Consider the following 72089-nt stretch of genomic DNA (forward strand, 5'->3'; position numbering starts at 1 on the left):
AGGTTCTTTAATGTACTTAACTGCATCTCGTCCTGATACCATGTTTGTTGTTTGTCTTTGTGCCAGGTATCAGTCGAGTCCCTAAGTGACTTATCTGGCGACGGTTAAGCGAATCATGCACTATCTAAGGGGTAATCCTGACATCGGGTTATGGTATCCCAAGGATGATAGTTTCAATTTGACGGCTTCTACCAATTCGGATTACGGAGGGTACAAGATCAATTTCAAACCAACGGCGGCAGAATGTCAATTCTTAGGAAACTGGCCTCTTTCCTGGCAATGTAAGAAGTAGACAACGGTCTTAACTTCAACAGCCGAAGCGGAGTGTTTGAAGGCCTTGAGTTGCTGTTCACAAGTTCTCTGATCCAGCAGCATATGCGGGATTACGGTTTGAATTTTCTTACGACGCCCATTTTTATTGATAATTCTGCTGCCATTAGTATCACCAAAAACCCCGTTCAACACTCAAAAACTAAACACATCGAATCAGATATCATTTTATCCGTGATCGTTACGGAAAGAAATTAATCAGTATTGATAAAATTCACACGGATTTACAAAAAGCTGACCTTTATACCAAGGCGTTCGATAAAACTCGATTTAAATACTTTCTTGGTATAAACGGATTAAAAACTTTAACTGAAGTTCAATCGCTTGGTTACATCATTTAATTTATACAGTTTTCGTTTTTTTAATTTTTCTTTTATTTTGTATGTTTTTAGGGAGGAGAAATTATAAAAACACAAAAATATTGTGATTTCTGTTTGTATATATAAAATTCAAAATCTAAAAACATTGAAAATTGCTCATCAAAATGAATTTTTGAAGCATAAAGGGAAAATGATAGTACATTGACCTGACGGATCTAGCACATGAATAAATTAGATTGAAAAATTGTAGTAAGATCGGCAATATGCTATGCAAAGATAGGCTTGATAGACTATATAAGAACTGATAAGATATAAACATAACGATCGCTGAATCTAGTGTATAACATCTTGACGCGTGATTCTATATCTAATTTGAAAAATCAAAAGTTTAAAATGATTATTGTGTGTGCATGCGTAGATTTTGCAAAGAAATTCAGCTTATTTTTCTTTTTATTTTGCACAGAAATTCAACTTTATTTTTACTTTATTTTTGTTCAAATCTTGGATCCTCTGCAGCGCGATGAGACTATCCGACCTGAGGTTAAGATTTGAATATTCTGCTTTGTTTTCTTGGTGTTTCGTATAAAGTCTTGGACTTTCTCCGCGCGATAATACGGGATTATCCAAATTGATTGTTAAGACTTTATACAACTTCAACTTATTTTTATTTTCGTATTTTGTTAAAATGGAACCTTATCTGCGTGTAGTAATACCGATCTTGTAACGCCCGTTAATTTCCGACAAAAGGTTTAATCTTGTAGTGTTATGTACACCTTTCGGGCTTGACCCGGCATTCTCCCTGGAGCTCCTTGCAAACCTCGTAAACGTTCTCACTTAACTTTCCACCCAAGTTGCTACATACTTCAATTTGGAGGGACTTGGATGTAACTATTTTATATTATAAAACAAAAGAAAACTCAAACCCTAAACCTATTTGCAGCCGTCGGACCTGGACCCCCCCTGCTCGTTTTTCTTCTGCCCAGCCAAGTTTCAGCCGTGAAAATTTCAATTCAAGGTCGGTTTTATGATTCCCCATGTCTTTTACACCTTAACTGATCATATTAACGCGTTTATTGGTCGTTAAGATTAAGTTTTGATAATAACAGCTTGTTGACAGATTCGTATACGTTTATTGTAGGATCTGTAACGCGATGTTAATCCACTGTTTTTGATCGATTCTTGATTCCATGATGTTCTACTTTGAGTCTAGTTTCCAGAAAGGTATAATACGTAATTTTTGAACGAGATTTGAATACTTTTTATGATTTTATAAAATCGAGTGTCAAACCTGATGCGGGACGACGGATTCTGGTCCGTCTTCCCGACATCATAACCTTTTTTTGACAAGTATAAATTGGTTGGCTCTACTTCTGGAAGTTAATATTTTGAGTTAGGAACCAAACCCAATTGGAATCGTTTAATTTGGCTGGGTAATGAATTTTATAAAAATAAAACCATTTTGTTGCGCAGCTGAAATAGCTGCACATACCTTTCTGTGTTGGAAGAATTTTTATGATTTTTGTGTCCACTAGAAAAATATAATAAAAATATTTTTATAAACTTAAGATATTTATGAAACACTGGTAAAAAATTAATAATTTAATTCCATGGTTTTCCTATGTAATAAAATACATCTTTGCATGCTTAAATCTGCATGTTATATTCGTATTGATCGATAAGTTCGTTTTAGGCTTAACCGGTGGCTACCCTTTCTCGCATCTTTCGGGGCTGTTATAATTGAAGTTCGTACTCCGTCATATTCTTAGGTATGTCACTTACAGTATACAAAAATTTCATGGCCAATGGAGGTGTTTAGGTCGGTCAATCGATTTTAGTTCGAAAACTAGGGTTTATCGGGTGTAGGATTGGCAATTGTTGAGTTTGATGCATTAAACGATCGAATGACCGACCGAATCCGTTTGTACAGACCTAGGGGGGTTTAAGGGCTGTGGGAAAATTATATTTTTGATGCACGGGGCTGTTGGGGTTAGTGCTTCGTCAATCGAGTCAGCGGTGCGTGAATTTTCGTTTAAACGTTAAAGTAAGAGTTGTAAAAAGGAACCGTCAACCCTATCAACTCGGGTGACATAATCTTGATGAATGAAAAGATTTAAAATGGAATTTGGTCCATTCGGGGCTGATTCGTTTAACAAATGATTTTAAGGTTTATTTCGCGCGCATTCGACCCGATTTGATTATCGTTGGGCCTTGGGCCAAGTTGTTGGGCCTTGGCCAAAGTGTTGGGCCTTGTGCCAAAGTGTTGGGCCTTGGGCCAAAGTGTTGGGCCTTGGGCCAAAGTGTTGGGCCTTGGGCCAAGTTTTTGGGCTTGAACGACCCATTAGGCTAGAGTGTTCTTACAGTCTAGTTTTGTAAAGCGTTGTATATAATTTACAGGCCCTTGCTTGTGATTGTGCACTTAGGGATTTCCTAGCTCATTGCAGGTGTTCGGTTGATTCAGGTGAGTTCATGATGCCCTTTTTACTCTTTTACGTTTTGGGCTAGCATACACACCGAAATACAATTTTAAACGATTTTACTCGTTACAGGGAATTGAATAGTTTTACATGGTCTCACTCGTGATGGTGCATTTTGAAAGCTATATTTGAATTATTTTATATACCTTAGGATATTTTAGACTCGTTCATGGTCTTGTGTCCTTAAGGTTACATACATTATTGATGGTCTAGACTCGAGGATGTTAGTGGACTTGGCAGTAATTGAATATGAGTAGACCTATTTATGTTTGCATGCACTGATGTTACGTGTTGGGTTGTACGTGTGCTCGACCCTGATGTTATTACTTGGATGAGATGTTACGTGTTGGGTTGTACGTGTGCTCGACCCTGATGTTATTACTTGGATGAGATGTTACGTGTTTGGGTTGTACGTATGCTCGACCCTGATGTTATTATTGGGATGGTATTTATAGGGATATAAACATATGGATGTATATAGATGTCTAAGTACGAATACTTAGTGTTGATGATGGCCTAACTGTTCGTGTCCCGTATTATATTTTAAACTCTTGGAATATTTTATAATCCCGTTTTGATATTTAAACTCTTGAAATGTTTTTAAACGAATTTATATAGGCTTGCTAGCAATGGTAGGCCTTGGGATGTTAAATATATATATATGTATATACATTATTGCTTGGCCTATATTTGGCGATGTTGTAGTCGTTTCGACTACTGAATGTTGCGTATGCCTACCTTGTGTTGCATGCGCCGAATGTTACGTGTTTGGGTTGTACGTTTGCTCGACCCTGAATGTTTGTAGTCGTCTCAACTACTGAATGTTGCGTATGCCTACCTTGTGTTGCATGCGCCGAATGTTACGTGTTTGGGTTGTACGTTTGCTCGACCCTGAATGTTTGTAGTCGTCTCGACTACTGAATGTTACGTATGCCTACCTTGTGTTGCATGCGCCGAATGTTACGTGTTTGGGTTGTACGTTTGCTCGACCCTGAATGTTTGTAGTCGTCTCGACTACTGAATGTTGCGTATGCCTACCTTGTGTTGCATGCGCCGAATGCTACGTGTTTGGGTTGTACATTTGCTCGACCCTGAATGTTTGTAGTCTTCTCGACTACTGAATGTTGCGTATGCCTACCTTGTGTTGCATGCGCCGAATGTTACGTGTTTGGGTTGTACGTTTGCTCGACCCTAATGTTGAGCCGTGATAGGGTCAAATGTATTACTTGGGGAAGACCCGGGGTGAGGAGGCCCGTATCACGTGCTTAGATGTATGAACCGTGGTCGGGTCAAATATATTACTTGAGGAAGACCTGGGGTGAGGAGGCCCGTATCACGTGTTTGGATGTTAAACCGCGACCGAGTCAAATATATTACTTCGGGATGACCCGGGGTGAGGAGGCTCGTGTTGCGTGATTTTGTTTTATTAAACTGTGACCGAGTCAAATATATTACCTGGGGATGACCCGGGGTGAGGAGGCTCGTGTTGCATGATTTTAACGGTTTTGTTAAACCGTGGCCGGGTCAAATATATTACTCGGGGAAGACCCGGGATGAGGAGGCCCGTGCTGTGTGAAAAGATGTTTAATGTTTTATTCACTTATGATTTGGTTGAGAAAGGCTATTTATGATTTTATGGTCTCATGATTTTCCACTACATTTCATACTTATGGAATTTAAATTTTTAATGAATGTCGTTTATGAAAACTTGAACTCACTCAGCTCAAGCTGACTTTGTGTGTATGTTAGATTGACTTTCAGGTTAAGAAGTGGATGCTACCGCTTGGACGTGCTGGATGCTACTCGGGAGGTTGAAGGCATTTCTGGTCGAGGAATTCAAATAAAACAAATATTTTATTTACATTTGATTTTGGACACCAGTACCCGTGTTTGGGATATTTAAATACTTACACTTTTTCCGCTGTTATTTATTCTGAACTTGTTTTAAATACAAAGAATCGTTTGGTTTTAAATTTTTGAGAATTTTTTTAAGATGATTACCAACTGTAGGATTCCCAGGATTCGGGGTCTTACAGATCTTAAGGGAAAATTTTAACATTATGCGTTATTTTTACTTTCTTATTTTTACATGAGTCAAGTTAATCAAATCTGATAATCAAAAGAAAACCGTACATGTGAAACTTCACTGTATAAGAGATAGAAAATTTATGTCTGATAGGTGCGGTCCACATATGATTCGTGCTTAATTAAACCTTAAACCTATCGTAAAGTTTTCGACAAGTCTTTGTAAAGTTTAAAAGGACAATTATATCTGCAATCATCGTTGGATTATGTGGATAATAAGATCGAAATTGAAGTGTTACTTAAAAACGTCATAAGTCAATATGATTCTCTGCTCGAACTCATAAAAATATGTACTGCTTTAATTGTCTTTACATTCATTGCATTTACATTTTCATATTTCATTTTCGTTATTTTTGTTTGAAAAATGAAAAATACAAAAAGATTTTAGGAGTGTTTTAATATAAATTTCGAAAAATTAAAAAGATTTTATTTTTTTGTTATTTTCGATTTACCGAGCGAGCGAACTATTAAAGATAAAATGAAAAAGATTTTCTATATTTTAAGTTAGTTCGTGCTTAATGTATTGATTTTAAAGTATATCCGCTTAATTTAATGATTTCTGATCAAATTTTGGTCGGTTAACGTAAATTATATTAAATTAATCTCATATGAAACCCTAATTGGATTAAAAATGATTATTTAATTCATTAATGAATGAAATTGGTTTCATTCATTAAGAAGTATTGGCTATTCCTTATAAAAGTATAACTAATGACTAGGCATTCGTTAAGGATTCATAACGTATGACTCATTTGTTATGAATGCACATTCGCTTCTGTTACCTGATAGCAAATGTGTTCGTGTACTGTATTAACGAATGACCAGCTTATTCGTTGAAAAGGTTAACGAATGAAGGGTTACTCGTGGTTTTTAACGAATAACTGATTTAAATTGACGAATGAACTTCTCATTCGTTAGTTTAAATTGATGAATAGCATTGGAATGTGCGCAATTATTGCTGGGGTTTATAATCCCCAGAAGACGAATGAAGAACCCATTCGTCTTCACTATTCTATTGCTGTTCTAAAGGAAACTCTTGCAAAATTTTTCCAGATTCCTAAACCTTTATGATACTCGTTCTAATTGATTGATTATTCTTCTACAAGTATTGGCGAGTCTATACATTCAAATTTCAATTGATTTGGACCTGTAGTTCAGGTTTAATTGTTTGATTCATAAACTGTAACTATTCAAACTTGTAAATCCTAAAATCTGTTAGTATCATGATAATAGGCTGCTATATAAGACGATATGACTAATAACAATGCTAGTATGATATCTAATTGACAGATTTAAAGTGTTTGAGTTAGGGTTAAAATGCAGATTGAATCACTTTTAACTTTGACCCTATTAGTCATAATGAGATGTTAATGTATTATTCGTTAAAGATTAACGCATAACATTTGTTATCGTGATGAATAACTGGTTTATTCGTTAATATGACAAATAACACATCCATTCGTTAAAGTAACGAATGACTGGGTTTATTCGTTATTATAACGAATAACATGATTATTTGTTAAACTAATGAATAAGGAACTCATTCGTTAGTGTAACGAATGACTAGCTGATTCGTTAATATAACGAATAAGTTAGTGATTCGTTAAATAGACACGAATAAATGGCCTATTCGTTAAAGTAAAACTTAACGAATGTACTCCTTGGTTCATGATTTTAACAAATGAGATGTCATTCGTTAAACAGAAAGATATTTTTAAATACTAACGCGTTTGTTTTTAACAGTATGGCTGAAGAAAATGTTCCTGCTCCCGTACCCGAACAACAACCTGTCCAGAGGTTAATGTTGATGCTAAACCAGAACCTGTGCTATTGCCTTGGGACAAGAAGCACAATATTTATGCATTTTTACAGGATAACTTTTTCGGTTCTGATATGTTCGGAGATATTATCAATTTCCTGAAGAGAGCACGGATCTATCGAGCTATCTCTACTGACACAGTCGTTTACCAGATTATTATTCGTGCATTCTGTGATGCTGCTCGTTATGTTGAGGGGGAGAACCAAATTGAGGCGGTGATAAAGGATAAGCCAGTGGTAAGTGATGTATCGGTTATCATGGATGTGTTAGGTTTTGGGGATACTGTGGATAATCGGTGTGAGTTTGATCGGACTTTGATAAGGGGGTTGTTTGGTAGAGTGAAATACAAGGGGGACTTCGATAAGTCGATGTACAATAAGGCGTATCCGTGCTAAGAATATAAGTATTTATTACACGTACTTATTCATTGCTTAGGTGGACGTAAACGTGGTTATGACGAGTGTCGTATCATGTTTCAGTCAGGCTTCATTGCTTTGGTTCTCGATAAACCATTCAACTTTTCGAAGATGGTTTTCTATCACTTAAAGGAGAACTGCAAGACACGTCAACAAAGATTCTTAATGTATCCTCAATTTCTCCAGCTTATCATCAACGATCTGCAGCCCAACTTGATTAAATCCCGACGAATAGAGCCGACATTATGCTTCTCGAGCACATGAACCTGGGCACTATGAGGCGGACTCGTACATATCCTAGACAGAAGTTGCATGAACGACCACGTTATAAGTGTTTGATTGGCCATCTTGCCAATATTGATTATGTAGCCCCACCTAATGATCGTTGGGCTCATGACTCAGATTCAAAGCGTGAAGGTGGTGATGGTGGTGCGGGTGGTGGTAATGATGATGGTAATGATGGTGGTCAAGGTCCGAGTCAAGGTTTGTCTAGTGCTGAGATGAGGAAACATAAGGTGAAGAGCCTATGGTAGAGAAGGCAGATAAATCGAAGAAGCAGAGGGTTAGACATGGGACCGGTATCGAGATACCAAGTTAGCCAGGGATGCCTACGATTAGACCGTCTATACCTATTTCTGTTCCTGCTTCAGTGGCTCCTGTGATTCCTACATCTCCTACTCCTATTCCGGTGATGCCTACTTCTCCAGCTGTTTCTCCATCTATTACATTGATGACTACTACTGTTACTGATCCACGTTTTGTAGATATTCCACAGACTATCCCTTCTACAATTCATAGCCCGCAAGTTCATATGGCTCCGGCTAGTCCGTCTGTGATGGCACGGTCTGAGTATTCGTTCATGTCGTTTAATCGTCCTCAGGGTCCGATGCAGCCTGTTCATTCAAACTTTTATCAAATGTCGCCTCAAGCCCAAATGTTTCAGCTGTTAAACTTGATTCATTTGCAATAAACACATATGATAGCTGACAGAGTGTTCCAAGAGCATATACGAATCGAGCAGCGGAATATGAATCGCCATATTCAGTTCATACAGAAAGAGAACAAGGATTTAAAGGCCCTTGTTGCTACTCAGGGGGAGAGGCTAGACAAACAGGATGAGATCATCTTTCAGCTTACATGTAAAGAAGATAAGTTGAGAAAATTAAAAAGCGATGATCAAGATCCAGATGACAATATGGGTGGTAGCAGTGATCGGCAACCGGGCGGTGCTACATCGTCGGCAGGTAATCAGGCTGCTGAGAGTGGTGGTGGAGGAAACAACCTACAGATCATACCATATAAGGATTACACAAATGTTAAGCCGGTCAATATGATAGTGGCTAATATAACCTTGTTCACTGGAATGGATGGGATAGTGAGAAGTATGGTGAATGCGGATGAAATAGAAGAGGATGAGTTTTTTGATCACTCGTTAACAAAAGAACAAATCGCTCTGCTTCTAGGGTTGAACGAGGAAGAGGTGGAAGAATTGGGTAAAACTATGGATGTGGAAGTTGAGTTTGAGCCAAGTGCTAATATGGGTATTTCACGTGGGAATATGCCATCAGATTATGATAAGGTTGAGATTGAGGACGTGACTGCAGAGGAGTATCCAGACATGTACACCATGAACAATTCTGAGTATGGTATTCCGTTTTTCACTACAGAACATTTCGATGCTGCAGAAGAATGTCTGAGGCAAGAAAGAGAGAAATGGAATAAGGGTGCTAAAACTAGTGCTGAGACGGTGAAAGAGAAGAAGAGAAAATGTGCTTCGGATGGTATGTTCGGTCACAACGTAGAAAGAATGAACAAGATGATCGAGACTCTTCGTTACAATGAACGCGAAGAAATCAAGCAAGTGAAGATCTGAGCATCGGCATACCAAATGAAGAAGTACGTGAGCCCGAGATCGGTGAAAGGTAATCTTGTTTCTTGGCTATACGACTCGGAGCTTATGTGTGGTTAAATGGGAACATGATATTTATTATTTAAAACGTGTTATCGACGTGTTATCAATGCCACGATGGGATGTTAGAACCTTGGCCAACCGACCATTCATAAATTGGGGTAATAATCAATGGGCCAACTAATTTTATCAACATCTCCTACATGAAGCTCATTGTGGTTTCAAGTTCTTCAAGCCGCAGGTGCCTACTAATAAGTATATCGATGAGATTGATGCACGCATTGGCTGGAGAAAAGTGGTGTTGCATGTTAAACCACCAAAGACGATGAAGAGGGTTCCAGTTTAAACCTTCCCTCAAAGTCTAATTAATACGTTCAACCGGTGGTATTACGATAACCGAACCGGTGAAGCAGTAATCGTATTGGGATTGGGGATGAAGATGGAGTTTATACGCGTGATCGATCCTATGTGGTTGGTTAAGTTATCAGATCAGACAACGATTCTTTATATCATAACCAGATTCATTTTGCAGAAATCAAGGACTACGATCTTGCAATGCAGTTTCAGATAGTCGTTCGAGTCTATTACACTTTCAAGATTCATAGTTGCAACGATTGGAAGACGAAGATGTGCATAGCTTAAAGTATTTTGAAGATTATAAAGATCGCGAGGCGAGGGGGAGTTTGTTGATACATGGTTCGACGTCTCGGTCTTTATAATGTATTATTATATTAGTTTAATGTATTAGGGGCATTTTGGTCATTAATGTAAAAGCCCATTCGCCTAATGTAAGGCACATTCGTTAGTCTTAATGAATGTGTCCATTCGTATAATGTAAGTCACATTTGTTAGTTATTGAATGTGATAACGAATGAGGCGATTCGTTATCTAATGTAATTGTAACGAATGATAGCATGTCATTCGTTGTCATTTAATGTAATAGATAGCGAATGAATCCATTCGTTAATATTATGTTTAACGAATGGCTCATCTCTTATATAAGGATCTATACATTATTCTAAAGTAATGAGAATTCCTGTTTATTAATATTGCACTGTTACTCTGCCGAATTCTCTCCAGACACACACACACTCACACTTAATCGTATCATCGTTCATCCTACTCGTAATCACATAATCGTATTGACTCGAATCTACACATCGTCATCACATGAACTAGATCCTAAAGGCTCAATTGAATTCTTAGTCTATACATTTCTTTAAAAATAAATATATACATACTATACTGCTATAATTTGTTAGAATATATTACAAAACATACTTTATGAATTCAAAAATCAATAACAATCTGTGTTTGTTAGAGATTGAAAAGAATATAATTTCAATTGTTATCATTAACATATTATAGTATGTATATTGTTGAAAATTGTAATAAAAAATAACTCGAATATGCTTTCATTTTACGAAGTAACTTTTAATCATTAAATTATAAAAATATGTTTAATAGTTGATCCAATTTTTTAAAATCAATCCATTTATCTATTAATTTTTTTTCATATAAACCTATAAATATACGCTTTAAATCTATCCATTTATTTTTTTTAGTTAATTTAAATATATATATATATATATATATATATATATATATATATATAAGAGAGATTTCAAATGAGAACCCCTTTGAGTTTTAAGAACTCGAAAGAACTCAGTGTAACGATTTTTTTTTGAATTTTTTTTACACATGAGTAATATATGTAAGTTACATACATGTAAAAAAATTACAGAATTTTTTACGCACCAAGCTGACTTTTTACACATGTGTAACGGACGTAAAAGTTAGTGTAACCACTTACATCTTTATTCTCTCTCCTACTTTGACTTTTTTGCCAGATTTAATCTCAACCACATATTCCAATCCACCTAATTAAATGTGTGGCCTAGAATGGAGTTCTTAAGTTCTTACAACTCAACATGGTTCTCAAAAGATCCCTCCCATATATATATATAGGGTAAGGTTAAAATAAATACCCACTTGAGTTGTGAAAACTCTAGAAACTCATTCTAAACCACATATTTTTAATTAAAGTTTGAAACTTGTGGTACACAATTAAAGTTAATAAAAAATGTAAATATAAATATAATTTTTTCTCTCTCCTGAAAACATATATAAAAATTAGTAAAAAATGTTAAAAAATAGCAAAACATTTTTTTTTTTAGTTTTCAATGTTTTGTATTAAATGTTACAGCATATATTACATGTGTAGAAAAAATGTTACATAGGGTTTTCACAACTCAAGTGGGTTTTCATTCATGCATAACAAACGTTACCTAATTGTAGAAATTGAACCAATAACCTTTGTTTGCACAGTTTAGGATCCTTTCCATTCAACCAAAGGCTCATTTTGTAGGTTTTCGTGCTAAAACAACATTATATATAAAATATAAATTTTATTTTTTAATGATTATGAGTCTCTCTGAAAAATGGGCCTAAGTTCGTCGCCCTCCCTTGGACCAGGTCTGCTCACTGGTTGCTAGTTAAATGTGGACGGGTATGTTAGTCAAGTTGTTAGTCCGGATACGACGTCATTTGCATTAACATCAAGTAACAAACGACACGAGACCTTAATTAAACACACAGATCAAGAAACAAACAAGCACCATCGCTGAAAATGATAACACCACATGTAGTTAAGCATGCTAATTAAACCACAAGAAACCTAATCAAATAAATACTGGATTTAGCAACAAACAATACAACATGATCAAGTAAGTAACAAACCACACGAAACACATACATCCAGCAACAAATTACCAAACACCATCCATGAAAATGGTATCAATCCATTCTCATTAGATGCCTTATTCAAATCCACATACCTAAACAGCAAACCATATGCCACATTATTCATGAAACACACAACGCCTAGCTTCAAGCATCAACCAAGAAAGCTTGGAGGTTGATGGTGGATGATCCACCATTGCCGACAGCTTCACTCGCCAACTTCTTCCATTTTGATGCATTTCTACGTATCTCTTCATCTCCCATCACCATTGTTACGCACCTCATAATCTCCTTCCCTTCCACCACCCCATCACCCTCCCTCTTAGCCCTAACTCCTGTCTTCCACACACCTTCAATCATCTTTGCGTTCGTCGTCTGATCCGTCCACTGCGGATAAGCCACAATCGGAACACCAGCCGCCAACGCCTCCATAGTCGAGTTCCAACCACAATGCATCAAGAAACACCCAATTGCTTCGTGGCTCAATACCTCCACCTGAAACTCGATCGCCGTTTATTAATTTCTTATAAAGAAAATGATTTAATCCATGCAAAACTACAAGTTTTTACTAGCTAGCTAGTTCGGTTTGATTATGTTTTGTCAAGTTTGAAAATAGCATGCAAAACTAAGACTTCGTTTCGGTTTCACGCCCTATTAATTTTAGGGGTGCAAACGAGCTGAGCCGAGCTCAAGCTCGACCAAGCTTGAGCCCGGCTCATTTAACTTACACAGAGCTCGAGCTCGAGCTCGGCTCGTTTCGGGCTCTATTTTCAAAGCTCGAGCTCGGCTCGTGCGTGGATTTTGAAGCTTGAGCTTGACTCGGGCTCGGCTCATTTACTATTGATCATTTATTTTTTATATAATTATAATTAATTTTATATATTTTTTTTATTATAAATTTATGTATAAAATAATATATTATTTAGTCATTTTTATTTATTTTTTCATAACATTATATATATATTAATTAATAATTATTAAATATATATTTAAAAAAATTATATAAATGGCAGGCTCGCTTAGGCTTGCGAGCCGGCTCGAGCTCGATAAGTGAAGCTCAGCCTTGGGCCCGTTTATTAAACGAGCTTATTTTTAGGCTCGGGCTCGATTCAGCTCGGCTCAATCGAGTTTTTTAACGAGCCAATCTCGAGCAGCTCGGCTCATTTGCACCCCTATTATTTTTACCTGACAGCACCAAGTGACAATCAACCCTTGTTTCTTCAATTCACTAATCTTGCTCAGTTGTGCTGCTTCATCACCGTTCCTTATCACCCACAGAAACGGTCGACCGCTTTCCAGCAACCCAGCCACTATCGCCTCCGCTTGATCACTCGATAAACGAGACACACTTCCAAACGAAACATACACAACAGACCGTTTCGGCTGTGTGTTTAACCAATTGGCATAACCATTACCATTGTCTGGTTGAACGTACGAGTCTTTTTCGTTTAAGGGCCCAATAGGAAGGTACTTAAAGTTTTTGTTTGCTTTGATGCTCTCAGCTTCTAGTTCCTCAGTGGTGTTGACAAGAACTCTTGTGCCAGTTTTGAGTACGTCAGCATGCTCTTTATAAATTGGTACAAGAAACTCGTGTTCCTTGGGACTTGACTGCAACAGGGAAAATAATAAGCCAAAAGTGAGATGCTAAGAAAAATAAAATGTTTTTCACTTTTATTGTTCATTTCATTTTTGTCTTCTTTTTTAAGGTTTTTCACTTTTGGTGTTCCGGAGGGCCGGAGGGGTTCCGCCTGAACCTGGAAACACCAAAATGGAAAAATTTTAAATTAAACAACATAAAATCTGAAACGCGGTTTGTATTTAAACGCCAAATGGTGAATAAAAGTACTAAAAAATCCTTCCAAATTAACACATGCTTCTGAGCTAATTGAGATCCGCTCTTGAAAAAACCCGATCAAATCGAGCTTAAAGCCCGAGCCTGAGCCTAAAAATTAGCTTTTTAATAAACGAGCAAAGCTTCACTTATTGATTGAGCTCGAGCATCTGAAATGTGCATATCATTTATATAATTGTCATTACACACACACATATATATATACATAATAATAATAATAATAATAATAATAATAATAATAATTTTATTATTATTAACTAATATATATAATGTTATGAGAAAATAAATAAATAATATTATATGTATAATTATAATTGAAAAAATATATAAACAGATTATAAGTATCTAAAAGTTGATTAATAAATAGTAAACAAGTCGAGCTCGAGCCTGGATCTATGTAAGTTAAACGAGCTTGGCTCGGCTCGTTTGCATGCCTAAAAACAATTAAGAAAATCTTGCCGGGAAGAAAAACGAGGGCAGATCAGCCAGAGTTAGTGGTGGCAGCCCCGGCAAGTTGATCGGAAACAGTGGGTTGTGTTTGTTAGCAGATATCAACTCTTGAAACCCATTGAAATAGTGATAGTAAATATCCAACACAGCAGCCGGTTGGCACCACAAGAGAGTGGATTCAACATTATGAGCACTCGCCACACGTGCCACCCACGGTATGATCGTGGTGTAGACCACGTGATCAAACGGCTCGCCTTCTGCTGCCGCTGAGGTGATGATTTGAGCCACAGCAGGAGCCCCGCGTGTGGCAAAGTCTGAGATGTGTTGTTGTAGGGTGGTGGGTGGGGTTTTACCGATGGAGTGGTCATCAAGGCCGTCAGAGAATGGGGCGAAGGTTAGACCGTGTGGCACGGTGTGTTTGTCGATGCATTTTATGACGGAGAAGCTGGTGGAGAAGGTGACGGAGGTGACGCCTGCTTTGAGAAGGCGGCTTGCGAAGCGGAGGGATGGGCTGATGAGGCCTTGCCCGGCAAAGGTGACGATAAGGATTTTTTGATGACCGGTCATTTTTGCGACGGAGTGTAGTGGGTTTATGGTTGGTTTGTGACAAATGAAATGCGAGCATGCAAAACATTTATAGGCAAATAGGAAGCCTAGAGCATTCTCATGGTTCCTCAAAATTTTGTGAGGGGTAGTTTGTAAATTATAGGAGGGTTTTGAGTGATTGTGAGTGTAAATTATAGGATTGAGAGAGAAAATGTTGTGATTTTTTGTAAATTTAGGGAAAAATGGTGATTTTTTTGTAAATTATAGGGTGGAGAGAGAAAATTGTAATGATTAAAGTAAAAAATATATATTAATTAATTAAACAGAAGAAAAAATATAGTGTTTTATAGTGTAATTATAGAGATGAGGATAAGGGATCGGTTGAGAATACTCTTACATTTGGTTTTTATCTTAAAATGCAACCATGTATAAATGAATAAAGCGTGCTTGATTCGGGCTCATTTATGGAAACTAGTAGGGACCCGTGTGGTGGTGACAATTTTCAATGTGCTAATGCCGCAGCTTGGGCTTCATCATGGGGGTGACCGAAGTCACGAACCCAAAAATTTTCGGGTCAATGATTCGGTTCGGGTCGGATCAAACAATATGGCATCTATATATCTATTTTTTTTTTTGCATTCATTCAAATGATTGTTCTTACAATTATAAAAAAAGAAAAAAAACTAGATAATTTTTTAACCAACAAATATCTAAAATATTCATAATAATGCGAGGGGAAGGATGAGTGTGACACCCAGCTATAAATTAGCCTAATCCTGTGACTAATGTAATCTGTACTTACGTGAATAAAATAATATAATAAATAAAGTGATATTATTTTAGTCCAAAAACTCCAAAAATATATATAAGATTTATTTTATCAAGTACAAAAAGTTCAAATTGTCGAGTAGCAAACACTACGCGAAATAACCACTAGCGAAAACTTAAAACTGATAAGAGTCTAAACGTGGCAGAAGCAACTAGAAAAAAAATTATGATAATATTAGTAAATTTAACTTACAAATTTATAAGAATTTATAAATTTAAATAATAATAATTTATTGTTATAATAATAGCATTATGTTAGTTGTAACTTTATTACTTGTATACATGCATATATTGATACTAGTTATTATATATACATAAATATATGTAAGTTAGGATCTTGCGTGCTTGTGTGAAAGCATAACTTGGACTTAAACATATATAAATCGCCAACGGGTCGACCGAATTTTAACTAATAAAAAGATAAAAAGAAACGTTTTATGAAAACTAAAACATTTATGTGAAATATTTTAAGTTGAGTGAACAACTTAAAATGTATAGATTATTAAAAGCGTGTACTATATTAATAGGGCACAAGGTGTTTGGACATATTTGGCGTTGTACCTACCGAAGGTAAGTTTCTCACGAATCCCCTCGTTTCAATAATTAAATGTTTTTGGGGGAATGACACATTTCTTAAGCATTTTATTGCACAATTGTATTAAATGTAATGGGTTAAATCAGACCGGTACGAAATACTTAGGTAAGAAAACAACTGCTTAAATATAGTATGAACACGAAGGTAAGGAAACAACTACCCGGTCGTTATAACCGTTAACCTTGTATGGGGACGTAGAGATATTGATAGATCTATCAGGATGACGCCTTGCATGCCGACCAGTCGCTCTGGTTAAATGTTGGGGGCAAATATTTTGGGTTAGGTATGCATCGGGTTATTGGTTTAAATTCCTTGCATGTGTCATATTTCTTGCAAACTTATGACGAATACACTTGTTATAATAAAAAAAGTTGGATAAAGTTTGAATTATGGATTACCTTCATAAGCATTCGAAGAGGATTATATATATTGATACGATTGTAAGTCGTTAACACGATTTTCGCTATTTCAACGAAAGTTGATGTGACATTCGGGACAAAACCGGATACATCTCAGTATTTACAAACCGAATAAGCAATTAAACGCTTATTACGTAGCAAACGAACGATTAACCGAACGGGTCTGGTTATGACCCAGATATCCCGGGGGGTCATCTATAAGTGATATACGATTAATATAAGCTAATATATTAATATTATGACCTTAGTTCGATAGCAAACAAGTTAAACGAAAACATGCTCGTTTAACTACCCGCTATAGATTTAAACGCGAAAGATAGTTACAAACCAAGCATTGTATCATCCGTTAAGCCGAAAAAGATTTACAAAACACTTAGTGGGAATGTTTTAAGAGATCCGTGAAAATATTTTCTATTTTTACAAACGTATAGTATGCTTTTATAAATTTACACAAAAATGGCCGAAAAACGCTCGTTTTCGCACTGTTTGTCATACCCGATATATTTTTCTAGCTAAAAACCAAACCTGAAATAAATTTGGACTCAAGAATTCACATCTAGCACGTAAAACGAAGAAATTTACCAAGTACGGGCCCAAGGGGAACCCCTAAATGGGGCAACGCACCTTGGGGAAACACCCCCTTGGATATATATTATTTCAATAGGTTCTAAAATCTTCTAATTGACAAAAAAACAAATCATGTTCAGCTGCTTAGTTCGCTGTTCTTCAAATTCCAGCAAAAAGCAAGGTAACAAAAGCAATTTTTATCCATTTAAGCTTGGTTTAAACATGTTTAAACACATAGAATTATAGTTTGATTACCAAAAATCACTTCTAACCATGTAAAAACCCTTAAAATGAACCAAAAACATATTTTTGTCTTAAACATGGCTAGAAATCAGAATTATAATCTTTTTTTGCCATAAACACATATTAGAGGGTTTAAACGGCGTTTTTACGGTTCAATAGTTCGATTTTATACCCTAACCGAAACCCTAAGTTAAGGGGCTGTTTTGTTGATGAAACTTGCTTGGTTTGTGATATAGGACCTGTATCTATCTTGCATAAAAGCACAAGAACCCGAAAACTTGATTAGAAGGGCGAAAACGAACCAAAACCGCTAAGGTAATGCCGAATCACTCGATTACGGGCTGTTTAGGAATCGATTGTGATGTGATTGTTTTTAGGTTATAAAATTTTACAAGGATATCAGGGACAATATTATTGAGTCCCTGTTCAAATTTGGTAATTTTTCGACCATCCAAGAATATTTGGCGAATTTATTACCGAATTGGGGCGTTTATTTGGGAAAATAGTTAAAATGCTTGAAAAATTATTAAATTTTGTGGGGAACTCAGATTTATTATATTATGATCACATATGAAATTTGTGGTCATTTGAAAAATCCTAAGTATGTTTTGTGTATTTGCGTTTATTTGAATTTGCATAATTGTTTTTGGCTCGAAAATGATATTTGAAAAGATTGTTATAGTTTGTAATTTTTCCAAGTTGTTTTGGAATATATATTGGTCACTCAGAAATTTTTGTGGATTTTGAAATTTTTGTGGATTTTTCGGAAATCGTTTGGTATAAACGGATGATTTTCGGGCAAAATATAGCAGATAAAATGATTTTTAATAAATTAATAAATCAGTAAATAATTCCAGAAATATTTTTATAAAATTCTACATATTTTAATTGATAAGTGGATAAATTTTCATAATTTAATGATTAACAGATAATTAATTATGTTAAATTAAAGATTAATCAAATTTAATTCTGATAAAAACCGACGAGTTCATGATTAACGAACCTGTTGGAATATCAGAACATCAAGAGTGATCAGAAATCATATTTTTGGGTAAATTAAATAAAAACGAACTTTTTATGAGAAATCTGGACAATTTGGATAGATTGTGCGCATTTTTCTCTAAAATAAACTAAATAAACGGAAACGAGCCCCGTAGCGAATCCAGAACCCTAATGTGTGATCTTTCTTTATAACTTAATCATTTTATCGACCAACACATTTACCCAAGCTTACATTCCCATAACTGTTTTCTGAACACATAAACGAACCACTTGGCCCAGCTGGGAAAACGGGGAAACTGAACCAAGTTCGATTTTAAGTATAAGACATTGAACAACATCACAATCTAAGCCTATTGACACTTTCTGGGCGTAACAGCTATACCCAGATAGATATACAGCCCAATTTAGTATAATAATTATAATAATATTAAAATATTAATATTATTATACTATTCATTATAGGGACTAGCGATACGAATCAAACAAACTACGAGCTGATGCTGTACTGAATCCTGATTAAACCGTGAGTTTCATGACCCCACTTTTAAACTGTTTTTACGAACTTTTTGGGTAAAAAACATGTTGATATATATCTATATATACTCTGAACTGTTTGATGATGAGAATTATCTAAGTGCTAACACACCAAAGTCCCCACTAACACAGTGATTAACTTCGAGCCGGTGGCTTGTGAATAGTACTATTGGTTTGAAAAACCCAAACGGAGCCGGCATGGTTTTCCGAGACATAAAACCGTTTGCACATGACCATAATTATACAAATACGCTATGTAGTGTTAGACATAGCTACTCGGAGCATGTTGTGGGTGGAAAGGAGGCCACAGTGGTTGATTGACCATGGGAAATGGAGGCACGCAGCACGAACAGTCAATGCTTCACTGTATCTTAGCATAATTACATCATAAACATACAAACAAACGTACTTGTGAACGTACATACATACATATTTGCGTATTTACAAACTGTGATTGTTGTATGCACAACTGATTTCTTGAAACTTGTGAAACTCACCAACTACTTGTAGTTGATCCATTTTAACATGTTTTTCAGGTACTTGATTGGATTAGAAAGTTAATGTGCTATGTGTTTGACTTGCGATCAATGCTGGGTGAATTGATGCAAGTGTGCTAATAGGAAATAAAGTCGCTTAACGGGCTGGATTTAGTTTGTATCACCTAGTTGTAAACAAAGTTAGATCGATGTAAAATATGCTAAACTAGTTTGCATTGTTCTTTATAAACAATTTGGTTGATATCAGAGGTGTCTGTTACATTTCCATTTTACGCTTCCGCAATTCGCTTAACGGGGTGTGACAGTTGACTTCGGGCTGTATGAACGAAGTGATATTTATGGAAATAATTAAACAAAGAAAAGCTTGGTTTCAAAGTACATGGTTTTAGAAATTGAGAATTCATCAACCTTGCGTTGACAAAATATTTTAAATGTGCCTTTCAGGTAAATGAAAATGTGGAAGCTTCGTGGAAAGCGCGGGAAAAGATGACGTGTGTGTTTAAATGGAAACTGTTGACTTTTCAAAGTTTGGGCTTGTATTTGAATATAATCGTGTATCATGACACGTGTAAAATCTCTAATGGTTGAATAAAGTTTAACTTATGTATTATATGTAAATTTGATTGTGATTGGCTGAAATAGCGTCTATCATCACCCGAAACAACTTAGTTAAAGTCTTCCGCTGTTTAATTAAGATTTTTGGGGTGTGACAATGAGTACCTAGAAGAAGAATTACAAAGCAGCTCGACAACCTTTATGACCTTTGGATTCCTCAATTATGGATTCCAAATCAAATGTTTCAGCAATTTCTTTTTCTATGTAAACCACCAAGCTATTCGCGAGATACTCTTCTAACATCTTACATAATTAAGAAGATTCAATAGGGTGAGTTAAACTAAAATTTCACCATACAATACCAAATACAAGCTTAGTTGATCAATTTCCCTAAATCGCCAATTCCACAATTACAAACCCTAATTTTAACCTTGAACATTAATCAATATAAAATACAATACAATGTTTAACAACAACACAAAGATGAATTATTACCTTACTGACAGGGCTGAGCAGCGGGCGGTAGGTGATGGACAGCGGACGGCAATGTGTTGGGTCGGAAAATTGCTAAGGAAGATTGGAATCTTCTCAACCTCCTCAGAAAAGGGTTAAGTATGGAACTCGAGCAAGCTTGGACCTTCGAGCATGAAGTTTACTACCTCGAGCATGATATCTTACGCTTGTAAGATTATCTTCTGGAATTCTTCTAAGTGTTGAAAGCTTCGAGTAAGCTACACTTCATCGAGCAAGGATATTCTTCATCAAGCACAGTTTGCTATCCGAGCAAACACTTGATCTATCCAGGTTAAACCAATTTTGTATGAGCATTTTGATGGGTCGAGCATGGATACAATAAAGGATGATCTCAATATGTTCTAAGTAAAGCTTCGAGCATGGTTCAATCTCGGGCGAGTTTCAGTACCCGAGTATGCGGAGTTGTTCTCAATAAATCCTAAGCAAAGATTGAAGAGGTCAAGAAGAATGTGTTTGCCCGTGGGACTTATCCAAGCAAAGTTTGAATACATCATGAAGATTGAAGTCTGCTGGACTATAATACTTTCTAAGGAAAATATTCTAAGTAAAGTTTGCTCAAAGACATGTTTCAAGCATACTCTGTATTACAAGGTCTGCTCAACAAGGATATATCATACTCGAAGACCTGTTTACACTTGTATTTATTTTGAATCATTATGTAATCATTAGGGTTTCTAGAAGGAATGTCTATGGGCCTATAAATATAATACCATGTTTACCTAACGAGAATGGGTGCATAAACGATTAATGAGAAAATAATACCTCATTTATGTAACCTAGTACAACCGTCATTGAATATCAAAACCCTAGACATTCCATGCAAATCCTATAAACTTTTCCATTGTTCTTGATCGATTCATTATAATAGATTGGAATCTTTGAGTATTTTCTAAGTGTTTTTATTCAATCATATATTTAATCCAACATCCTGATTACACTGATTCTGCCGGTATAATCAGAGGGTCTTCAATATCTAGATCTTGTGTTTGTTGTTGTCATTTGTGTTACATGTGATGCGAGATCCCAGTCCTGACAAGTGGTATCAGAGCTTTGTACGCTCTTTGAAGACCACATGGTTGAAGTTTGATTGAAAAAGGTTCTTGCTTTAAGATCTAGGAAGGTTGAGGCTATGGATGATCAAGAGGTATCAACCAACAAGATTCCAAGACTGCTAAGGCAGGAAAACTATATAAAATAGAAAATGTTGTTTGAGACCGTTGTTAACTCTAATGACACGGATCTGTGGGCTTCGATCAAGAATGGTCCGTATGTTCCCACTGATACTGCAAATGCTAATCGGGTGCTAGAGAGACAAATGAAAAAGAGAGATGATAAGGCTCTCTCCATGCTAAAACTAGGCTTGTCATGGGAGATTTTAACAAGTGTGAATCATCATACTGATGCTAAAGCTATGTATGATGTTGTGGTTGAAATGTTTGAAGGCAATGTGGAACTCAGAGACATAAAGAAATATAGGCTTAAGCAGCAATTAGACAGGTTCATGTTCAAAGAAGGAGAAAGATTGAAGTCAGTGCTTCAAAGATTTGTTGCTATTGTGAATGAAATCAGGACTACAGACCTCCAAATCTCTGATTTTGAGTTGAACAACAAGCTACTTTCTTTATTGTCGGTGGAGTGGTACACTGGTAGCAAATTCATCAGAAAAAAAGTGAACTTTGCCAAATTTAAATTGGATTATGTCATTTCATTTCTACAGGCGGCTGAACATGAGATGATTGAAAACAACATGATTAAAGAAAAGAGACCAAATTTCCCAGTGACTAATGCTTTTGTGGCTCCCATGAGCAATCTCTCCACAAGGTCTCAACAGATGCATCCAATCATTGAAGAACCTTCAGAATTCAATTCAGTTGCTACAAAGACAATAGGGGTATATGGAAATTCTTCCGAAACCAGCCAACAGAGGTTGAATGTGCAGATGATTGAAGACAATGACAATGCATCAACTGCTAGTGGACATCCTCCTTATGTTCAAAACAACTCATGCCATGGAACTAATTATCAGGTCTTGTTTTCAATGTTCACTGAGTCATATAATGCCTTTGTGGCCAAGAATCTTATTCACACCAGTGTAGTTCAAGAAGATCTGGAACAAATAGATGCTGATGACCTTGAAGACATGGATTTGAAGTGGCAAGCTGCCATGCTGGCTGTAAGGAGAAAAAGGTTATACAACATGACAGGGAGATCAACCTTCTTTGTTCCTAATGATAGAATTGGATTTAACAAGTCAAAGGCCATTTGCTATAACTATCAGCAACCATGACACCCTTTGCTAGGGAGTGCAATCTTCCTAGGAAATATGGAAATCAAGTGAATCAAACTCACTTTTATCATAACCAAAATCAGAATCAGCAGAACTACCAGCAAAGAAATCAGCAAATGAATCAGAACCCTTATCCTCAAAACAGACAACAACAGACCCGGCAACAACCAGGGAACAATCAGTTGCAACTGCAGACAAATCAGAATAGAGGGAATGCTAGAGGAAACCATCAAGGTAGGGATCAAGGGGATGTGGTTGTCACCATGGTTCCTCAGGATGGTGAATTTGACTGGAGTAACCATGCTGCTAAGATTGAAAAGGCTAATATTTCCTATATGGCCAAGATCAATGAGACTGGGGAAACATCAAATTCTGAGGGACCTTCTGAGCATACAACTGACTTATTGCTAATTATTGATGATTTGAACAGGGAAGTTAGAAAATGGAAGAGTGAGTGTGGAAAGAAAGATGTGGTGATAAATGTTTATGATGATAGTGAGAGGACCTATGAGAATCAGATCAAGAGTTTGGAAGAGGATTGTATGAAGAGTTATAGAATTCAATCAAAATTGAATCTTGAAGTTGATGGTTTGAAGAAGTTGTACAATGAAGAGAAGTTGAAAAATACAGTGTTACATATTTAAATTGACTTCTTAAAGAATCTTCTCTCAACAGGGAATATTATGGGCCATGTTGAGAAAATGAAGCCTATAGAAAAGTACAAAATTGTGCCTCCTCCTTTTTGTGATAAATATCCTTTAAAAGTTGACAATGAGCAAAGAGAAGAATACTTGAAACAATTTAAGTCAACTTTTGAAGATAAAAAGGAGTTCATAAGTATGTATGAGAATGTCACTGTCAACAAAAAACGTGAGTTTGATATCAAAGAGAATATCACACCAGCTGATAAAGGTGTAGAAAAGAAAGCAGAACAAAAGAATGCTGAAACAAGAAATGAGTCATCAAGTGAGTACATTTCTTGTAGTTGCAATAACAGAGGACTAAAAGGTAAAAGAACAATAAAAGAGTCAAGCAAGAAGAATCTAAAAGAAAGAATGCCCAGATTGCCAAAGCAGACTTCTAAGCAATGTTTTAAAAATCGGAATTTTACTCGTACCGGATTTAGTTTAAAAATGGTACAACCGGTTGAACCGGAATATACTGGGAGGTTTAACCGGGTTGAATAGTTTACCTTGTAATTCCACATAAATACAATTTCAACTCAAAAAAAAACCCAAAAGTACATTAATAAACATCACGCCCGAACCAAATATCATACATGAACAATGGTTAATAATAGTTGGGTCAGATAGAAAGTTTGTACTTTATATACGAAATTAATCAGTTACAAAAAAATGTAAATAAACTAACATTATATTTGCATTATACAAAATTAGTTGATTAACGAATCGTCGTTTACCATGTTTACTTTTTTCAATTTTATCCTCTATGTTAAACGTTCATTTTAAAAAAAATATCGGGCACAAAAAATATCAAAAGTCTCATTGATTAAAAACCGATTTGCCGGTTTAAACCGGTATTTTTTTAAAAACCAGCGGTACGATGTTTTAGTAAACCGCCTAAAAATAACGGAGTCTAAATACCGGTTGCCTTACAAAAATCCGGTATAACCGGTTCAACCGGCCGGTACGTATCGGTTTTTAAAACATTGCTTCTAAGTTGAAAAAGCACTATCAAAAGATGAGGGCTGAGCATAAGGTGTTTGATTTGTGTGGAAACTCACAATCTCAGAAATTTCCACCAATTTATCCAGTGTTCTCTAATCATGAACATTTTGATGTTGGGGGTCCTAAATATGCACCAAGAAGAAGAACAAATTCTGAGAGAGATGAAAGGTCTACAAGTCCTCAAGTGAAGCTAAAAGAGGTGAAGTTTGTGAAGGCTAAAGAACAGCCAAAGATTGATGTTTGTGGACCAATTCAAGTGGATTATGACAAGTGTACTTATGCTCAAAAATCATTGGGGTTAGAAGTTCTAAAACCAAGTGAAAGATACATAAATGATAAAGCATTAGAAGAACTTGGAAGTCTAGGAAAGGTGTGGTGCAAAAAGTGTGATTCATATGGACATCATACAGATTCCTGCTAGAATAAAGAAAAGGAAGAGTATGTAATTCCTGACAAGTTCCATGGACAAGATTTGGGACTATACAAGAAGAAGTATGAGAAATACTTAAGAAATAAGAAAAGTGAATAAGATTTGGAAGCAGATAGATTGAAACTTGAGAAAATATTAAAAGCAATTTTGAAACTAAATGAACCATCAACTGAAGCTGGCAAGGTAAGCACGAGAAATGCTGATACTTCAAAGAAGTTTGATAGAAGAAGAGTTAGAATATTGAATGGTGATGAGAAGTTTCTTCTGAAATAATGTTTTGAACCAAAAGGGTTTCAGTGGAAAACAAAAGAGAAGGTCATAAAGAAAGAGGCAAAAACGGAAATTTGAAAATATTTTTTTATTTTTAAATTAAAAATAATATTTTAGAAGTTTTTAAGTTTTCTCTTGATCATCTCCCTATATATATGTGTGTGTGTGTAGAATGTTTGTCGATTCACCTGTCATGAATGCAATATATTCAATATAAAGTAAATGGAAAGCTACCAAAAATAGTGCCACAACCTACGGGAATGATAATGATACCACCATTCTCGACAACCGAAGTTGAAGGATAGGTAGCGCATGTACGTCTCGTCGGACCCTCCCGCTTTGATGTTTGATGTACCAACCATAAAGCGATAAACACATTGCACATTATACATGTATAATCATCATAAACAATATAAAAGAATGTTATTAACATGCATGACATAATTGCGAATCGGTTTGTAAAAAATGATCATGAAATAATGAGAAGCATGGTAACGTGTTGCACCCCAAAAATGTTAAAAGATGTAAAACGGTTATGAAAAACTCACCTCGAAAATGAGGACAATAGTTTGAACGAATCGAACAAACGAGGTTGAAAATCAGGGTGGATTATCTTAAATAAGTAAATACGTATGCTAAATTTTAACGAGTCTAAATGAAAAGGAAACTACGACAAACTAAGACTTAGGGATTTTGATTTAAAATGAATTAAGTTTGTATAAATCATTTGATATTTATTAGTTGAAAAATGATTTGTAAATGAATAATTATAACTTATTAATATAATCTTAAATAAAAAGATTAAAAATAATTTATTATTAAACGTTTCGTTTTTGAGTAACATAATAAATTAATTTTCTAATTAATTAATTTAAATGTTTTTACATGAATCATTTTATAGAAATTATACATATTAGTTTATGTTGAACAAAAATAAACAATAAGAGTTGTTACGGTTATAGAATTTATAGAATTTAATCATGTTTAATATAGGTAAAAACAAAAATTAAAATGGTTTAAGAGGTTTTCAAAGTGTTTAACTCTTTCAATAAATTTTATTTAATTAAAAAATAAATTGGGTTTTTTTTTATTAGTTAAACTTAGTAACATGTGTATTACACGAGCTAAAAAATGATATAATGCCAATAAAAAATGTTTACATATTTGACACCGGTTATAAGTGAAATCAAGTATAAAGTATATGTCATAGCATATGAAACAATTATAATTATTTAAAAAAATCCATAATGTCAAATAATTTAGTAAGGTATAACAATTTCCCATAAATGAAATTATATATTACACTAATTATAATATTGACGAAAGATTGGAACATAATTTGTTCATAAAGGAAATAATTTAATGGAAAAGGTTCCCATTGGGTTTGAAAGAAAATACTAGTTGTTTCAACAAACTTATTTATAACCAAATATGAACCCGAACCATTCGTTCAAATTAACATAAAACTAAAAAGTACATGAATAATGAATTTGATTTTTAAGTTACAAAATACTATCATTTATAATAACTCATTTCGACTCAAACTCATTCTGATCATAACTCTTTTTTGCTCGCTCGTTTTGACTCGAACTAAGTTAATACTCTTTTAAAACAACTTGTTTTGACCCGAACGTATTTTACTCAAAAAACACATTGACCTAAACTTGATTTGAACCAAACACGAACCCGACCCGCCTGTTTAAATTAATATAAAACTAAGACTACATGAATAATAAATTTTATTTTTAAGTTAGAAAATACTATGATTTAAAACAACACGATTCGACCCGAATTTATTCGAATCATAAAAAAAATTTTAGCGCGCATGTTTTGACTGAACCAATTTGATATTCTTCTAAAACAACCCGTTTCGAACTGAACACTTTCCGTTCATAACCTGTTTCTAGCCAAACTAATTTACTAAAAAACCATTGACCTAAACTAAATATGAGCCTGATCCGCTTGTTTAAACTAACATAAAAACTAAGATGACATGAATAATAAATTTATCTTTGTTTCTATATATAAACTTTTATGTAACATTGTAACTTTTGCATTTGGTTTTGAGATTTATGTAAAGCAAGAGGTTGAGTCTTACAAACACATATGTAAAATAACCATGACCATCTTTTAGTTGAAATTGGTCAAGCTTGCTCACTCACATATAGAGAAACGACCTTAGTCACAACACCATTGGCCATGTCGTTTACCGATTATGAACGGATTGGTTTTGTCCGTTACGGGTTAATCGTAACCGTAACAAAAAAAAGTAAAAAAAAAAACTTTGAGATAACCATAAAAAATAGTATAAGGACAAATTATTTGCGAAATATTATGAACCATATCCTTGAAGCTAAAATATATCAAACCACTAATTTCTTTTCAACTACGCTCCATTTTTATGCCCAAATGTAGTCAACTTGTACAAGACATTTTTGACCCGTAAATCGCAATATCTCAATCAAAAAAATTCAACCAATTAATCAAGTTGTTGAAACCAGCCATTTCTTAGGTAATAACTTAATTAAGGTAAGAGTAAAGTGCTAAAATCGTCCCCGAGATTTGATTAATTATGCGACTTTCGTCCAAAAAGTTTGTCTTTTGCAAGTGGATCCTTCTCGTTCCACAAGTCTTGCCAATTTCGTCCAATATACTAACCCTATCTATTTTTAGCGTTAACTTGAGGTGTAATTTCGTCTTTTTACTCTATATATTAAAATAGAGGGTATAATCATATGCCTTTCATCATCTTCTAGCATCATCATCATCAATTCATCATCTAACTATCCTATCTCTATGCAATTCACCACCCGCTACAACCACCAACCACCATCATCATCGTTCTCAACAGGACCACCACCATTATCGTTCAAGGTCAGAAAATCGATTCCACACAGCAGCAGTCATTCAAGAGCCTCAAATCAATCCATCAATACCACCACCAATTGTGATTTTCTGGGATCGAACAACCATCAATTGGCGTTCAAAAATCCATTCTTGACCATAAAACCGAAGCTAAAAAACCAGAGGAGCGGGTTTCAAAAGTGGTGGCTGGAACCGATTAGATCTGGGTTGCAATTGGTGAGAACAGGGGTGGGGTAACTGAAATTTTAGCACCATCGTCTCCACCCGTCGCCGCCGGTCACCAATAAACATAGTCAAAAACTCAAAATGATTCCGGCAAACATCGTCGGCTCACACGCTGGTTCCAGGGTTACAGTGGATCTGAAGTGTTTTATTGATGGGAAAATTCCCAAAATAGCCCCTTTTAGAGAGAGAAGTCCCAAAATAGCCCTTTTTTCCTCAAAATCTTTTATAATTTGGACTGTCAAGACGCATTGTGGAAAGATAAAAATAAAGACGAGATTTCAAAAGAAAGTCAGGTAAAAGACGAGATTTGGGGAAATAATGTCGGTAAAGTCCAAATTATTTGTAATCTTGGAGCAAAAGTTCAAATTTTTCAAAAACTTTTTTACTTAAAAAAACCGTCTTGAGAGACTGTTTTTTAATGATTCCTACCTTTCTCGTCCATATTTTCAAATTATTGGAAAAATATATTTTTGACAATTATACCCCTAAACCACCACTGCCACCTTGAACCACCACCATCATCAACGCCGTCAGCCCCACCCCATCACCACCACCACCCCCACCCCATCACCTCCCCTCCACCGCCTCCTGTCGTATCCCCACTGCTCTCCGACAGTCCCTTGTAATGAAAAGTTGGAATCAAGAACTCAAAACCCCTAAAGCATAAATTCTCATGAACTAAACCTAGAATATTACTTCATACACTAATGCAATTAAGCTAGAAATCAACAAATCAAAATGGAAATGAGTATTGAACATACCCAGATGCAATTAAGCCTCAAACTGCTTGAAATCAACAGCAAGAAAACAATAATTGTTACAAGCCCAATTGCAATTAATGGAATAATAATACAGGTAGATAGATATATAATATAGCAGAAATAAATAAATATTCCCATAAAATAAAATGAAATGATTTGTACAAGAGCATGAATAGAAAAGACACAAGACACTCATAACAGAGAGAGAAAGTGGACAATGATGTATGCACATTTGCTTTCAAGAAATTAAATTTGCTTTCTTGTTTCATCTTTTGATTGTGTTTAATATATCACGTGGGGTATACGACGGGAGATACGACGGGAGAGCAGCGGGGATACGAAGGGAGGCGGTGGAGGGGAGGTGATGGGGTGGGGGTGGTGGTGGTGATGGGGTGGGGCCGACGGCGTCGGTGATGGTGGTTCAGGGGTATAATTGTAAAAAATATAATTTTCCAAGAATTTAAAATTTTGGACGGGAAAAGTAGGAAACATAAAAAAACAGTCTCTCAAGACGGTTTTTTTGAATAAAAAAGTTTCTAAAAAAATTTGAATTTTTGCTCCAAGATTACAAATAAAATGGACTTTACCGACATTATTTCCCCAAATCTCATCTTTTACCTGACTTTCTTTCAAAATCTCGTCTTTATTTTTATCTTTTCCCAATACGTTTTGACAGTCCAAATTATAAAAAATTTTGAGGAAAAAATGGCTATTTTGAGACTTCTCTCACAAAAAGAGGTTATTTTGGGAATTTTCCCTTTATTGATTGTTTAATATAATGCTTTAACATTTTCTTTCAATTATTTATTTATTTTTTAATTGTAACGGCTCCATTTTATTTATTTTTGTCTTTTTATAAACAAAAACGTAAATGGACATGATCGCCCCTCACTTAACGTTAGAAAATAGATAGTGTTAGTAAATCAAACTAAATTGGCAAGACTTGTGAAACGTGAAGGGCCCAGTTGCAAAAAACAACCCTTTTGAACGAAAGTCGCATAATTAACAAAACCTCAGGGATGATTTTGACACTTTACTCTTAAGGTAATTAGAAACTGTTAATAATATAATTTTAAGAAAGTAATAATTGGTTTAATTGAGATAATTAATAAATATTCAATAGTAATAAATGCATTAATTGTTATATTGTAAAAAATTTATTAAATTGAAGGAATGATAATTAAAAAATTAGTTAATTAGGTGGAATATATGTATCAATAGAAATTGATTAGTTGGCATCTCATGTGAATGGCATATATTGATTTAATTGATTAATTTCTTTTCAACTAATACCATGTGGAAAACATGTTTTGATTTAACAGATTAGTTAGATACAAAATATTATAATAATAATAATAATAATCCAAGAATAATTATAGCCATTTGCATGGGAAAAGTTCATGACTAAATAATTATGATTATGGATGTTTTAAATGTGCATGCAATACTACGAGGGTGATGAAAAACAAAATTGTCTAGAAATGATCCTGTGATTGCAAAGGTAACGCACAATATCAACAAATGAAATGATAAATAAATGACCAATTTCATTAAAGATCAAAACGAGTCGGGTTACAGAAACGGATTTTGACAAATGTCACAAGAATTGGTTTGTTTGTGGTTTAGAATAGACTAAAACAAGCTCCACCCTATTTTATTTCAAAACAAAACCCATGAAATCAAACAGAAACCAAAAGCATCGAAACTGAACAGATTCGGAAAACATCAAAACCAAACAGAAACTGAAAACATCAAAACCGAACAGATGCCGACCAAAACGAAAAAAACCAAAACCGAACCTGAACCGAGACAAAACCGGAGATTTTTTTTAATGAACGAGGATGACAATGGAAACATTGTAGTTGTTTTACTTTTTTCATTTTTGATTTATATTTTGAGTTATTATTTTTTTATTAATTTTTTTGAATTTTTTATGGGTTTTTAAAACCTTTGTATTTTAACATTACTTAACCCATCCTAACCCATACCTATCTTAAAAAAAAAAAAAAAAAAAAAAAACTCATCCTGAGCCATACCCATTCTGACCCATTACCCAATCTAACCCAACTCATTCATTTTTGCCATCTCTAGTGGCGAGCATTACCTCTATACCAAGGGATTGAGAGGTTTCCCCGCTAAGACTCCCCGACTCAAAGAACATTATTATTTTATTTTTTATTATACTTTTTTATCGTTACAGTTTGTTTGTAGTATATCGGCTCATATTCAGTAAAATGTAGGTAAGAAGAAACCCTAAATCGATCATTAAGAAAACTTCATGATTCATTTGTTACAATCAACATATGCTCTGGTACCATATGTATATTATATCTTGAGAAATGGGAAAACATAAACCCACTTGACTAGATTCAGTCATAAACAATAAATTAGAGATCAAGATAATGATGAAACTTAAAAGTAGAAATCAGTACATTAGAGAAAGAAATAGATCGATTATGATTCATCCCGTTGAAATGTCATTGAATGGTAGAAATCTTAGAAAAAAGTTATGGTATTCTTTCTCTGTACCTAAGGTGTGAAACAGTGAATATAATTATATAAATGGTTAGATAAGCTTTTTCCAACATAGTCTAGATGCGCTAGTAACTGCTGTGTTTCACATGAGTTTGGTTCAATGCCCATGGATAATAAATTTGACTGTGCTTTTGTTGTTGTATTAATACTGTTTACACATGCAGAGTTAAATGATGAACCAGTGATTTCTGATAGACATTGGCCCTATATGCATTAAAGGGAATATAATGGTACCATGCTCTTATTCGATGGAAAATGAAAATGTAAGTTGTGGTTTAGCAACGGATTTTCTAGGAACACCGCTCCGATTGCTAAAACACCCCCTATATGCCGCGTATAGACCTATACGTGGTGTATGAATCGGTGTTTCTAGAAAACACCATCAATTTTGTCTTATTATGTTTTTTTTTGTTATTTTGTTGTTATTATTATTATCATATATTAATTATTTATTTAATATTTAATATTATTTCGGTCAAAAACAGTTAACACATGTATATACCAAAATCATTGTTATATTATACCAAAAATCATTGTTATATTGATAATTTGTACAAATAAAAGAAAATACGACAACTAGAACATAAAAATCTACAGGAAGTCCTCCATGTTCATGCCCACGCCGTCGTCGTGGCCCCCGAGGCCCCCGAACGCGTCGCCAACGTCGGCGTCGTTCTCTCACGTACGCCTCGCCCACGAACCGTCCGCGGCATCCACATCGTCGCCCCGTCCGCGTCTCACGCCAGACGTGCTCGCCTCGTGGTCAAAACTGGGAGGGGGTGGCGGTGGCACGGTGTACCGCTGTCCAAACAGCTCCGCTACCCGATTGCTAACAAGCTAGTCGATCTAGAGCGACATCTGCCTCATCCCCAACTCAAGGGCTTGCAACCTAGCGTCGGTGGCAGGACCCAAACGCACCGCGCGATATGTGCATAGAACGTGCTGCGTCGGCCCCAAACAACAAACCAACAGAAATCGTGGTTGTGAGTCTCGTTTATCACTTGAACCCTCCAACATGCACCCCTCGAGTCGTACCTGCCCAGGATCTAAAACGGACGGAATTTTTTGATGTTGCCGGTACGTCTCACCATCGCCTTTATTTTGGGTTCGCCTCCACGATTGCATGCAAGGTCCACAACGTTTTTCCATGACCGCTGGACCACAACAACAAACCATTGCTCCCGTCCTCTAATTTTTACACATTTCTCCAGCTCCTCGCGGCTCTTAAAAATCTGAAACAATTTTACGCTAATTCTTAAGCCGTTTATTAAATAACATACAAACAAATAATATTAACTTAAACAAAACACACGGTGTCTTACAGCATTTGTTTTATACGAAACCTTCACCTCGCGTATGTAGTCGTCATCGTACTCATCTTCGTTATTTGGGTTTGGCCCGGCATGATCATTTCGCCCGTGGTGCGATGAAGCCTCGTTTCCATAAAACGGATCATTTGCTACTGGTGGCTGGTACGATGATGTAGCCTGACCTCCATAATCTGACCAGGCGACAGATAACGGGTACGATAGCTGACTACCGTAATCCGACACGAAGTACTCCTACCATACATAAATTAGAAATTCAAACAACAGTGCTAGTGATAATAATAAATAATAATAATACCTATAATAATATAAAATATAATATTTTAATAATAAAGAATATTAAAATAATAATAACATCACCGTATATTTACAATAAGACTATATAACGAAACCTGGTTCAAGTTTGACAAGCCCGGCAAGCCAATGTTACCATAAAACTGTTCGGGCTGACAATAAGGTTGTTGGGGCGGGTATCATACCCGACATACTCCTAACAAAACGTAATGTAGCATGTGTTAGTAAAAAAAAACTACCAAATTCATACTAAATAAATATATAACGAAACCTGGTTCAAGTCGGGTAACCACGACGTGCCAGGCTGATCGTTAGCGGCGTAACCCGGCTCCTCCTCTGGAAATAAATGGTTAAACCAAGACATTCTGGGTATATATAGTACAAATGTTATATTGTTTTTTGGTTGAACGTCGAGACCAACACGCATGCATTTATAATAGAGAAAGGAAAAAAGGGAAGGGAGAGGAGTCGGGTTCCAATAATTCAGCAAAAATAATACGCCGCGTATAGATCTATAAGCGACGTATAAGATACGAGTTGACAACCTAGCCCAGCTTTTGCAGGGCAGGTTGTAATCAAACTAATACGCCGCGTATAGATCTGTACGCGGCGTATTAGTGAGCTTTTCTAGAAAAGCCCACCAGTTTGTCTTATCATGTTCTTTGTTTTTTTTCTTTTTTTTTTCTTTTCTTTTTTTTTGTTATTTATAATTATTATTATCAATATTATTTTATTTATGAGTAACATATTATTATTCACAGTTCGGCAAAGAGCGTACAGTTGCAGGGCTTATATGGGAAAATTGACATTGCGAAACGACCCGTCAATTTATTGGCTGCTATCGTTATGGACAGCTTGAATCAGTTACAGTGATTATCTTGCGAAAAACCGACAGTGCTAAACGAACCCTTTCTTGGATGCTCTCGGTATCGGCATCTCAAATCCCCTCTTCGATATCTTCAAACTCCAACGGTCTTGACCTTCGGCCACCACCGGCAACCATAGTTGTGTTCACTCAACACCTATCAGTCGTCACTAAGCTTAAGCTTAGGCTTGTTATTAGTTTTATTTTTAGTTGGTCGTATTCTAAGTTGTAACATTCATTACTTTTCAAATCCTGAAACCCGACCCATTTCGAATTTTTGGTTTTATTTATGTATATTTATATAATATAATGTTATTTATTATTCTCAAGTTTCGTTTCGCGTATTTTACGTGACATTCATCATTTTTGGTATACTTATTTGTATTCGCTAAACCGACTCGTCTCGTCAGTTCATTGTATTCGTGTTTAATGTTCGTTAATATATTATCCACGAGAACTTACGTCTATCATTCGTTCGTCCCTATTTCTTTGTTTTTTTTTTGATCTATTAACGAAAACTCTGGGATTTAAAATTGTTATTTTAAACGATCCTCTAACTATGCGAGCATATAACAAAATTGTCAAAGTATTCAAAGCTTTATTACATCTTTATAACTTATCAAAGTACAAGGTTAGATTGTAACTTTATATTTATTTTAGTTTTTTAAAAACAACATAAATCTTGAGGGTTACTTATGTAACTTATATTTAAATTATATTATTAAATAAAACATATCCCAAACCCCCACCCGCCCCTAAAACTCACGGTTTTCCGGCCGAAATTCCAGCGGAAGTTCCGGTGAGCATAAAAAAGATCCGGCTGTCCCAAATCGCCATATAATTCGCGTTTTAACTCAATTAGTGCTCGTAAACACGTTAGACTATAAAGGCAACTCGTTAATCATTATTTAAAACACGTAACAGCAACTAAAAACGAGCAATTTGATCCGTAACCTTTGTATAACCGCCGGATTATATGAAAATTCATTAACGACCATTTAAAGTCTTTACGTTGCAATTTCTAGTATAAATAGGAAGCTAACCAACATATAAACTCGTTCATATCATCGTTTTAATCAAATACACACTCAAAATCACGAATTTGTTCATCCTAAATCCGTTCCGGCCAAGCTCTCGTTCGCCGTCAAATCATAACAATTAGAGGTAAATTTTATATGGTTTTTGTTAGTTTTTGGCCAACAACTAAAACCCCTAATAGAGATTTAACATTCATGGAACGAATTGAGAGTATTGAAACCTAGGGTTTGTTAGGTTGAAGATGAACATGAACTTTTATATTTATATTTTTGTTCCTGAATTATAATTAAATACCTAGGTTGATCTATTGGTTAATACTAACATGTTTCCGGGTTCGAACCCGGGCCAATGCAAATTATTTGATATATTTTTTTTACCATCCTATTTATTAGTTAGAAATCAAATAAAGTATTTAAAAATCATAATAAATCAAATAAAATTATATTTAAATTAAATAAATTTTTTATAAATTAAGTATAAATGATCTTTTACAATTTTCGCTTAAAAACTAACTTCTTGTTTTCCGTTTCGCAACAAACCGCTAATAATATAATATTCACCATTTTCGCTAACTTTTTAATGCACTAAAATAAGAACTTTACCGTTAAAATCCTTCAACAAAGAATATAATTCTCATGTTAGCTAAATAATATTTAAATAATATATATTTCATTAAACCGTCAATATTAATTTCGTTTAACTTTAATCCGCTAGCTTTAAAATTCGTTAGCTTGTAATTCGTTAACCTTAATTCAATAACATAAAATTCATGCCTTGTAAATTATCGTAACGTTCATATTATCGTTAAAAGTTATAAATAAAATAACATCAAACCGTAAAATTATTGTTAAAACCTAAAAAATAATATAAAATTATCCATGCTTTAAAATAATAAAAGCCAATAAAATATTATATAATCCCAAAAAGTAAATTATTTAAACATTTATAAACCCGTTAGTTAGTTTTTAAATGTTCGTATTTATTTTAATAGTTCGAGGAGTTCAATCATTTTGTGTTCTTTAACACATTTTCGGTTGCTTCGGTTTCGTTATCGTGCTGTCGGTTTTCATTACAATGTTTATCTTCAATTTCAATGTGAGTTTCTCACACCCTCTTTTTAACGCTTTTACTTTTGGGGGTAGCATATATATCATATTAAACGCAAATCGATTTTATACTCAGCTATTAAACTGCAATTCATATCAGGGACTTGTGTGTTATATGTGCTTACTTGATTATGTGCTATGCAAGTGGTTGCCTCGATAAGTATTATCATACGCCCCCCTTTGCTCTCAGGACCTTTTTGTTATGAGTGAAAAGGGGACCCCCGATCTGAGTACGTTGGTTGTTGCCAACTGGAAAAGACATTGCATGCGAAGTAGTTTAATTATCACAAATTTCATGGAATTGCAAGGTTTTTATGTATTTATTCAAACTTGTGGGAACTCACCAACTATTAAGTTAGTTGACCGTATTTTATATATATGTTACAGGTACAAACATTAGAGGATGATACTTGGAGAAGACACTAGACTTAGGTTATTGAAACAAATGGACAAAATGTTTAGTTGTATTTATATTTTCTTGTATTTCTTGTTTACGAACTTGTGTATATGATGTTTAAACCAATTAATGATAATATTGTTACTTAATAGTGTCACATGTGTTTTGAGCAATCTGTACGTCACACTCGGGCGTTTCCGCTTAGCCAGGGTGTTACAGATGTTGATCATGTTGCATATATTAAAGAATTATCGGCTTATATATATACGTATATGTATATATATATAGTACATGTGTGGTATAAGAATTCATTGCGCCTACATAACCAGCACCAGATCGAGATACTAGTTTGATGAGTTTGAATCTCTCGGATCCGCGGTATCCGTTAACGGCAGCGAAAACGTGAGCCCATACTTTGGACAGATAAGTGGAAATTCGGTCATTGCTCCAGCTTAACGAGCACCAAACTGAGATATTAACCCGGACTTACCTGAACCGGTTGACACGTACGCTGACGTGGATTTAGGCTCGGTGTTGACGCCGATATTAACACGTTTGCATAATACACAATGAAAGCACAAACTCAAACAACAATCCATACAATAGCAATTCTCTTCAACGACCAGTTAAACAAGAAGAAGAGAAAAATAACGAAGACAATTGCTATTGTATGGATTGTTGTTTGAGTTTGTACTTTCATTGTGTATTATGCAAACGTGTCAACGAAAGCTGTAAAAAACGTGTTAATATCCACGTCAACACCGAACCTAAATCCACGTCTGCATACGTGTCAACCGGTTTAGCTAAGTCTGAACTAATATCTCAATCTGGTGCTCGTTATGTTGGAGCAATGACCGAATTTCCATCTATCTCTCCAAAGTAGGGGCTCTCGTTCTCGCTGCCGTTAGCGGATATCGCGGATCCGAGATATTCAAACTCATCAAACTAGTATCTTGATCTGGTGCTGGTTATGTCGGCGTAATGAATTCTTATACCGCACATCTACTATATATATATATATATATGCGTATATATATAAGCTGATAATTCTTTAATATACGCAACATGATCAACTTAGAATACCCCCAACTAAAAATGAAACTAATAACAAGCCTAAGCTTAAGCTTAGTGACGACTGATATGTGTTTGAGTGAACACAACTACGGTTGTCGGTGGTGACCGACGGTCAAGACCATTGGATTTCGAAGAAATCGAAGAGCCAGATTTGAGATGTCGATAACGAAAGCACCCAAGAAATTGAAAGTTCATTTGGAAATGCCAGTTTTCCTAAGTAAGCCACTGTAACTGATTCAAGATGCCCATAACGAAACCAGCCAATAATTTAAAAGTTTGTTTCGCACTGTCAATTTTCCCAAATAAGTCCTGCTACTGAACGCCCTTTATCGAATTTCGAATAATAATATGTTATTGATAAGTAAATAATATTAATATTAATAATAATAATCATAAATAACATTAATAATAACAAAAGAAAAGAAAAGAAATAAAAAAAAGAAAAAAAAAACATAATAAGACAACACTGGTGGGCTTTTCTAGAAAAACTCACTAACATAACAGCACCCGTTTGATATAATACAATATAACATAATACAATATAACATAATATAATATAATAATAAAATAATATTATTATATTATGTTATGTTATGTTATGTTATATTATACAATATAGTATACGAACGTACCTCCGAGCGTCTTGCGTCGCCGCCTAACCCCGACATCTGAATCTCTGGCTTACATCAGGTACCTAATAATAATAATAATAATATTTTAGTACTAATAATAATATAAAAATTAATGCTTTAATACTAACAATTATATGTTTAGAATAAAAATAATAATTAATATTATAATAGTATTTTAATATTATTATTTTAATAATAATAGTAGTATTTTAATAAATACAATAATAGTATTTTATTTTATAAACAATAATATTTTCATAACAACAATATCTTAATAATAATATTAATATTTTAATAGTAATAATATAATAAAAATTTTAACAATAACGGTAACAGTATGGGAAATCTATTTTAAGTTTGGGAGGCCCGACGAACTAGGGTTACCGTAAAACGGTCGGTGCCTAGAAAAATTTCAAAAGTAAACCATTCACCAAATCTCTGTCCTAACATCTACAACTATGTCCTAACATATACTAAATAAAGATAAAACGAAACCTGGTTTAACTCCGACTGACCGTTAGCACCGTCCGGCATCTCCTCGTCCGACTCCGGAAACATATATGGTTGTTGGTGTTGGTTGAATGAAGAGGGTGAAGGTGAGGGTTAGGAAAAAAAAAAGGAAAAAAGAAATGGTGGAGAGGGAGGGAAGGGAGCCGGGCTCCAATAATATACAAAACCCAATACGCCGCGTATAGGCCTATACGTGACGTATGAGGGTACGATCCGACAACCCTATGACAGAGCCAGGCTAGGACGTCAAATCGTACCCTAATACGCCGCGTATATAGGCCTATACGCAACGTATTTATGGGTGTGGTGGGTGTCCCTAGTAGGACCCTTTAGCAATGTGTTCATAGCAGTGGTACCTTGCTACTTTACTTTTAGGTAGCGAGGCTATGATGTCACTTTGGCCTCAACTGTTCGATGGCAGATCCGTTTAAAAAAAACATGTAAAATCTGATGAGATATTACTTTTAAAAATATTCCCTAATAGCCGACAAGTGTTGTTTAAAAAACATGTGATCCGTTTACTCATGACCATACATGCATACTTATTTATATGAACCATATTTATAACGTTTTTAAAAAATTTTCCTTTGTACTTGATTTATCGAGCCTCCTAAATTCACACTTTTTAGATAATACATATAAAAATTTTCAAACAAAAACATGTAAACTTACGCTACTGAGAGGGGGGGGGGGACACCCTGTGCCATAAAGAAGCTTCACCCTTGTCTCTAGATCTTCAATTCGCTTTGGGTCACCTAAATAATTGGCCTGGGCCATAAAGAAGCTTCACCCTTGTCTCTAGATCTTCAATTCGCTTTGGGTCACCTAAATAATTGGGTTGGCCCAACTTATCATCAAAAACATCATCTTTCTAATGTTTTCATAATTTACTTTTGATATATGATTTGTTCATCATCATTAAGATCTTGTGTTATTGGGTGTTTTGACACTTTAATTTGTTTTATTCTGAGAGCATCCACAATAAATTCATTTTTATGGGTGTTTTTATTGTGCTAAAAACACCATTTTTCTAACATCTTTGCTCTCTCCTAGTCACACTAACATACTTGTTTTTCGATGTTTTTGTAGAAGAACTAATTTTCAGTCTCTCTCCTCCCCATCACTCATTCTCTTCTAGAAAACACATTTAAAAGAGAAAATTCCCAAAATAACCCCTTAATTGAGAAAGATTCCTTGTTTATCCCCTTTAATTCGAGTTTCCAGAGTTGCCCCTCCTCTAATGCGTCGACAACAATGTGTTTGGTAATCCCGCCGACACATTAGCAAACCAATCACAGCAAGACTAATGGCCGGCCAGAAAGCATCGTCCCTAACGTGTTCTACACCCTATCTCGTCGTCGTCGACACGCAATCCACATGATGTTCTGGTCGTCAACAACGGGCTGCAATGTCTGACAACCATGTTCCTGTCGACGGCGATGCACTCTCGAAATATAGCACCGGCGACATGTTAACGAAATGCGTCAATGGAGTTCAGTTCGGTCGGAGATGGCTGTTGCTATCATCGTTAACGAAATGAGTTTTCCGGCAAAAATGTGACTTCTTCGGCCAAAACGTTTTTCCGGCGACCTACAAGAAACGACGTTAGGACTCGGTTAGTCGCGGACCGTTAGGAACAAAGGAACCCTATGTGATATAACGGAGATAGAGTAGAGGCCATGAGAAAATTAACTGGTGTTCATGTTCTTCTTCCCATCTTCCGATGTCATATAATCAGTCAATTACCATCCTCGTTCTTATCTTGTGTGAAAATCAAACCACTTAAGCGTCATGAGAAGTTCAAATCGACGAAGTTTCAATCGAGTAATCGATTCAGAGACGATTGGAGAGTTGGTGACGAAGCCGTGTGGTTTAGAAATGGAATCTAAGGTTTTCAGATTTATTTTGTTGGTTTCTTTTATTAATTATTTAAAATTTCCGGTCCACCCGGCGATTCACTGGGTCCGGTTCGACCAATAAAAGTAAAAACCGGCCAGCTTTTAAAAAACGAGCCACCTAGTGTGAACCGAACAGGTATGCTTAGCGAGTTCCGATCGGATCAGCTGGTCCGGTCCAAGTTTCAAAACATTGGTTAAAAGGTTTTATTAAATTTTTATTAATTATGAGAAGAGAATACCTTTTTTTATGTTAAAGTTACAAAGATAAAGCCTTCAAAACATCAAAAAAAATTGAGAGGTCATGAGTTCAAGTCTCCCAAATTACATATTTTCGTCGTTCAAATATTGAATTGTTGATAAGGGTGCTAAATAAGTAAATAATTATTCGTCTCTTATTTGATTTTTAAAATTGTGGTACGGCTTATTACTTTATATAGCTTGCTGAAATAGTGGGTAAGTATCTCGTTTATTACTGTTGGCGTCACAAAAAAATAAGTGGACATGACTAGAGTTCGCTGGTCGGGTAAGCAAATTTGCTTTTCAGAAATCTTAGGGTAAAATAACTCTCCCAAGTAAGTATTGTAACATATTTTGTCCTTTTCTTAGAGTTTGTTGGTTCAAGAAGAAAACTACACAAATTCTCTTGACAAGTAAGAGGACTAGGGCGACCCTGCATATTCAACGAGCAGACTAAGTGTCTCAAATACAGGTGTGTTTTCCATTGTTCAAGTAGCGAACTACAAGCACTTAACAACTTTCTAAACCCCTACTAATACAAAGAAAAAAAATCTAACATACCTGAATCTACCTATAACACATTATTTCCACATGTCATTCAACTAGACCCTCCACATAGATGCCAAGTGTATAACTTTCTATTTTTACAATTTTCATTTAATGAATGATAAAATGAAAAATATGTTGTTGGTAAGAATTAAACTCACTACCTTAATTTTGAAATGTTTGTGGCTTACCATCTCAACTAGGATGAATTGATGTTAATCTTTTCTTTTTTGTAATTGTTATAGATTCACAACCTTCCATTTTGATTTCTTTTAAAATACAAATACAAAATATTCTTACTAACCTATTCTATGTATTTTAGAAAAAAAATTATTTATATCTTATAAATCCATAAGGTATATTATTATGTATATTATTAACTTTAACTTTTTTATTTACTTTTTAACCACCCGTGTATCACACGGGCTATATCCTAGTGACTATATATTGAACCATGAAACTTGCTCCATTGACTTGATGTCCAAAACTCAAAGCTCAAAGTTAATTAGACGACGAGCCTTCATGTTACAACCTCGAGCCCGACTCAAGAAAGATTTGAGCATGATATGAGCTCAAATAGCTCAAAGCACTATTAATAAGAAACATGGTCAAAGTCCTCATGACTGGCGCCGGTGGGCGCTATCAAGGTCCATGTTCAAATACAATCTTTAATTAATTCTTGAAGGCTACTTGCCAAGCGTAAACATGCTTGACCTGATCTCGTTAGTTAGTAGGTATTGGTGGAGTCACATCAATTTTCAGGTAATGGGTAATCATAATCAAAGTTACAAAAGTCATTAGGCGGCCGACTAATAGATTACTCAGAGAATACTCTGACATTGTAAATTTAAATAAAATTATTTTTTGTATTTTATATATATGTCAAATATCATAAGTTACTAACATATATATAAAATAGATGAACATCAATATAAATAAGATAAATACATGTTTAAATACTAAATTATTCTATAAAATGATAATCAGTAATTAAAAAAATAATATTTTTTCTTTAATATTATAGAAATACAAATTATGTTATATTTTTTGAAGTCAAAATCATTCCAAGTTGACCCGACTAGATTTGATTCTGGATGAGGTTGACCACATTTGATTGATTCCTAGTAATATACCGAGTTAAAAAAAAGTCTCATCGGCACCATACCTTATAATGATTACTCGAGGCTTAGCCTTGTAAAACTGCTTTTACAACATTGCTCATAAGTAGCAGTAGCAGTAGTTTATCTATATATATAATTGTCTACATAAATATCCTATGTGTCGTGATGTGGTTGCTCCCTACCTCCTCTCAGGCCACCAGATTGCTTCATTCCTGAATAGTGACTTCTTATGCGTTTGACCCGAATTCGTGGATATTAATCTTACCAAACCCGGATAATCCTTAAACGGGTTATAACATCTCATTTACTTATAAAACATTTCATCATCAAACAATAATTTTTGTGGGTCATGGGTTTCACGAAACCCGGATAACTCTTAAACGGGTTGTAACATCTCAATTATTTGTGAAACCCCTTAATTATCAAACAATAATTTTCACTGGTCATGGGTCTCACAAAACCCGGATGACCCTTAAACGGATTATAAGATCTCATTTATTTGTGAAACCCTTTTAACATCAAACTTAGTATAATTTCTCTCATCTACATATTCCATGTCACCGGTCTATCATCTCCATCACTGGTTTACTTATCATTACCACCCACCATCATCAACCTCCCCTCTCATGCATCAACCATCATCATAACCTACATTAACCGCCCCTTTTCATAAGACAAATATTTGTGTTCATGTTTGCTCGTTTTAAAAAATCAGCATATTCGTGTTCGTTTATGTTCGTTCGTAAAAAAAATCTAAGAAACCTACACATCTCAATTGAAAGAGTCCTAACGTTAAATAAATATAATTAACGTAACAAACTACTATACACGTATTAAATTAAAACAAAGTTACGTTAAAAAATAAAAAAAAAAATCATTACAAAATATAAAAATAGCAAAACAATTATAAACAAAATAAACATAAATAAAGGGTTATGTTCAAATAAGAAGTTTGATTTTCCTAAGAAGGTTAGGAAGGAGATTATTTTAGTCTACTACTTTAACATAAAACCCACTTACTTTAATTTCAAAATCCACTTACATTAATTTCAAAAACCCACACACATAACGCCCACTTACATCTTCACTTATCTTCTACAACCACCACCACTCCATCTTCCACCGCCACCACAATCGTTACCCACCGCCACCACCTCACCGGAAAAGTCTATGGAAATTTCGCCGGAAAAGTCGTCGAAAAGTCACCGGAAAACAATCCCCTTTTATAACATGAAATTGGACACCGAAATCACTTGATGTAATCTCGTAATCATCAACCGACCATCGATTTGATCATCATATGAATAGACTTTTATGAGCTGAAATCAATTTTTAAATTTTCAATTTAATTGAAGTGTCTGCAATGGAATGGATGACATGCACTTTCAATGAGAACCGAACTTAGAACCTTACGTTGATGGAAGACGGAAGTAGCAAATTAAAAAGAAAAGAAAAAAAGAAGGATAAAAAGTAAGCAAATTTACAAGCTAAAGGACTAAAGATGGAGTTTCTAATATTCTACACTTGAATAAATAAATTAGAAAATTACTATTTGCGTCCTTGTGGTTTTAAGCCGAAGGCATCAAGAGTCTCCGAAAAATTTTTTGAACTGGTTGAGTCCCCATGGTTTCAGAAACGAACCATTTGAGTCCTTGCCGTTACGTAACTTTCAGGGTAAACTTTCATTTTACTGAAACCACAGGGACTCAAATTGTTCGTTTCTGAAACCACAGGGACTCAAATTATTTGTTTCTGAAACCACGAGGACTCAACCAGTTTAAAATTTTTTTCGGAAACTCATCGTGTGTTCGCCCTAAAACCGCCGGTACATAAATAGTAATTTTCTCAAAATAAATAAAGCAAGCAGACACTAGGCGGCCTCAGTTCCTTGATTCAAAATATTTGAAATCTCAAGCGGTGACTGACAATGCAGACTAGATTTGGATATTCCGAACACAATCGGTCGTCGGAATCATCATTATCGGTTATCAAGGAAACTCCGTTCAGTTTCCGAGACAGAGACAGAGGCGGTGAATATTCTTCTTCTTCTTCTTCTTCTGTTGCGGTTAATCTTAATGATAGTTTTGAGTTCCGAGAAGATCCTGCCTTCTGGAAAGATCATAATGTTCAGGTAATCGTTTCGCTTTCACATTAAAAAGTTTGATGATATCTGCACTCATCGATAACTTATATTCACTCACCTTGTTTGACCTAATCATTTCAATTTAGGATATTTAAGTTTCTAGGTATGCTAATAGTTTTTAGTTAGTTTTAATAACTCTAGAAGTTAATTATCTTAAAATGCAATTTTCTCTTGATAGTCTTGGTCCATATATGTCCCTGCCAATATGAGATTCAAAAGCAAGGTTTTTACCTTACCTATCAAATCAAATGTTTTTTTAAATGCAGGTTATCATACGGGTACGACCTCTCAGCACTTCTGAGATAGCTGTACAGGGACCGAGTAGATGTGTCAAGCAAGCTAGTAGCCAAACTATAACATGGATTGGGCCACCTGAAGCCCGTTTTACCTTTGACCATGTTGCTGATGAACATGTTACTCAGGTATGGTATTATACATCACTTTCTTTTTTTTTTTGCTTCATTTAATAACTGGTAATGCTGCAGGAAATGCTATTCAAAGTTGCTGGTGTACCCATGGTGGAAAACTGCATGGGAGGCTACAACAGTTGCATGTTTGCATATGGTCAAGTGAGTTTATTCTTATTGTTCAACTTTTAGGCAATGAAACTGATTCATTGTAACATCATTTTAATTGTTTTATCTACAGACTGGTAGTGGTAAAACACATACAATGCTTGGGGACATCGATGGGGGATCTAGAAGACACAGTGTGAACTCAGGGATGACACCGAGGGTCTTTGAGTATCTATTTACACGAATTCAAAAGGTAATTAGTTTTATATGCTGCTATATAACAATTTTACTTGTTTATACACTAATGTGCTTTGTTGCAGGAAAGGGAGGCTCGAAGAGAAGAAAAAATACAGTACACTTGCAAATGCTCGTTTTTAGAGATATATAACGAGCAAATTCTTGATTTGCTAGATCCATCATCTACCAACTTACAGGTCACATATACTTTAATTTTATTTCTCTGCCTTTCACATTGATTTGGTTGCTATTGCTTTATTATTTTCAGTACATGATACATTTAACTTGAAATATATTTATACTAACAAAAAAGTTTTTTTGTTATCTCCAGATTAGAGAAGACACTAAGAAAGGGATATATGTTGATAATCTCAAGGAAATTGAGGTTACTAGTGCTAGAGACGTTATTCAACAACTTATTCAGGTTTTTTTAAGTTCTAACTTACAAGTTGGTTGTTTCATCATGTTTAATATTCATACTTTATGTTTCTAATCACAAGTTTAGATAGAATCATTCATTTGTTAGTTAATTTTCTTAAACTGTATTTCAGGGTGCTGCAAACAGAAAGGTTGCTTCTACAAACATGAATCGTGCTAGCAGTCGCTCTCATAGCGTGTTTACTTGTATAATAGAAAGCAAAGTTAGTCTCTCATTTCCATTGTATTGTTGTGATGATGAAATATAAGACTATTGTTGTTAATGATTAATTTTTCAGTTCTAACTAATTTTACTGATTATAGTGGGTCTCTCAAGGTGTGACACATCATCGATTTGCTCGTCTGAATCTTGTGGATTTGGCAGGATCTGAGAGGTTGGTAGAATTTAAATATTTTATATACTTCAAAGATTTATAGGATCTAGACTATATGCTGAAAGAGTTTTCCGTAATGCAGGCAGAAGAGTTCTGGTGCTGAAGGAGAACGTTTAAAAGAAGCAACCAATATAAATAAATCACTCTCAACTCTAGGGTATTTATATGTGTTTTCAATTATGCATGTCTTTGAGATGTTAAAACACATATTCTCTAATAATTGTATATTAAACTTAATTGTTTCTTCTACTGTATATGCAGACTTGTTATCATGAATCTTGTCAGTGTGTCAAATGGGAAATCTCCTCATGTTCCATATAGGGATTCCAAACTCACATTTTTACTTCAGGTTTGTTATGCTTCATTAACACATTTATACAAATCAGGGAAAAAATTAGATTATTAGTGCTTTTGGTTGTAGAACTTTGATCTTATTTGCATAAGATATAATGAGGAAATAATAAATTGTCATGAGGACATAGTATAATTTGTATATTTTCTTCTTGTTCAAGTTCTTTTCTTTCTATGTAAAGTTTGTTTTCACTATGGTGTGACATGTAATACTAATATTGTAATTTGCATGAATTTCAGGATTCTTTAGGTGGAAATTCAAAAACTACAATAATCGCAAATATCAGTCCATCTACTTGGTGAGTACATTTAGAACACTGCAGATTTACATAATACCACTTCTTATGTTTGGAATTAGCATGTGGAGTTTGAAGTGAGAATGAACTAAAAACTCAGTTTATTATTAGATGAATTTGTTTCAACTGCATACAATTACAAGACGTTTAAAAGTTTCTAGTGATTACTATAAAGTGATGACTTCAAAAGGTTCGGTGTCACGAAAGCAAAATGATGAAAACTGCAAAAGGTTATACAGATTGTTAATTGAATACAATCACCCTTAAAAGTGTCTTTTACTATTTTCTGCTGTACATAAATATTGCTTTTATAAGTACGTGTTTGGAATAACCTGTGTATGATTCTGCAGCAATTCGTTGGAGACATTGAGCACACTCAAGTTTGCTCAACGTGCAAAATTCATCAAAAATCATGTACGTTAATTCCTATTCATATTAGACATTTGTTTTTTTATGTATGTCATGTGAGTAAAAATAGTTTGTTACTTCAATCTTTGCAAAAACAGTACACTGTTCATTAAGTGTCAGTATTCAACATCACTAATGACTATGGACTTCTATAATTATATAACTTCACATACCAGCCTGAGATTTGGAGTGCTATAAATTTATAACTGCAGGCTACCGTAAATGAAGATGCTTCTGGAGATGTTCTTGCTATGAGGACGCAGATTCAAAACCTGAAGGTCTTACTTTCATCTTTTAAAAAAAAAAAAATCATTCTAATTCTTCATAAATTTGCATGAAATTTGATATCAACTTATTCTTTCATTGCAAATAGTACACTACATAGTCAGCCTTTACTGCTTTTGAGTTCATAAATGTCAACTGTGATGCTATTGTTTCTAAATTGTAACTGGAGTTTTCTTCATTATCAGAACGAAGTATCTCGTTTGCAAAATGTGATCAATGGAGGAACCGAGAACAATGGAGACGATACTTGGACCGTGTCTTTTCCTGGATCTCCAGGGTCATTCAAGTGGGAGGGGATTCAAGGATCATTCAGTCCAGTTACTGCCGTTAAACGAATATCAAATGTACTAATTCATTTATGGATAATTAAGCAATCTTTTAGCATTTTTGCTTGAATTATGAACTTAAAAAAGCCTGTCTCTAATTGCAGAAAAAAGAGTATGAAGTGGCTCTTGTTGGTGCTTTTAGAAGGGTAAAAGATAAAGACATCAGATTGCAGGCACTTACTGCTGAAAGTCAGGCTGCTTTACAATTGGTATGTTTTGGGATCAAACTGAACCGAAAACCAAAAATTTGGTTTCTGAAATCCATTCGGTTTCTGTATTATCAGTTTTGTCATTTGAGCTTGAAGAAAAATGGCCCAAGTTAATGGATTTGCGCTTGAAACTCTGGGTGTAAAACGTTTTTGTTTCATGCAAAACTGAAACCGAACCAGATATTTAGTTTTTGAAGAAAATATAAAACCAAACCCTCAGTTTTGGGTTAGGTACGGTTATTTTGGTTTTATGCACTCCCTTATTTCTAACATGTAAACCCTCTGAAATCATTTTTTGAAAACGAGCTGTACTGTTCTCTTTTTTAAACTGCAAAAGTTTATATTGTTACTGAAATATATAAATTCTGTTATTGTATTTGACAATCTAATCCTCTATATAACCCTTGACATCCCATTTTGTCATCTGTATGATTTTTAGTAAAATATCCAATAATTCTATTTTTTGGGAAAAATAGGCAAAACAAAGGGAAGATGAGATACAAGGTTTAAAAATGAGACTAAGGTTTCGTGCCGCTGCAATAAAAAGGCTAGAAGGTGTTGCATCCGGGAAAATATCTGCTGAGACACATTTATTAAAAGAGAAAGAAGAGCATTTAAAGGAGCTTGATGTCTTACGCTCACAAGCTGATAGAAATCAAGAAGTCACACGATTTGCAATGGAAAATCTGAGACTAAAAGAAGAAATCAGAAGGCGTGCTTGCTTATATTTTCTGAATTCTTATTTTTCTTAAATGAAATGATAGTTTTACTAAATTCATGGTTTGAAATGCAGATTAAAGTCATTTTATGAGGAAGGTGAACAGGAAAGGATGAATGAACAGATCATGATACTTGAGAATAAGGTCTGGTCCATCTGGCTAGTATTTGACTTATGTTGACTTTACTTATATTTGTTTTTTTAGTATTCTTTTACACTTATTTAACGGTGTTGCATAATGTGCAGTTGCTTGATGCGCTTGACTGGAAACTTATGCATGAAACACAGCCTACACCTGCCAAGGTATATGTTTAAGTCATAAACTTTGATCATGTGTTATGTTTTTTGTAAAGAAAATGCAATATTGTAACATTATCATTTTGTATCTAATGAACCAGAAATCAAGTTTTGACTTTATGCTGGACAGTAAAAGGGACGGTGACTTTTTTAGTCTTAAGGTAAATTCTATTTCTCATGTAATTTTGACCCATTATTACTAATAAATGGGTTGATTTGGGTTATGGTTTATTTCTAGCGGGTCAGACAGTAGTAAGTGGATCGAACGAACACAAAGGAGTGTGTTCGTGTTTGTTTGTTTAACTTTAATCAAACAAACGATTGAACAAGAAACAGTTAGACAAACGGGTTTTTTTGTTCGTGTTCATTTGCTAAAACATTGAACATGCCCGCGTTCATTTATGTGTTTTTATAAACGCACGGTTTACGAATGTACATAGATCAACGAACCTAACTGAGGTAAAACTAGTTAAAAGAAATGTGAAGAACAATGTGTTGGGCCTAAAAAGTTGTTAAAACTATACTACGTTGTATTCGGCCACCAAATTTTAAATGAATATGTTTACTAACGTAAAGAACTTAAACGAACGAATGTTTACGAACAAGACTTGTGTTTATGTGCATTCGTTTAACTAAATGAACAAAGTTATTCGTTCACCACACGCTCAATTCTTTGAACAGATACGGACACATTTATTTATTTATTTTTGGCTAAACTGATATGGGGTGTGTTTTATCTCTAGTGGGTTGGGCATGTGTGTTTTAAAACAAAAACGGGTAATTATTCAAGATATAAGTTGACAAGCTAATTATTCCTTAAAAGTATAAGCTTCTGGACAAAAATGTTCTTAACAAATGGTTACTAACCCGTCTTTTTGCCGCTTCATTTATTTGTTTTATGGTCATTTTATTTTGTTTAATGTTTAAAAATGTGTGGTATTATTGTAGGAACCGGTAACTCCTCAGAAGACACAATTTGAGTTCCCTTTAATAACCACACCCAATGTTACTCATGTAGCTACACCTAATGTTACTCATGTAAGTGATCAAAGAGAGCTACAAACCATGGTTGATGCAATTGCGGCTGCAAGTCAACGAGAAGCCGAGGCTCACGAAACCGCAATCATATTATCGAAAGAAAACGACGAATTAAAAGCGAAGCTCAAAATGCTAATCGACGACAACAATAAACTCATTGAACTTTATGATCATGCAGTTGCCGACAGTCAACAAAACATTAACCGAATTGAAGAAAGTCATAACAACCATGCTGACCAAACTGAGCTTGCTCAAAAAGACACTGAACTGAGAAGATTAAACGAGAAGTTAGAGCAGCAGTTAGTTGAAATGCATGAAGAGAATGATAAATTACTTGGATTGTATGAAAAGGCATTGCAAGAAAGTCAACAGAACAATGTTGACCAAAAAGAAGTTGAATTGAGAAGACTAAATGAGAAGTTGACAGAAATGCATGAAGAGAATGATAGATTGCTTGGATTGTATGAAAAGGCAATGCGAGAAAAAGGTCAACAGAACCGTGCTGATCAAGCCGAGTTTGGTCAAAAGGAAGTTGAATTGAGAAGACTGAATGAGAATTTAGAGCATCAGTTAACCGAGCTGCATGAAGAGAACGAAAGATTACTTGGCATGTATGAAAATGCAATGCAAGAACGAGATGAATTAAAAAGATTATTTTCTTCAATCGATCAAAAAAGTCAAAGTACCCAAGTCAAGGAAGGAAGTGAAGCTCAGGTAAATGGTTTAATTGATGATAATCTGGTTGAAGTCAGTGTGAACGATGACCCAGATGTACAGATGGTAGAAAAATCAACTTATTGTGATGAACAAAATCAAGTTGACTTTGTCTCTGCAAACAAGAATCTTCAAGAAAAGCTGGATAACGTACACAAATTGCTTTCAAAATCATCCGAGAATGTCGGTTTATTCACTTCACTTGAACGAGAGATTATCGACATTGACCGCCTTTCGCGAACCTTACAAAAAGTCAAAGTCGATGTTTTGGTCAAACAGAAACATCACAAGTCAACAAACGTTGCCATTTCTCATATAAAAGAACGCGAAAACACGCTTCAAAGAAAGATGACTGCGGTCAAACAGTCAATGTCAAACTTTTCAAAATCTCTCTGTTACTTCGAGCAACGTGAAGCTCAATCCCGAGCCAAAGCACACGCTGCATCATCTCATCTGCAGTCAAAGAAAAACGAGTTGATCCGAGTTTTGACCGTCAAGGAAGAAAACGAGCGCGCTATGTCAAAGATTAAACAATCAGAAAGCGAGTTAAAGAATCATATAGCAACATTAAAGGTAAAGATTGAAGAAGAAATAAATAAACGTGAAAATGACAAAGTTCTTCTTGCTATCGATAATGTGAAGTGGGAGTTAGGTAAAGCAACAGAATTACTCAAATCCGAAGAGGAAAAAAGACAACTGCAGAGTGAAATGAAGCAAGATCAAGAAAAACTCGTGACTGTTAAATCAGAGTATGAAAGAATAATGAAAATGTCACATGATTTGGATAAGAAACAGAAGGCGGTCGAGTTGGAAATTCAAAAATTGTCAAACTTAACGGAGGAGACTGAGATCAAGCTTCAAAGTAGCATTGAAGAAAAGCAAATGCTATTGGAGATGAAAGAAAGCGGGACAACCGAATTTGAGAACTTGTTTCTTGAATTCCAAGAAACTATGTTTGTTGGAAAGTTAAGAGATGAAGAGAGTATGATTTTGAGTGAAGAAGTAGAGATGGGTGTGAAAAGATTGGAGGATTTGGAGGTGGAAAGAAGTGTTTGTGTGCAGAAAGTGAGTGATATGGTTGAAGAAACAAGAGGGGACTGGTTGTTTGAAAAGATTGTTGAAGAACTTGAAAGCATATGCTCATCATGTCTTAACTAAGGTGGAATTTGATTTTATTAAATTATTATAACATGCGAATTCTCTCTTGGAGTTGCATGTTATGGGATTGGATTAACCACTGTAATGTTGTTACTTCTAACGTCAAGGGTGTGATCATGCTTTTGTATTGTTTTTATTGGATTTAAGGGTGTTATATGGTTCGGGTTTTGATTATTTTTTTAGTCAAACGTGAAAACAAACTTAACCGAATTTATATGCCTAAAATATTATAAAAGTTGTTTAAATATAATTAAATAAACTGTTGATGTGTTTTGAGACACGATATAATGATTCACTTTTATAAAATACTAGTTTTAGAGCTCGTGTTACACACGGGATAATTCAAATTATAAAATATAAGTAAAACAAATAATTACATGACGTATATGAAAAAAAAATGTATTATATCTATACTTGTATCTATACAATGTGTATATAAATTGATTTTATTTATATCACAGAATGATTTTTTTAAATGAATTTAATAAAAAAGTGTCGGTGCAAAATCGTACCCGAGAATGCTTCTTTCTATTGAAAAATTCATTCTCATTGTCATATATGTATAATTGAAAGAATTTTGGTTATGAATCAATTTCGAAAATAAGACTTCTCATACGATAGTAGTTCTAACCACGCAGCCTAAATACAAAAGAGACTTTACCTTTATTGATATATATATATATCAATTTACCACCAATCAAAAGAAAGTAGGATATTAAATTGTAACAATGGATATTCTTCAAGAACTATGTTTTTCTGAGCTACACCATAAAAAAGATTTTGATAAGTTTCAGAGGGCTTATCGACTTTGTCATAATGACAACATAAAAAGCAACATTTTAACCCATTCAATTTTGTGAATATTTTGTTTCATTTGAACATAGTTTTGCATGACATGCTTCCCATACAACGTTCTGATCACCATTGAAAGAAAAATTAATGTTAACATAAATATTTGAAATTTGATAAAAGTTAAAAGCATTGATAGACATGAGGGTGGCATGTCGAAAGTGTTCGCAATCTTTTCTTAAGTTTTAATAGTTGAGAGAAAAATAATCAATTTGTCAAATCCCGAACCTTTTGATTATTTCAAAAAGTGCCCTTAAAAATAAACTTGAAACCCGAATCATGTTTAAAATTCTAACTTTCATACTTTTGACATTTTAAAGTCAACACTTTGAACCCATAATAAATTTGACGATAAATCTATTTTGCATTCTCAAACTTTTAAAAATACTCAAAATTTTCATTTTTGACCCGTAACAAAATTTGACATAAGTGTAATTAACTTGTACCAAACAATCTATTTACCAACTTTTGACTCATAAAATCAAAATTAACATCCACAAAAAACCCAAAACAATTTTTATTTGACAAACATGATTTGTTGTTAATTTTTGGATTCACTAAGTATTTTGAAATGTATAGTAAAATAATATGTTAATATTTATATTTATAAAAATATATAGATATTATATAAATATAGTGTAAAAGGAAAGTGAATAATTATTGATTTATTACATATATTGGGGTATATTAGTTTTGGAGGGAAAAAAATTATGAGAATTAACCAAAACATGACAAGTGTCTCCATTTATTTTATTTTATTAGAATAGGTAGATTTTATCAATACAACAAGGAAAAGCTAGTTTAACCAAAATAGTAATTTTTATGAAAATTCAAGTTGGGGGCATGAGATGTAAGAGTTGAAAGAAAGGGGGAATATGAATGAAAGTGATATTTATTTTTAACTTTATTGCTCTACTAGATTTTATCCTCCGTATTATGGAGGTTGTTTTACATTATTCGTTTTCAATATTTACATATGTATATTTGGATTTTAATTTTAGTTGTTGTAAGAAATTTAATAATTAATATACTTGAGGTTGATGATGAAATGGTTTCACAAATAAATTATATATTATAATCCGGTTTAAAAGCTATCTGGGTTTGGTGATACCCATTACCCATTTATTTTCTTTATTATAAAATTGTTTTTTAATTAAAAATAATATCTTTTTTTTAAATAAAATAGGATATTAATTTTTAGTATATCCCTATTTTATAGAATTTTCAAATCAAATATTTGATGAGATTAATTTTTAATATAATGAGATGTTATAACCCGTTTAAGAGCTATATGGGTTTGATGAGACCTTTACCCGTGAATTCGAGTCAAATGCGTGAGAAGCCTTCATTTACAAATAAAGCAATCTGATGGCTTGAGAGAATGGTTGTTTTACATTTTTCGTTTTTAATATTTACTTTTTGGATTTTAATTTTCTTTATTATAAGAAAGTTAATAATATACTTAGGGTTTGATGATGAAATGGTTTCATAAATAAATGATATGTTATAACCCGTTTAAAAGCTATCTGGATTTGGTGACCCATGACACGCTTATGTTTTTCACTATAAAATTTTTTAGGAAAAATGGTTTTTATTGGTCCCAACTTTTTCATTTTTGCCGGCGCTGGTCCCAACTTTCATTTTTGTTGGCAACGGTCCCAACTTTAACATTCGTTTCTTCCACCAGTCTGCGACTGACGGAGCACTAACTACGTTATGTTTTTGCTTACGTGTTAATCTGAGTGGTCAAAAACATATTACGTGGCAGCCACCGTGGATTATTGGTTTATACATATAACTTATAACGTTCTTATATCCAGATCCTTAACTCTTCAACGGCTCAATTACAATCCCTAAATCAAATCCCCAATTAATGTCCAGAACCCTAATTGAATCATTGAATCAATTACAATATCAAGCCCTAATCACACTCTGCTAGCAATGAGTTCATCATCGTCTTGTACATCTGCTCGTAAGAAAAACCCTAAAAATTTCAAGCTTGATTTAAAGGGCAATGTCTATTGCAACCACAATTTGATTGTAATTCGTAGGGTTGCTGGTCACAGAAGTTCTCGAAATGGGGATGAATTCTATGGTTGCTCTCTATGGCCTGTAAGTACATTTTTTGGTTTTCAAGTTTACTTTTGTATCTAAATCAATAAATTATTTCTTGTTGTGGCTAGAATCAAGACTGTAAATTCTTCATGTGGAAAGAAGATTTTGATTTCTTCTTAAAGGAATGTGGTTCAAGAAAAGATCAAGAAATAAAAGAGATGCAAATTGAAAATTTAAAATTAAAGAACATGGTGTTGGAAGAAGAGAACAACAATTTGAAGCTTCAACTCTCATTGGAAAAGTCCAATTGGAAGAGTAATAGTGTTTTAGGTTTAGCAATTATTGTCATAGCACTATGGTGGACTTTATTTGTGTGAAAATGTTGTGTTTGTTAAAGAACATTGTGTATGGAATGTAATCTTTTTCCTTGGGACCTTGGCTATCAATTTCATGTAATATGTTAATGTTAATGTTGTTATCAATTTCATGTAATATGTTAATGTTAATGGATGTTGTTCTCAATATATGGTGGACTTTATTTGTGTGCCAAAAATGGATGCTTATCAACGAGTCTATCTGCACATACATATTGACAACATAAAAGATCAGACATAGTGAACAGATTAGTCAAAATGACAACATCACAAATGAACAAATTAGTCAAAAATGACCATATTGCCCATATCAGATTAATCAAAGAATATGACAAAAAATCAGACATATTGACCAAATCAAATTAGTCATGTTGACCAACATATTTGAACCAAATCAGATTAGTCAAATTGATTAGTCAAAATGACCATAATGCCCATATCAGATTGATTAGTCAAATTGATTAATTCTTCTGAATTTTAAAATGTTCGGACATGGAAAGATTAGTATTGTTATAATTTGACTGTGAAATTGTTGGTTCAGTCAACAATAACACTAACAACACCACCAGGACAGCCATCACTAGCACAAATTCAGAAGCAAAAAGTGGGGTTGGATGATTGCCTAACTATAGCTGATTAAAGTGAAAGAATTGTGGTTTTTCCTAGTTTTTTAGATGGAATATATGGAATTTAAACTCAAATTCTATAGTCATATATATGGCAGCTGTATTTGTCAGAAAATAATTTATCAGATTGATGACCAAAACAAAAGACCAGACATATTGACCAGCATATTGTCCAAAAGATCATGCATATTGACCAAATCAGATTAGTCAAATTGATTAGTCAAAATGACCATAATGCCCAGACAAACATATTGACCTGCATATGTCTCAATATTGACCAAAACAGATTACCATAATGCCCATATCAGATCCTATCAGATTAACCAAATGAGCAGACTGGCTTGTCAAAATTACCATAAGCTGCCCATATCATATGACTACACAAATGACCATTACAAACTGCCCATATCAGATTGACTACACAAGATAACCAATTGTCCATAACCTGCAACTAACAAATTCATACAAAATTTTCAAATGACCATTACAAACTCATGCATCATACATGATTTCCATACATTAAAAATGTTGCAAAATACATTAGTTAATCAGTACATAAGGAACATAAATCACACAAGTCAGCATCATTACATAAACATAATTAACCATTAACAGTCTTAAACATTCCAAAAAACATTATTAACATACTTAAACATTAACCATAAACCATCAAGTAGCTTTCCCCTTGCCTTTGGCCTTTGTGTTTCCCCTTGGCCTCTTAGAACTTGTTGATTGTTGTGTTGGTTGACTTGGCATATCTTTGGTCATCCCTCTTGGCCTCTTAGAACCTACTGACTGCTGTGTTGGTTGACTTTCATGTGTGGCTTGAGTTGACCTTGTTGACCTTCCCCTTGCACCAGATTTTGATGTGGCTTTATTCTTAGAAGTCTTAGGTTTTGTACACTTTCTAATGTTATGACCAGTTTCTTTGCAATTGCTACAAGTCATTTCTCCTCCATGTTTTGTCAATTTACCTGGCTTTTTAGGATCTTCATGGGGATCTTTCTTTCTTTTTGTCTTTGGTCTTCCTAGTTGACTTTTGATGGGAGGAGGGTCCAAAGGATAATTAACTCTTGGCCAGTACCTCTCACTAGGAAAGGGTGGAATTATGTATGAATATGACCTTAAATATGCCTCCATAAGATAACAATCATGAACAAACTCTTCAGCATTTCTTCCAAGAAACCCAGCAACTGCACACACATGCTTACATGGTATACCTGTCAAAATACAGTTTTTTATACACATTTGAAAACCTGTCAACATAACTTAATTATTGAATGATTAATGGTTAATCTACCTACTAAGTCCCACTTCCTACATGAACATGTTCTGTTATTCAATGTAAGGCCCCGAACCCCGGGAACCCCACAGTTGGTAATCATACAAAACACTCAAGAAAATAATTAAACTTGAAAACGGTTTCTTCCATTAAAACAAACATCTCAGAGTATAATCCAGCGGAAAACATAAATAATAAAATAAGTTCCCAAAACCCGGGAATTTTGCCAAAAATCAACATAGTTATCTTTAAATAAAAACTTTTAATAATAAATGTTTAATAGTAAAACTTCAGTTCCCGTATGCCCTTCACCGTCCAAGTAGCTTCGTGCATGTCCAAGCGATAAGGCATCCTCTTCCTAACCTGAAACTCACACTAACATGCACACAAAGTCAGCTTGAGCTGAGTGAGTTCAAGTTTTAAGTAAATGACATCAGTAGTAATAGATAAGATAGTCACACCAAAAGTTTTAAAAAGTAAAAGGGTACATCCATCAAATCCTCATTACCGAGGACTAAACATCCTCATACATAAATATACAAAACGTATATGTAAACATCCTTTCAATTACATCTCTATATATATCACAGTATATATATATAACATCCACGTATAACATCAGGGTCGAGCAGACGTACAACCCAAACACGTTACATCAGTGCATGCAAACACAATGTAGGCATACACAACATAAGTAGTCGAAACGACTACAACATCGCCAGATATAGGCCAAGCAATAATGTATATACATACATACATACATACATATATATATAACATCCCAAGGCCTACCATATGCTAGCAAGCCTATATAAATCGTTTAAAACATTTAATCCAGTAGGAAAACACTTAGGTGTGCATGCTAGCCCAAAAGTTAAAAGAGTTAAAAAGGGGCATCATGAACTCACCTGAAATCAATCGAACACCTGCAACGAGCTAGGAATCCCTAAGTGCACAATCACAAGCAAGGGCCTGTAAATTATACACAACACGTTACTAAACTAGAACGTAAGAACACTCTTGCCTAATGGGCCTCCCAAGGCCCAACAACTTGGCCCAAGGCCCAAGGATAGTCAAATCGGGTCGAATGCGCGTGTAATAAACCTTAAAACCATTTGTTAAAAGAATCAGCCCCGAATGGACCAATTTCCATTTTAAATCTTTTCATTCATCAAGATTATGTCACCTGAGTTGATAGGGTTGACGGTTCCTTTTTACAACTCTTACTTTAACGTTTAAACGAAAATTCGCGCACCGCCGACTCGATTGACTAAGCACTAACCACAACAGCCCCGAGCATCAAAAAAATAATTTTTCCACAGCCCTTAAACCCCCTAGGGCTGTACAAACTGATTCGGTTGATCACCCGATCAATTAACGCATCAAACTCAACAATTTGCAATTATACATCCGCTAAACCCTAGTTTTCGAACTAAAATCGATTGACCGACCTAAACACCCCTATTGGCCATGAAATTATAATATGATGTACATGTCATACCTAGCGGGATGTTGATGCAAAAACCTCACTCGAAACAGCCCCGGAAAAGCTCAATTGGGCAGCCACCCGGTTAGCCTACAACACGACGTTTTTCGATCAATACGCGCAATATGAGGACCAATTAACGTGAAAAAGACTTGGGGAATCGTAGTACATACTTTGAATTGAAGTTCTAAGGCTTAGATTGGCTGCAAAAAAAGAAAATCGTGGGTCTTGGCTCCCCTCTTCCTGCCGATCGCAGCTATGGAGGGGGGCTAGGGTTAGTTTTTTTGTTATAACATAAGATATTACACTCTAGTCCCTCCAGATTGAAGTGTAAGGCAAAATGGAAGGAATAGTTAGGTTCTTTAACGTGCCGGGATAACGTAAAGGCTTCCGAGAAACGTCGATTAAGTCCCGAGAGTTATACATACTCTACAAGCTTTAATTCTTAAAACCGGAATTAACGGGTGTTACATTCAAGTCCACAGCAAGATCATCAGCAAAGTCTTTAACTTGGAACACATTATATGCTGATGGGAACACTGTACATTTATGAGCCCATTTTTTTCCTCTATCAAGTTTAGTTTGTATCCTTGGGCACACAACAACACCTTTAGCTAACATTTGAGAATGCTTAGTAATTATCCTTGTCATTGTTGAAACCCTGATTGACTCTAACATGTCTATAATATGCATAGATCTTGCCTCAACTATGGTTCCATTAAAAGTCTCAGCCATGTTACTAACTATGACATCACAAGATGTATGACCCTTAAGAAAGCACCTTACAAAGCAATTAGGATTCTGTTTCATGAAAGCCTCCACTGCATCAGCTGATATTGCTCTCATCTCCTTGATAGCATCATTGAAGTCAGGCTCATTATAAGCCCTACATGCCTGCCAATAATATGTCTTTAACTCTTTACCCTTGAACTTCTTTTTCCAGTTTGCATAGATGTGCCTTGCACAGTTTCTATGCTCTGCATTTTTCCAAATCAAAGATACAGCATTCACTAGTCCCTGTCATTATTATTCCAAATCAAATAAACTTTAGACATCTAGAACTTACAACTTATAACTTATATATTAACAAAGTGAAGTCATACCTTTTGTTGGTCAGAGACAAGTGTCCAGTCTTTTCCACCATCTTGGACATCTAGGCATTTTCTTAGTTCTTCCATGAACCATTCCCAACTATCATTAGACTCACCATCAACAACAGCCCATGCCACAGGGTACATTTGGTCATTAGCATCTCTCCCAATTGCAGCCAACAACATACCCCCTAAAAATGTTTTCAAAAAACAACCATCCAAACACAAAAATTTCCTACAACCAGCCAAATATCCCCTCTTCACCCCATCAAAACACAAAAAATCTAAAGAATGTCTCCAAGTTTGAACATGGTTCCTGGTTATTGAACCCTGGTGGGGCAGTTACCAACTCAAAGGTTGAAGTTGGATTTATTTCTTTCAAAGCTGCTAAGTAAGACCCAAGTTACTGTAGTGCTCCCTCATTGACCCATGAAGCATCTTAAATGCACATTTCCTGGCATTGTAAGCCAACCATTTACGTATAAGCACCTTATGTTTCTCTTTAACTGCATCCTAGATATCTTTACCACTCCATCGAGGTTTAGCTTTGAATAATGGCAAGAAGTCTTTAGCTATAAACTTAGCAGTCAGTTGTCTAGTCTTTGCCATGTTTCTCTGACAATTGTGCTTACTATTAACAGTCTTAACCGTATAGCAACTCTTGCCCTTGTGAAATGAACAATACAGACTAAATGGACACCCTTTCACACATTTAACACCTACACGTCCTCCTCTACTCTTGTTACTTGTAGCAACGTAAACATTTTTACCATTTGAGACAGCATACTTTCTAACTGCTTCTTTGAAAGCATCCCTAGTGGCAAAGTTTATCCCAACAACCCATTTAAACTTTGACCAGTCAGTTTCTTCACTTACAACTGGAACATCTTGTTTGTGTTTCTTACCTCTTATGTCATCATCTTCACTATCTCCAGGTGTGTCAATATCAGCATCAGAATCTTCATAACTACTGGATGCTTCTTTAATTGCATCAGCAGATTGTTTTAGACAGTCTTCAAGTAACTTCTTTTGTGTTTCAACATCTTGCTCATTCACCTGTTGTAACTTAGCAACTGAACACCTCCACTCTTCATCATCTTTGTCAGATCCATCATCATCATCATCATCCAAATCACATTTATAAGACTCATCATCAGAATCATCTTCTGAACTATCTGAATCTGACCCACCACTATCTATTTCATCTTTATTTGTGTTAATTGGTGGTGATTTAAGTGTTGTGTCTGTAACCTTAACTGGTGATCCAAGTGACAAACTAATAACCTTAGCTGGTGATTTAAGTGGTGTACATGTATCCTTAGTTGGTGATATATTTATGTCAATTGGTGGAACTTGTTTTCTAGCTGTGAGCTTAGAGTACCTCCTAACTCCTGAACTAGGGCTCAAGCAAGCTTCTGGTTGGCTACTTGGCTGGGCTACATGGATAATGGGCTGGGCTAGAGATATAATGGGCTGGGCTTCAGGGATAATGGGCTGGGCTGGAGAGATAATGGGTTGGGCTTGAGGGCTACTGGTATTGTTTGTGGGTTTCCTTAACTTATCAGTTTGAACGTATAAAACCATACCTTGTGCAGACCCGGAACTGGAACCAATCAAAGATAACACCTCAAAGACTTCTTTATCACTAACTAATAGTTTTAAACGACCATCATCTTGAATTTTGCAATACAACCAAAGACCAACTTTCGATTCGCATGAACCAAACTCCTTTGCATAATCCAGTAGCTCGAAGTATGAAAGCTTGTCAACATCTAACATGAATGAAGTTTTTTTTCCACAAACATACCTTAATATCGGTGGTGCAACATCAAATGCCCCATTGGTGTGGAAGGAAATCCGTATTTGATTATCCATTGTTAAAGATTAGGGCTTGCTGCTTTGTTCGTCGTTAATCGATTGGAGTGGCATGTAATTAGGGTTCTGGACATCAATTGGGGATTGTAATTGAGCCGTTGAAGAGTTAAGGATCTGGATATAAGAACGTTATAAGTTATATGTATAAACCAATAATCCACGGTGGCTGCCATGTAATATGTTTTTGACAACTCAGATTGACACGTAAGCAAAAACATAACGGAGTTAGTGCTCCGTCAGTCGCGGACTGGTGGAAGAAACGAATGTTAAAATTGGGACCGTTGCCAGCCAAAATGAAAGTTGGGACCAGCACCGGCAAAAATGAAAAAGTTGGGACTGATAAAAACCATTTTTCCAATTGTTTATTAATTATAAATAATATCTTTTTTTTAATTGGATATTAAATTGTAGTAATAGAATTTTCCTATCAAATAATTGGTAAGATCAATTTTAAATTTAATTAGATGTTATAACCCGTTTAAGAGCTATCTGGTTTTGGTAAGACCCATACCCATGAATTTGGGTTAAATCAATGAGAGACCTACATTTAAAAATCAAGCAATCTGGTGGCTTCCATAAAAAGGGGAAGCGACCACATCGCGACACGTAGGATTTTAGGGTTTTCATTTATATATATTATAGATAAAGCATATGATACGCGGATATACTTGAAGATAAATATATAAAAACTAGTGATTTACCCGGCGCGTTGCGCCGGGCCAAATAAGATAGTGTCGTCAATGGTGCAGGTGTTATGGCTGATGTTGTAGCGTTTGGGGGTTATAGTAGTTGCATACGATTAAGTAGCATTTAACATACGCAAAGTAGTGGTGGAGCAGCAATACATAGTTTTACATAGATATATAATATCCAGCAGATAGGTTACAAAAATGCTTGCACTAAAGGTATCTGTTTCCCTTTTCCTGAAGGGAGGCCTGTGTTTTGAAGGCTTTGTTTTTGCACAAGTTGCAAGAGGTATAGTACCAGTCTTTGTTTTCACCAGCAAGCATGTCTTTTATGATAGTAATGCACTGCACATGTTGCTGCATCAGTACGGTAATGCCAATTAGTGGTGACTTTTATCACTTGGTCTTGTGTGTATGGTTTAAGAAGGTAGTCGTACAGTTATTTCATTATTAAACAGGTTCATTGTCTTGGAGATTGTTAGGTCCGAGTTTGGTGCAAGAAGTAGCTGCACGGTGGGCCTTGCAGGAGCGAGACAGTTTAGTTCTTTGTATCTGCATGTAGTATATGTTATTGTTTTTGTCTGGTAGTTTAATGCACGAAATAATTGGGACAACATGTTCAGAACAAATTTTCACACCTGTTTATTAATTGTGGTTAACTCTGGAATTAGCAGTTGACAAAGATGCAGCGGCAAGTGTTGAGCTCCACTGCATATCATCTGTTTTTTGTGTGTTAGTATGGTTTTCACGATGGTAAATAAATAAAAAGAATTAGAATAGCCAGACCAATTGACTTACGGACAAATTGTACCTTTGTTGATGTCACAACAACGACTGGTGGTTATGTGGTTTCAACTTCCAATTCATCAAACGTCAGGTGTATCTCGGACATAGGCCCGACATAGGGTTACTCTACTGAATTTATGCTAGTTTAGAAACAATAACAGTGGGTGGTTAGTTTTTTAGTATTGATAATAAATAGAGTTAAGTGCCATTTTAGTATATGTGGTTTGTCCAATTACACAACTTTGGTATCGTTTTTGAATTTATTGCAAATGGCTACCTCACTTTTCTAAAACTTGCAATTTTAGTACTTTTTTCTAACCCCGTCTATTTTTTTCCGTTAAATCAGGGGTAAATTAGTAATTTCAATTATTTTATTTATTTTCTCTTTTGAGCTAAGTGTGATTTTCATACCTGTGGTTTGTTCAATTATGTAACTTTAGTACCTTTTTTTGAATTTGTTGCAACTGGATACTTTGATTAGTTTTGGATAGATAGACAAATCAAAAGATACATTACATATTAAATATTACAATTAAAACGTAACTAAATACTTGATAGAAGATGAAAAAAAACCATGAAATGCATAACATATTTTTTAGCCTTTTGTTCTTGATCGCCAATTTACTTCTAGTAGCTTAAGATCCGACCTCATCTTAGCCATTCTTCTTGCGTTTTCTTTATGTGAATTGATTTTTTCTTCAAAAGTTTGGGTATGATAGTAGTAGCTCTTTAACACATCGGAGGATCACGCCAAATAACAATCACACAACTACGCACCTCTTAGTATAACATCAATTGAACTTGTAGATGAATGAAGTTTGACGAATCACATGGACAAAACAATATATTGTAATTCTTTGAACTTGAAGATGAATAATGGTTAGGTTTGACGGATCAATGAGCATGGAGAGGGGGGTTGATCTGCTCATTTAGGGTTAGAAGTGATCTTTTAATTGTAATATGTAATGACTCTTTTGATTTTCCTGTTTATTCAAAACTAATCAAAGTATCCAGTTGCAATAAATTCAAAAAAAGGTACTAAAGTTGCGCAATTGAACAAACCACAGGTATGAAAATGGCACTTACTCACTTAGCTAAAAAGAAAATAAATAAAATAATCAAAATTACTAATTTGCCCTGAATTAACGGACAAAATAGACGGGGTTAGAAAAAAAAGTACTAAAATTGCAAGTTTTAAAAAAGTGAGGTAGTCATTTGCAATAAATTCAAAACCGGTACTAAAGTTGCGTAATTGAACAAACCACAGGTACTAAAATGACACTTAACTCTAATAAATAAGTTGGAGATTATGGGTCAGTGTGGAACTTGTACCTGTCAATTTCGAAAGTGAGGCATGCCGTTCGGTTTTCCTCAGCATCTTCAGGAGTTACGGCCACCAGATAGCCGATGTAATATAAAAGAAGTGATTCGTATGTATAAACATAATATCGTTAGTGAGTGAACAAATCTGAAAAATGGGCCACCTTGCATATAAACAGAAAAAAGTTATATGCTAACCTATTACATGTAACTGAACTATAAACCAAAGATCGAATTTTGTCATGGTTTAAAGGTTTTTCTATAATAATTTATAAAACTGAAATTTTAAAAATGGGTCAGGTTGGGACAATTAGCATCAGCTGTGAGCAGAAGGCTGGCCTGTTACATAGTCGTATTTTTTACTAAAACAGGTAACTGCTTTGCATATTATATGATGTTAACACAGGAAGGCCAAACGAAAACGGGTCTTGTCTTTTGTCAACTTCAGTTATGACCAGAAAAAAGTTGCCTCAACCTTGCCGTTTATAAAAATTCACTTTCAATTCTTTTGTCAAGCGGGCCGGTTCTTTTGTCAACATCAGTTTTAAGCAGAAGGCAGGCCTCCAACAACTAAATCTTTGAATAAATTTGTGCTTTTAACATGGCTCAAAACCGATAACACAGGTCTGCATCAACTTATTTTTACTATAAAGGTTGTCAAACATAATCTGTATTACCCTCTGCACAAATATATAGCATAAAATGCACAGCCAAAAAGCCTAGTAAAAACCCATACCAAAGATCTTTGAATACAAAGAACGCTTTAAACATCACTTGAAACCCAAAATGAAGGTCTATATGATCAATGATCTTTAAAAAAAAGGTTGACACACATAACAAATACGTTAAGCTATAAAAACCATAACTAAGATTCCGGCACTTGAAACCCAAAATGAAGGTCTATATGACCAGTGAACTTTAAACAAAAGGTTGACACACATAACAGATACATTAAGCTATAAAAACCATACCTACGATTCCGGCAACTAAAGGCGCTGAAAGCAATCCACAAAGCCTGCAAACTGAGACACCAAAAAAAAAACAAAAAAAAAACGTTACCTTGTACACCGTCTAGATAAAATAGACCTTCTAACAATAACCTACCCCATGACAAAAATTGATGGCTAAAACACATGTACAATAGAAAATATGACAGGAAACTTCTTATAATTGGCAGCCTATCAATCAAGTATGCACAAGCCTAAACATGCAACAACTTTGAAACAAATAAGTCAAAACTTGAAACTGTGACCTAATGTCAATACTGTAACGAAAGATTAAAAAACAAACATATCACCCCTAAAACTCAACATGCACATCAAAAACCTAGAAAACCTAAAAAAAAATGCAATTATTAAGCAACCGATGAAATATACTAAATCTTTAATTTGACCTAACACTACAGCAGTAGAAGACCAATTCCAACTGCACACAATAGATGACGAAGAATCAACGCAATCGCAACAAAAAAAAAGGAAGACCTCAGATGGACCAGGAACTGACCTGAGAGCGTGTTCAATTCCGATTGCATGTGGTTCTGACCATTACTTCAGCTGATTAAAAATTAAACAGTTAGTGGAAAATGACGCGTGGCTAATACACGTGTCAGAAACCTGAACAACCCGAAACTTGAATAAATAACCCGAAGAACACCCCTACGTCAAGCCATTCAACCGAATCACTTAATTGGTTTAACTAATAATCTTTTAGAATATATGCCAAAAATAAAACTTAAAATATTGCAATAAGTTTCTGCAGCACCACATAAAAATATATACCAAAAATAATAAAACTTAAAATATTGGAATAATTTTCTGCAGCAACACATCAAAATAAATGTCAGGAGCATTGACGGAGCCTCGAAACCACTCCACCAAGCTGTCAAGTTGATTCTACTTCCTTCCTTTGTATATATATACATAAATGATACTTAAAATATTCAAAAATACGCATCGAAGTTGTGTCGAATCTGCGCATAGCAATAACAAACCTAAAAAATTAGTAAACAAAAAAGAAATAACCTAACTGGCAAAAATAACACCAAAAATAAACCTTGCGTGAACAGACACTCGAACACAGGCAGATAACAACCATCTTATCTAAACAACAACCTATAACAACCACCAAGCCAGGACTAAAGTTATGTTAAGATTCAAAACTGTTTACTATATAGTAACAAATATTCTAAAAAACTATTTTGCGGCGCCAAAGTTGAGAATTATATCAATTAGATAATATCGAGTAGGTATATCGGTACCGAAATATTCGGTTCGGTACCGGTACGGTAGCGGTATTCAATCAATCAATCAATCATGCCCAGAAATATCCCACCGACAGCAAAGCTATAAGTAGGGTCTGGGGAGGGTGGGATGTAGGCACACCGTACCTCTATCCAAAGGAATAAAGAGGTGGCTTCCAGAGAGACCCTCGGCTCTAAGTACATGTGTATGAAGCAAAATAAAGGAAATCAAAGTTTAACAGTTATATAAAAACTACTACTAATTATAATAATATTAATAATAAGATCACAGTTTAACAGCTATATAAAAGCTAATAATAATTATAATAATAATAATAATATATGTAAGGGAAATACCATTATGGTATGTGACCTAAATAAGTTAAGTCTAAGCCCTAAGGTATTCAATTCTCTCTAAAAATCCTTAACTTTAATTCTACTTCTCCACAAATTCCTATCCTCAACCATGTCCTCGGGAAATACTGGTACCGATCCCGAAACTCAAAACTTTGGTACCGGTATTGAAGGTAAAAATTCGGGATGAGGTAGATGCCACACAAAATTTGTTATTAACCTAAAAACTGAAAAACATTTACCAGTTGACGTAGTTATCTCTATAGCTTCCACTTAACTCCACCCTGCTTAGCAACCTGTAATGAAAACCAAAGGCTTAAACCAATTCACATATTCAGCAGCTACTTATTAGAATTAATTTCTAGATTTAGTCACATGAGCAACTACATATCTTAAACACATCATCTTAAGGATATAAACCCATTCTCACATTCTATACTCCTTTGAGGTGTTAAGTCTAGCATAACATAAACTGTCAAGATATTATTCTTATCTTAAACTATATACCTTACAAAGAACGAAACATAAAATTTATGATTTAAAGTTATGCAAAAACAAATAAATATTAACTTACTTTGGTTGATTGAGATCTTATTAATTCATTTCCTTTCAAATTATGATGCAAGACATGACTAAGAAAACTAACTTCTGCCTGCACAAGCACACAAAAGCAAAAGCAATTTAAAGACAGCTAAAATGGGACATATAAGCCATTCTTTGTGGCCATGAAACCCGACCATCATGATTAAGGGTCAAGCTTACAAAGCAGTACTCCAAAGATAAAATTAGAAAACCCCAAAACGGATAGGGTTTGATGTTAACCACCACACCACCACGACGTCGCCGCCACCTAGGTGCAACAATCAACGATGATTAAGATGGAGCGGCTAACTGTTGCGTCACTGGAGAACACCATCGACAACGACCTAGAACACTGTAGGTAATAGAAATCGCTTTAGCAGAACACCACCACACAACCGCCACCTAGGGTTCCGATAGGTAACCCGGCAACAATCGGCGGAAAACTGTTCGATTGAAGCACAATCAGGTTATCTATTGAGTTACAAAGAAGAATACACACAAACAAAAACGATCAAATTGGTTGGATTTCTAAATTGAAGATTGTATGACATCGGGATGTTGGAGGTGAGACTATACGTGGCTGCTAAAACATTCTAGCAAGGAGCTAGTATAAAAAATTACATATACAGAATTTTGCTATATATAAATAACAACTTTTGTGTCCTAAGTGGCCTTGGCGACACCGTATTGGTCGGTAAATTTTGTTTTTTTTTCTTCTTTTAGTTAAGTTACTATAATAAATGTAATGGAAACCAAACAAGCGTCAAATTCTTTTTTCAGTTTTGGTACCATAACAAACCTGAAAGAAACCGACCGAGTTCGCACATACTCGCGGCCTTATTTAAAGCCTATCACCGACAGCGCTTGGGTTTTACCAATGCGCAAGTTTACCGACCGACCGACCCCCCCCCCCATTGGTCGTTGGTCCAACTAATTTTTTTATTTTTTTTTCATTTTTAGTTTCGGTACTGTAACTTAGGTCATCTAAACTGACCGAATTCGTGTCAAGTTACCGCCTCAATTCTCGGGACCGACACTATTTAGGTTTTACCATCGCCCGGGTTTGCCAACCAAATAAGCGTCGTCTTGAATATTTTGTTTTCTTATATGTTACTGTTTTTTTATGTGTTAATTTGACAAATTAATTTTTTTAGGTTTTAACGCTCAAATTTTACCGATTGTGTCTGTATTGTAATGAACACAGTTGGTAACTTGGTACTAACCGAATTCGTGTTAATTTATCGTCGTAACGCTCGGGTTTCACCAACGCCTGGGTTTTAACGTGAGGGTTTTACCACCTGCCCTGACGCAACACACCGGATAAAAAACTAGTTTATGATATTTTATATTTTCGGTTCCTACCACCATTCCAAAAGAAAAAAAAACACATAATATCTCTAGAAAACGTTAGTTTTATGTGTCGGTTCTTCTTGAAAACAATGCTATTTTCTAATCTCCAAACAATCCACATCACAAAAATTATCTTCATGATTGACCATTTCTTATGTTTTTATACTCTCAAACCTTCTGACAATCCATCATTTCATTCGGGTAGACAAATCCGATTGGCAACCATACACTTAAGAAAAAGATGCTCACTAGACTCATCTTCGTTATGACAATGTGAACATAAAATGTTCGAAATATCTAAACCTTTTGTAACACCTCGAACTTCGGCGTAATATGCCGGAACGGAATATGTCAGGGCGGTACGTATAAATTGCTCACAAGCTCATGACACTATTAATGTGACAAATGTAATTACTTAATTTTATTAAGTCACAAGTACACAATTTGACATTAATCAAATAACAATATATAATTTTGAATTTAATTATTATATGTTTCTAATAACTTAATGGTCTAACTATCTAGTCTTCAATCCTCAAATTAAACTTCAACCTGAAGCACGTTTAAAATAATATAATTTGTCAATAATAGTGTTGGCGAGAATTCGTAAAGTTTTGCATAAGTATATAATACGAAAAGTATAAAATTCACAAGTCAAGATATAATGTCTCAATCATAAAGTAAAAGAAAAGTAAATATATGATATTCCCGTTCGCTTGACATAAGTCAAATCTACTAGGGAACCCCCGTTCGCCGAGCTACTTGGAGTATAGATAATGATAATGATACCGCTATTTATTAACAAAAGTTGAAAATGGGAGACGCATGTACGTCCCGTCGGATCATCCCACTTTGCGTTTGAGTATATATATGAGTCTCTTCCACCAACAAAAGCAATAAACAACTAGCACATAATCACATAATTTGTAATTAATATGATACGAAACAATTACATACAAGACACACGTGTGAATTTTAGTTTACAACATGATACATGAAATAACAAATAAAAGTTTGTAACGTGCTACACCCCAAAATGTTAAAAGATGAAAAAAGGATTATGAAAACTCACATGTTAAATAAGCAATAATGAGTAAATAAGCGAAGATGACTTTGAGTGAGTGAACCGAAAAAGTTCGGTTCAATGAGCGACTAGATAAATAAATAACTAGGATCAAAATGAGGTTGAAGAAAATAAGAAAATTGGCCGACATGTTTGGTTTAAATTCTTAGACGAAAAAGTTTGTTAAAAAAATATTTTTGTTTTATTTTTATTTTTATTAGTTGAAAGAAAAAAGTTAATTTTTTAGTTTTAAGTTGATTGATTTTAGCCTTAGCAAAAGAGTAGCTTATAATAATTATTAATTAATTTAAATGGGTTTGGTTTGTTTCTGAACCGAACATTATTCAAGAAAACGGTTTGAACGAGCGATTTGTTTTTAGTCGGACACGAACTTGGTTTAAGTAGGGTTAGTGTGACATTTGTCAATTTCGGGTTATTTTATACTTGTATTCTTAATGTAAACCCGACCCGTTTTGTATCCCGAACCTTTCGATATTATCAAAATTATGAATTGTATGTTAAATATTTGTTTTATAGTTGTTGGGAAAAAAAACACCCTTTTCGGTTCTTAAAATTCCCCGAAAACGCTCAAAACTAACTCCAGGGACTAAAACTACCAAAATGGAGACTTGAAGGACCCATTTGTAGTTTGTGCTTCTTGGGTCTATAACCAACTCATTTTCATGAAACACCCTTTATGAAAGACTCATTCAACTTACCCTATATATACACACCCATCTTCTTCATTTGTCCTTGCTCATTTCTTCATTTCTCTCTCAAATTCTTGAATTCTAAGGTTGTTCTTCATAAGCTAATCTTTCATTTTAACTAACTTCTCAATACTTAAAGCTTTATGTTACAACATATATATAATATACACTCCTTGTTTACCTTCGGTCTTTCATTTCTCCGGTCTCGGCCGGTTGAAATGTCGGGCTAGTAAGGCAAGGTTACATAGAGGACTTTGTAGTCCTTGTTTATATATTTAACAAATCTAACCATATAACTTGTTATACTTGCTTAACTTCTACACATTTTAGTTTATTATTCATATTTATCAAGTTCCATGGTATTGGGTATGTGGTGACTAGCCTCGGTTTCATCCCGAGTTGAGAACCGAACCAAAAACCGAACTTTTGTTTAAAAGCATTATTGTTAACTTTTTGAATGTAAAACTTGAGTATTATTATTTATAAGTTATTTTACAAGTTCCATGGTAATTGGGTATGTGGTAATCATCCTCGGTCTTATTCCGAGTCAAGGACCGAACCAAAAACCGAACTTTTGTTTAAAAGCTTTATTGTTAACTTTTTGAATGTAAAACTTGAGTATTATTATTTATAAGTTATTTTACAAGTTCCATGGTAATTGGGTATGTGGTAACCATCCTCGGTCTTATTCCGAGTCAAGGACTGAACCAAAAACCGAACTAAACCGAGTTCACTCGCTTAAGACACACAAGTGTGTTTTTAGCCACCAAAACTCATATTTTTCTTCAAGATTATATTTTAAATCAATTTTAGTTAGTTTCTAAACATACTTGGCATGTCGGTAACCAACTTGATCTTATAACAAGTTCGAACCGATAAGGTCGTATACTCGCTTAACGAACGTTAAGGTTCTTCACAATAGAACTACATACTTGGTTAAGTGTATTTTGATTTTATTGAGTTATCTCATAACATTTATTATTTTGGGAAGTTAACAGTGAGCTTGGTCAATTATCAAGTCTCGAACCGA

General features: G+C 34.7%; 2 protein-coding genes across 2 annotated transcripts; one reads left to right on the forward strand and one right to left on the reverse strand.

Annotated features, from left to right (window-relative positions):
- Positions 1–12242: 12242 nt before the first annotated feature.
- On the reverse strand, positions 12243–14964 carry LOC143534781 (UDP-glycosyltransferase 75C1-like). The gene is made up of 3 exons (XM_077029190.1): positions 14407–14964; positions 13281–13703; positions 12243–12590 (listed from the first exon to the last, which is right to left on the reverse strand). Exons 1-3 carry the CDS (start codon positions 14962–14964, stop codon positions 12243–12245), a joined length of 1329 nt encoding a protein of 442 aa, XP_076885305.1.
- Positions 14965–23000: 8036 nt separating this feature from the next.
- Positions 23001–52331, forward strand: LOC143534777 (kinesin-like protein KIN-12E). The gene is made up of 23 exons (XM_077029188.1): positions 23001–23592; positions 23680–24012; positions 24779–25062; positions 44758–44955; positions 45234–45389; positions 45453–45536; positions 45616–45735; positions 45803–45916; positions 46051–46143; positions 46271–46360; positions 46461–46531; positions 46614–46688; positions 46793–46880; positions 47123–47181; positions 47529–47592; positions 47799–47864; positions 48057–48215; positions 48302–48406; positions 48883–49118; positions 49200–49269; positions 49371–49427; positions 49523–49582; positions 50370–52331. The coding sequence occupies exons 1-23, from the start codon at positions 23001–23003 to the stop codon at positions 52329–52331; spliced, it is 5136 nt and encodes a 1711-aa protein (XP_076885303.1).
- The last annotated feature ends 19758 nt before the right edge of the window (positions 52332–72089 follow it).

The sequence above is a fragment of the Bidens hawaiensis genome, unplaced genomic scaffold (genome assembly GCF_021521415.1).
Source record: "Bidens hawaiensis isolate Kalapana, Puna unplaced genomic scaffold, B.hawaiensis_p1.1 tig00010343_1, whole genome shotgun sequence".
Taxonomy (NCBI): domain Eukaryota; kingdom Viridiplantae; phylum Streptophyta; class Magnoliopsida; order Asterales; family Asteraceae; genus Bidens; species Bidens hawaiensis.

Excerpts from the sequence above, each read along its gene's own strand:
- LOC143534781 (XM_077029190.1), bottom strand. The coding sequence starts at position 14,964 with ATGACCGGTCATCAAAAAATCCTTATCGTCACCTTTGCCGGGCAAGGC. Across the intron at positions 13,704-14,406 it reads TGCCCTCGTTTTTCTTCCCG|TCAAGTCCCAAGGAACACGA; the intron begins GCAAGATTTTCT and ends TCCCTGTTGCAG. Across the intron at positions 12,591-13,280 it reads TTGTCACTTGGTGCTGTCAG|GTGGAGGTATTGAGCCACGA; the intron begins GTAAAAATAATA and ends ATCGAGTTTCAG.
- LOC143534777 (XM_077029188.1), top strand. The coding sequence starts at position 23,001 with ATGACACCCTTTGCTAGGGAGTGCAATCTTCCTAGGAAATATGGAAAT. Across the intron at positions 45,537-45,615 it reads GCATGTTTGCATATGGTCAA|ACTGGTAGTGGTAAAACACA; the intron begins GTGAGTTTATTC and ends TTTTATCTACAG. Across the intron at positions 47,865-48,056 it reads CGCAGATTCAAAACCTGAAG|AACGAAGTATCTCGTTTGCA; the intron begins GTCTTACTTTCA and ends CTTCATTATCAG.